This window comes from Nicotiana sylvestris, chromosome 7 (genome assembly GCF_000393655.2).
Source record: "Nicotiana sylvestris chromosome 7, ASM39365v2, whole genome shotgun sequence".
Classification (NCBI taxonomy): domain Eukaryota; kingdom Viridiplantae; phylum Streptophyta; class Magnoliopsida; order Solanales; family Solanaceae; genus Nicotiana; species Nicotiana sylvestris.
Window position 1 is genome coordinate 69,445,318 of NC_091063.1, and position 72,089 is coordinate 69,517,406.

Here is a 72,089-nt window from a genome sequence, read left to right on the forward strand (position 1 = left end):
TTCGAAGTTGTTGTTAAGGTCAGGAGCCCCCCTGAAGAACAGAATGACGATTTATTTTTCGAAGTTGTTGTTGAGGTCAGGAGCCCCCCTGAAGAACAGAATGACGATTTATTTTTCAATGTTGTTGTTGAGGCCAGGAGCCCCCCCTAAAGAACGGAATGACGATTTATTTTTCAAAGTTGTTGTTGAGGTCAGGAGCCCCGCCTGAAGAACAGAATGACGATTTATTTTTCGAAGTTGTTGGTTGAGGTTGGGAGCCCGCCCATATAACAGAGGAATACATTTCAGTCTTTACATTTTAAGTTTTGAAGTTGGGAGTCCGCCCATATAACAGAGGAATACATGGAAGTTTGAAGTCAGTAAAGTGGAGGGTTACAACAAAAAAAACCAGCAGAAATCAGAAGGAAGACCACAAGTCGAGCCAGAAGTAATTGGTGTTGAAGAAGTGATTGGTGTTGAAGCCAGTAAAGCAGAGGAATACAACCGAAATCCCCAGCGGGAAACAATAAAAATCCCCAGCAGAGGAAGGAAGTTCAAGATCCGATGGAAAGATAATGCGAAGCTCACGAGAAGGAAATAAGCAGTTCGAGATTGGAAGTCAAGGGAGAATAAAATACAAATCAGAAGTAAAGAAATACCAGAGGAGTCACCGAGACATCAAAGCAACAAGAGACACAAGAGCATGGCTGAAGATCTAGATAAGATTTTGTAATTCATAGACTTTAGTTTAGTCTAGCTTCTTGTTTTCTTTCAGCATGGTGTAATAAGGAGGTCGGCAAGCAGTAATAACAGCATGCAACATCAGTAACATTGCAGTCTCATGGTAGTCCCAACTACCAAAACTTCCCGAACTACATTAACCTGATTCTCTTCTAGCCAGGGATATGTAGGAAACCTTTGAAGCAAAGGTTCGGTTAAGTCTTTCAAAAATTGCTTCACATGGAGTACTCGGATGGGCAAAAATCGCTCGTATCTGCTTACTTTATCTTTGCACGAAAACTCTTCGTGTTTTCGGACAAAGAGGGGCAGCTGTAAGCACGTGATTTTTGACCTATGTGAGAATTACTCCCAAAAATTCAAAATAAAACAATTTTCCTTTGTGTGCAATTTTGAGAATTTTCGTGGCATTTTTGGATAATTATTTGTATTTGTCCGTGCATGTTTATTTGTTAAATTAATAAAAAATACAAAAATATGTCGCATTTGCATTTAGGATTTAATTCTACAATTAGGAGCAATTAAGTTTGTTTTACAAGAACAAAAAAATCATAAAAATAATGTACGTTGCATTTTTAGCATTTAATGTCCAAATTGTGTGATTTTATCGTAATTGCTATTTAATTGTGTGTTAATTGTTATTAAGAGTTAATTTGCATTTTTATAAATTAATTTAGTTCTATAGGATAATTTAAGATTTTTAGAATTTATTTTTAGTTTAAGAAAAAATAAAAGAAGAAAAAAAAGCATTGGAAATAAGAAGAAAATCGGATTGGGCCACATTTTAATTTAAATCAACCCGGCCCAAACCAAATAACCCCCATCGGGTCGACCCGACCCAGTCCGCCCCATAACCCAAACGAATCCCAACCCCCATTTCATATTTTCATTTTCCCAACCCCAAAAACCCTAAAACCACCCCGCCCCCCTCTCCTCTTCATCATCCCCAAACTACCCCCCTTCCCCCTCACGTCCCATGGCTGCCCTCCTCACCACCATCTACTCCAAACGACCACCAGCCTCACGACGGACCAGCGACGCAGCCACACACAGCCACACCTGCCCGCCCCCCTCTCCTCTCCTTCTCCAAACAAACCACCTTACCCAAGCGACCCCTCCAGCTCAAAACCACCCTTCCATGGCTGCCTTTTTCTTCTGCTTCGTCTTTAACTCCAGCCATGGACGAACCACCATGAAAGACCACGTCAACCTCCAATCCAAAACCAAGCGACCAGTCGTCCCTACTCCTCCCCATTCCTCGACGTGAGTCGCTGCTTCGTGCAGCTTCACCAGTCCGTCGACCTCCAGCCATGAACGACCACGTCGCTTCAAACAACCCTACTGCCATCTCCAGCAACCACGGCTGCTGTGTCTTCTTCTTCGTCAGTCCGACGACCAACACCTGAAGCCATCGATCCTCCAATCGCCGGAAAAACCATCGCCAAACCACCAGCTCCCTTACATCAAGCAGCGCTGCTGCTGTTGCTGTTTCTTCTTCTTCGTCAGCAACTCCATCTCCAGGCAGTACATTGAGGTCATGCTCAGTCATACGTCGAGGTTCCGTTCGAACCCGGACTTCAAACTAGTAGGTTTCCGTTCTCTTTTCTTTTAGTTTTTATTTAGTGAATTCATCTTCCGCTCCTTTTCTTCTTTCTATGATTATGTTCGTGTTCCGATAGGTTAGTTTGAATTAGAACCCAGGTCTTTGTTTGTGTTAGAGATAATTCGTGTTCATTTTTGTTTGAAGTTTGTTAGTTTTTCATCAAGTGATTTAATGTCGAGTGTTTATGTGCTGGTCTTTAGTTTTTGATTTAGTTTGAATCATTTATCTTTGTTATGATGTTGTTTGATTTAGTTTGAGTTCAACTGGTGTTGAGTTTAGTGATTTAAATCTACTTATTTGTCCCGTTAAGTTCGGATATGAATCTGACTCTGTTGTTAATTCATGAACGTTGTCAATTAGGAGTTTGTTTGGACGAGTTTGTTATTCAGAGTTTGTTTGTTAATTGGATCATTGATTAGGTAAATTGGTTATAGTTGATATGGTTTTGGTACAGATTGAAAGGGATGTGGGTAGAATGGTAATTTCAGTAGTTTCAGGGGCATTTTCGGGATTTTAAGTTTTAAAAAATGATTAATTTGAGCGTTCTGTCCACTAAGTACTAATAATATTAAATTAATACATTTTTAATACATAGTGGGGGGCAAGACATATGGTAGTGGGCATTAATACATTGTTTAATATAGTGGGGGACAAAACATGCGGTAGTGGGGAATAAGAGAATTAAATAAAGAAAAGATATGTGGTAGTGGGAACTAATATATCTGTTTAATATAGTGGGGGACAAAACATTAAGTAGTGGGATTCAAAAGGGGGATGAGGAGAAGATAATGTGATTTAATTTAAGTGCTTCAAGTTTGGCTATAAAGAAGAAGAGCTTGACACAAGTTAAGAGGAGGATTTTCTGAACATTAAGAGAGAATTGAGGGGTCAGAAAAAAAAGGAAAAACATTAACTGGTCTTTCAATCTAAAAAAGGTTTTATTAAACACTGTTACTGGGTTGTTCTATTTCCGTTACTGTTGTTGTTGTTGTGTTGTTGCTACTGCTCCTGCTGATCCTTTTCTTCCTTTTTCTTGTGGTCCCTTTCTAGGTACATTTTCGAATCAATACTGATGTGGCTGTGAGATGTGAAAGTGAAATGAAATGCTAGGGTGTTTGATGAATTAGTGTTGTATCTATAGTTTAATAAGATATGTGACAAGTATTTATATAGTTTAGTTTTATAACTCAACTGGAATGCATGACGTAGTCTTGTATTTAACCGGAACTGTTTGGTTTTCAAACTATAGTTTGTAGTTGTCAATTACAGACTCCATGTAGTTAAATATGTAATTTGTAGAATGAACAAATAAGTTAAGGGATTAGTTGTCATATTTCATCTCTAGCTTTCTTTTTGTATTTGAGGCAGATTTTAAATAGGCAGTGTTCGATTCCGTTAGGCATCATATAGGCCAATATTCGAATCCGTGTTGATAACATTTCCTAGCCGTTAATTCCAATAGTTTAAATCAATTTTAGGAATGTTAGTTTAAATCAATTTGGAGAATGGTTAGTTTGTTTTGAATATCTTGACAGTTTTGTATGCATTTTGTAATTTCAGCTTTAGTAGTTCACTTATAGAATAAAGCACGAAACATTTCTCCATTTTTACGAGTTCGAGTGTAAATTACCGTTATCATCTACTTTAATCCAATAACTACTTGTCAAGCATGTAATTAATTAAGATTTTTCTCGTTTCTTTTAGAGACAAACTTAATAGAAATGTAGTCACTTTAGGATTGCCCTTTAAAAATAAATGAGACGAGCCTCGCCAAATAAAACGCAAGCTGCGTGGCTCTAAATAAATGGTTAATAATTAATTAGACTTCGGATGGGCCGTTTTAGCAAGATTTCACGGCCTTCTCCAAAATAATAATGCGCTAGTCGCTTTAGGCATGTCTTTAATAATTTACTTTCTTAAATGCGGGTGTACATTGATGTGACCCAAATCCAAATCTCAACGGAGTCGAAATATGTCGCTAATCACGGGTAAATTGATTGTGACGTGGTTCGAGATGCATGTTCATGACGTTGCAAATTCCTTTAAAAAAATAATGAATGAGACGCGCCTCGATAAACAAGAATACACAAATTGCGGGGCCCTCAACGGACAGTTCTTTCGAATGCTTAGATTTCGAGACAGGCCGCATAGCGAACTTTACGGCTTTTTTCTCAAAATAACAATGCGTTAGTCTTTAGGCGCGTATTTAATAATGTTATTTTCCTAAACTCGGGTGCACATTTATGTGACCCAAATCCAAATCTCAACGAAGTTGGAACGTATCAAAAATTGCGGGTACATTTATGTGGCGCAATTCGAGATGCATTCTCACGACGTTGCAATTCTTTGAATAAATAATAACAAAGCGGTAAATAGTTAAAATTTGCACGTAGGTTCATAATTGTATAAAATTAGATAATCAAGCCGAATATGACAGTTGAGCGACCGTGCTAGAACCACGGAACTCGGGAATGCCTAACACCTTCTCCCGGGTTAACAAAATTCCTTATCTGGATTTCTGGTGCGCAGACTGTTAAATAGAGTCATTCTTTTCCTCGATTCGGGATTCAACCGGTGACTTGGGACACCACAAATCTCCCAAGTGGCGACTCTGAATCTTTAAATAAAATCCCGTTTCGATTGCCCTTTAATTGGAAAAACTCCCTTTCGCGTCCCTTTGCGGCGGCGCGGGCGAAAAAGAAGGTGTGACACTTTGCCATAAATATGAATTACTATTTCACTTTGTGGTTATTTTTAGGTTCCAATGACACCTATGAGAATAATGCAAAAATAAAATTATCACTACGAGAATTGAGAAAATGTTAGTCTTTTTTCATGTAGTGTTTCTTAATTAATATATGACGATTATCTATAATTATTTAGAAGGTTTAAATGTTAAAGTTATTTACATATATTTCAAATAACTCAGATATTTAATATGGTTAGTGTCAAATATCAAAATGGAGTAAAAAAATTCACTAGCTAAAGAATTTTTTATATTTTTAGATAGCTAACTACAATGGTTTGAATTAAGAATAATATTTTCAATTATATTATTATAAAAATAATTATTATTGAAAAATAATATTTTAGAAACAGAAATTTTGAGAAAGAAATATTTTTAATAGATATCAACACACCAAATAAGAGTTCAAGTAGTAGTAAAAGAGTTAAGTCTTATCCAAAAAGTCATTCATTGTCTCAACATTTGATTGTTTTGCCATAAATATGAGTTATTATTTTGATTCCTGACTATTTTTAGGATCCAATAACACCGGCAAAATGGTATCAAAAAGGAAAAATAGAAGAAATAGTTAATTTTTTTCATGTAATTAATATCCAATGATTATCAATATTTACTAAGAAAGTATAAATTTTAAGATTATTTACATACAATCCAAATAATTTAAATATTTGACATAATTAGTGCGCGGGTACTAATACTAGTTTAATAAACAGTAGTAGTAATAGATAATAGGACTGTATACCAATTAATAATTAATGATAAATAAAATGAGGTGGGGTAGATTGAGGTGCAGCTGGATGGATATAATGGGCCATGATCATTGATCACAATCACGTCAACGTGGCATCTGAGAGCTTTGATCTCCAACACATATGGAGGATTAGGTTTGGTCATGGCCCACTTTTAGATTTGTTAGAAATTCGCACTTTGTCTTTAACTCGTCTATCTTTGCATGTTTGTTTTCCTCAATTAACGTATTATCTGTCTAAAGCTATAATCATTAATAATGGCCAAGAAACAGTGTCAAATTTGCTTTTAATTCCCAACATCAGTTTTGCTGACGAATTGATAAGCTTCGGGACACTATCTATTGAAATATATTTATGGCATCCGTAAATAATTTAAATACAAAATATAACAGTAAATACAGAGAACAAATTACAAACTAATATATCCATTGATTCCATTCTATTTAATTTTGTCAACAAAGACAAATCCCTTTTTTGTGGGAAAAAGTTTTTTTTTTTTTTTTTTTTGTTTTTCAACGGAAAAGGACGTTTCTTTACCAGAGAAAAATTTGGCACAATTTCTTTTAAAAATAATAAGTCATTGTGTTAATCTTTGACTTTGTGTCATATAAACAATTAATAATTTTGACATTTTCCAGCCCAGTTTTCAAATGTTACCTGCTTCAAAAGTTTAAATTTTGAAGTCACTTACATGGCTCCAATGAACAACATGATATCGTTAAGGATTGTTACGTTTTCGTCTTCTTCTCCTATCGTTTCTTTTTTTAAAATATGCTAATAGTATTTTTTATGGTACTAGAATATACTAGTACTAGAGACTAAGATTACCGTAATATAGGATGAGTACATTATATTTTGTGCATTAATAGTGTAAAAAATGTTTAACTTTTAGAATAAGTTGATCCATAATGACATGTAATTATCTATGCATGTCATATTATCCATTTCTTGTAACTTAAAAAATAAAGTGATAACATATTATAATTACTAGTTAAATTGTAGCATAAAAAAATTGCATAATCACGGTAGATAATTGATACTTTTATGGGATGTAATGTTGCTATATCACTCAACATATATTCGAAAGCAGTACAAAATTAAACTAAGGCGAAAATACACAAAGGACACCTCACACCTTTGCTCTATTGGTCCATGCCTGACATTCATTCCTTATAGAAAGCATTTCGCATAAATTTATGATGCACAATTATGTTGGATATGAACTATTGAAGATTCATTTGGAGGAGTTTGGTCGTAAGTATAAAGAACCTTATTATAAAAAATTGATTACAAACATGTGACACCATGCTTGCAGCTATTATTCAAATGTTCATGTGGTTAGAAATTCAAAATGAAAAGATACTGACATATTATTCAGATGTTGATGACTAGAAATCAAAATAAAAAAGGTATAATAGCGTATTATTCAAATATTTATGGTTAAATTAAATGTTTGTAATGAGAGTGTTAATGGTGTCTCATGTTGAAATACAAAAAGAGTATTTGAGGTGAATTTGAAAAGAAAAATAAAAGGTTAGAATACATCACCCCTTAAGGAATCAACGTGTATATATATATATTGTATAGAAAGAGTGTCCGGCCTCTAAGTATTTTTTGCTTTAACCTAATTCATCTCACAGATTTGCCGCTCGGGATTACACCATCATCGATCATGTGACTTTGTAATGTGCTATATAAAATTTTTCGTTTTTCTCTCCCATTTCATTGTGAGACTCTTAACCTAAGGTATCATGCACACTCATTCATCAGAAGCATGTTAGTCCTTTTTTGTTCGTCCTCTTTGGACCGTCTAAGTGCGGCTCAACTAATTTAGTGGCCTAAAGCCGAATTTTAATAAGAATCTAAATTTTATACACCTATACAAATATATACAAAAACTTTGATGTTGTCTTTTTTCCTTCTCTACTTATTTATATAATAGTTCGTACAAGATATATGACTTTTAGCTTCATTTAGTAATATTATTATTATTTATATTATCAAGGGTTAATTCAAATTAATAAGATGTTAGCCATGTATTTATAATACATTACCTTGGATCTTGATGTAAAAAACTTTATTTGTTAATACGAAGATTTGAGCAATTTAATTCGAAGTTCTAGAATATTTCTTATGTTAAATAGTAAATATTCTTTGTTTTTTTAAAAACCTTTTTACACAGATTTTATACTTTTATTCTACAAAGTTCAAAATTGTCTAAGTCAAAATATTATTACGTATTTTACCATTAACATTTTTTGGGGCCTCAAAAGTTTTGGGGCCTAAAGCAAAAGGCTTTACTAGCCTCATCCTCGAGCCAGCCATGAGACCGTCCTTTATTACGGACGTCACATAATTTTCACTTAAGAAAAATAAACTCTTTTCAATACACATTTTTCCATTTTCAATATGTCATTTAAAGTTCAGCAATCAGCAAATACTCATTCTCAAACAAAAATTGTAAATACTGAAATAATATTTATGCCAAACGGGATATTATCGGACTCCTATCCTTATCCCGAGATGCTTGAAAGGGATCGCTCATAGGCCATAGCGATAAAGCTAACTAGCTAAGGATATTCCAATATGATTCCAATTTAGCTATGAACACCATTAGGATGACTGTTTTTTTCTTTTTATATTTTATTTCGAATTTCGCTTAATATTTTATAGATAGTACCTTCTATTTGAATATCAAGAAGCTAATCAGGTTTCTGTTTCCTTTTCTGATAGAATCCCATGACATAAATGATCAAATTTACACTTGTATTAATATTTCCCGCGAGTTCTTTGAGAAGGAATATTTGCCTCAAATTATTATTAGAACTTTCATTTACATCATACTTATACAAGATACTAAGTATTTCCTACCTTACCGAAAAGGAAAAAAAAAGAGTCTGAAGTGACACTACACTACATAAGACAACTCAATAAGCTACAAAAACATCAAAACTAAAAGCAACTAACCACAAAAGCGGAAATGCCCTTTTCAGCTTTACAAATTTGAGTAACCCCACTATAAGATAAATTATGGAGCATGCCAATATCTAGAACACGTTTAACCATAGATTTTGCCAAAATTTATTTGGATTTCTTTTTTCTGGCAAATGTATATTTGTTCATAAATTTATTTATATTTTAGCAAATTTTAAAACTCAAATCCCAAAACTAGCTCAAAATCTGGTTTTGGCTCAAAATATTACTATTATTTTTTTTCAAAAAATTGCCCAAACTTTTATATTTTACAAAAGAGCCCACCATTTATTATTTTATAACCATGCTGCTTCGTCTTCTCAGTCATCAAATAGTGTATTGTATAGTTCATTATAAAAGTGATAATTTTGTACCAAATTTATTTATGTTCAGGACTATTAGTTTGCGATAATATAGGGTGTGTTTGTTATGAAGGAAAATGTTTCCAATTTTCCCATGTTTTGTTGACTTAAATATTTTGGAAAACATTTTCCTTATGAATTCATTTTCTTCCAATTGGAGGAAAATGTTTTCCTTATCAAGAGAAGGGAAAACATTTTCTAAAGCTCCTTCTCAACCTTCCCCACCCTCACCAACCCACCCACCCCCTTTCCAAAAAAAGGTTTTTTTTTTCAAAGTTCAGTTTTTCCGTTACCACCCACCCAACTACCCCTCCATCCCCACCCCCCACACAAAAAAATATTTTTACTTTTCTTTTTGTAATTTAAATTTCTTTTTTTTTCGTTTTACTGCCCCCAGCCCCGCCCCACCCTGCCCCTCCCCCGAAAAAAAATTTTAAATATATTTTTCAGTTTTAATTTTATTATTTATCGGTTTAAAGGCTCAAAATTTTACAAGCTCTTAAATAATGTGTTCGGAGGTTTATGTGTTTGGAAGTTTACGGGTTTAAAAATTATAAAGTTTACGGGTTTGAAATTTTGCGGTTTTGAAAATTTAGCGGTTCGAAAGTTTATGAAATTTGTGGGTCCGGTAGGTTGTTGGTTTGAAAGTTTATGGCTTCATGTTTATTATATCTAAATTATTTATGAATACTCTAGAGAAGTCATTTTCCTTAATTTGCGTACCAAACACCGGAAAATAAATAAGATTACTACTTGTTTTTCCAAGAAAATATTTTCCACGGAAAATATTTTCCGTTATACCAAACACACCCATAATGAATGTTATTGATAAAGGTTCTATTGGGTATTTGTGATAGTTTTTAGAACTTGTGGGTATAAGTCATGTTCATATTTTTTTTTAAAAAAAAAAGTAAAATATGTTTTGAAAACTTATGTCCAAACACATTTTCATCTTCAAACCAAACTTCACCCAACTCAGATTTTCCAAAACAAATTTGGGAATCATTGGCCAAACGCTAGTAATTTGACCTGAATATATCCTATATTTACGTACATGGTAGAAACAAAAAAAATAATACATAATAAATAAATTAGTATATAACGGTACATGGATTTAAATTTTTTCTTAACATGTAGAATAATATTGTTTGTAAAACAAAAATTCACAAGAGAAAGAACAAAAAATGCTTTAAGCAGGAAGTAAAACGGAAGAATTAAAAAATTGAAGCCTACTACTGTAATTAGAGAAGAGTTATAGGACCAAATTTAGATTCCACCAAATGCCACATTTTATCCGCTTCCTTTCAGGTGTCTCTGTCTGCCAATGCAAAATTTCAGGTCTACGCTATTTTAGCAAAGTACATTACTAGTAGTAGGATACTATATCACTAAATTCAAATTTATTTAAATTTCCTTCATCAAAACCCAACGGTTCTTTCAATCCTATTACTACATACTCGACCAAAACTGATAAATTTTCAAAATTTCATATCCATTATTTTCTATTTTGGTTCTGTCTGAACGGCAGTTTTTGTTTTTCTAAATATAAAACCAACCAACACACGGCACACAAAAGTGAACATCCTTTTTCTTTTTGATAAACCAGAAAAAAAAAGCTTCTTTCCTCATTAGATAATATCTATTTCTGTCTTTAGGCAATTTTGCTTCTCTTATTATTCTCTGTCTTCCTCAAAAAGTTTGTTTACTCGACATAATGAGCCAACCCCATGTTCTTGATTTAGCCTAAAAAGAAGTTCCCTTTTATTTTCCCCTTATTGGAATGAGAAATTTTTTGTACATATAATTCTTACTTCTGAGGGAAAAAAAAGGATGTTGTCCGTTTCGCCAAATTCTATGGCGCGTAGTTCGTTAGAGGAAATGCTGGAGACTCTCCGGAAAAGGGACGAAAATGAGAAACCCAAAGACTTGCCACCGGCATTACCGGCTCGGCCCAAGCTTAAATCCAAGACTAGGCCTCCCTCACCGAAGCGAATGTTGCCCAATAGCTTGGGAATTAAAGGGGATGTTGAATTGGAGAAGAATAGTAGCAAGAAATTACAAGAGTCTAAAGGGTTGCAAAGGAATGCTAATTTTGGGGCTTATAAGAAGGTTAAAGGAATGGAACCTAACATCAATTATTTTATTAACAAGGTAAAATATAGTTACTGTCAGAAATGCATTGTCTTCATTTCTGTAAATTTACTGTCTTTATTCATATAACTCTTGTTTCAGATTGATCCGTAGTTCTGGTAGTTATTCTTATAGTTGCCTTAATTCAATGATGGATTAGTGCGTAGTTTTGGAGCTCCACCTGTTTTCTTAATTGTGTTTGGTTTGTTTACTGTTGGAAGATTTTGAGGGTTGTTCTAAAGATAGTATTTCTATGTAGCTAAGAGCTATATTTGTGTTTCAGAAGCTCCGCATCTGGTGTTGCCTGAGGAATGGACAATGGGTATCAGGACAGGTTCAATCATCTTCAGGAGATAAAGCTACAGTATTACTATCTGATCGCAGTGTGAGTTCACGTATACCTGCTATTCCTAAATGATGAATATTTAAAGTTACTAGCTGCATGGTACTTACACATTGTCGTACTATAGGTTGTGACAGTGCCTGTAGGAGAGCTTTTACCTGCTAATCCTGACGTTCTTGAGGGTGTGGATGATCTAATGCAACTTAGTTATTTGAATGAGCCATCAGTTCTTCACAACCTTCAACACAGATATGCACGGGACACAATATATGTGCGTAATACTAAACTGCCTATATGCCTCGTTTTGTAATTTCATGTCTCTCCACTTTTAATCTTTCTGTCCCGCTATGCCTGCAGAGTACGGCAGGGCCTGTTTTAATAGCAATCAATCCCTTCAAAGATATCCAATTGTATGGGGACGAATTTGTTACAGCTTACAGACAGAAGTTCTTGAATGATCCTCATGTTTATTCTATTGCTGACACTGCATACGATCGAATGATGGAAGGTTTTCCACGGAACCATATTCATTGTTATTATACCAAAATAGTTCATCGTTAGCTGTTTTAAAACCTTAGATGCAAGCTGATCCTAATTTCTTTGCTTTTACCTTTTGAATCGTGCAGATGAAATAAGTCAATCTATTATCATAAGGTTGGTGAAAATGTCTCTTTGGTATCTTTAGTGCTGCGAGATACTTAGTGTGTATTTCTACCTTACCCCTACCCCGAAGGAGTAGTGAGGCTGTTAAAGTGATTGATGTCTTAGATAGTAATTATCAAATCAAGGTGATTTTAGTGATTGGGAGGAACTAATTTCTCTTCATATCATACAGTGGGGAAAGTGGATCTGGGAAGACGGAAACAGCAAAGATTGCAATGGAATACTTGGCTATGATTGGCGGAGGCCGTAATGCAATAGAGAGGGAGGTGCTGCAAACAAGCTACATACTGGAGGCCTTTGGGAATGCCAAAACTTCCAAGAACAACAACTCTAGTCGATTTGTCAGTCTCTATGCCTTACTCTTTTTTCGTTACTTTCCTTTATTTCCCCATTTGTTGCACTTGTTCTGACAGTTGTCCCTGATGGATGCAGGGAAAGTTGATTGAAATTCATTTTAGTGCAACAGGAAGGATATGCAGTGCTAAAATACAAACCTGTAAGTGTGTCTACAAAATTTGATTCAGATATTGCAATTTATTGTAATTGTCGTTTCCTAACTGTTTTGGCATTGTTACTGACTTTTATAATTCTTTGTGCATGTCCAATGTGCTAATGCTAAAACAATGAGTAGTACTTCTTGAAAAGGTGGGATTTTCTTCTCCTCTCTACCCTGGATCTTCATGTTGCATTTATATCAGTACAATTGCAATCTAATTCTTTTGAAACATAATGTCTTCTTTGGGCAGTCGAGAGTAGTTCAACTGGTCAATGGAGAGAGGTCCTACCATATCTTTTACCAACTATGTGCTGGGGCTCCACCTACTTTGAGAGGTCTGTAATTGATACTGGACCTCATTGTGCTGTTGTTATTGCTTATTTCACTCGTAGGGCTTCACATGGCTTTAAACATTGCCGTTTCCATTGGTTGTGATTGTGCAATTAGTCAGCGATGTAACTTCATTGCCAAAACAATTTCTGTTTTTGATGCTGTGTGGTTACAACTCCTGAGATGTTTTCCGCATATCTTTTCCTGAACTGAAATTTCAGCGATCTTAAAGATGAAGCAGGGGCTGTGATTTTGAAGTTGTAAACAATCAATGTAATAGGATATAAGAGTAAATTAATAGACACAAAACTTAGTAATTCAACAAGATCTTCTTAAACATGGAAGTGGGACTGCATCATAAGGTGGTCTGAAAAGAAAATCATGAGGACCAGCGATTGAATCCCAGCAGAGGCGACAAAACTAGGTGGGTAAACCGGACACCAGTGTTATGGTGGGTAGAGTCGCCCAAAAACGTATGTTCTGGTCGGAGGATGCACGCAACCTGTGAAATATGAGCGCTGTGTCACCAGTTAGACCGGACACCAGTGTTATTAAAAAAAGTGGAAGTGGAACTCTGGAGCAGAAAAATCTAGAAGTTAGGCATACAGCTTATGAATCATCTAAAAAGTGAGAAATTTTATTGGAGTTAAAAACTCTGTTTAATGGAAGTTCTTTCAATATTATGTGTATATAATTTTTTGTTTTACTAGAAAAGACAACATTTAAGAGATTGAACAGACTTTTTCTTGATTAAAAAAAGAGAGATTGAAATGACTCTTTTATTTCTGGTGCTCTATAAATTTTCTGTTTTGGTTTTGTAGGACCTAGAAGTCACAACGGTCTCTGTACAACTTTAGATAATTCTTTGTTTCTATTTCTCTTCTTTAGGAGGGCAGGGGTGTTAGTTAAAGATTCTATTTTTTGTTGATAAATTAGTTATAAAAGCTGCAGAAAGATTTCTTCTTGAGAACTTCTATGTGATTCATTCTCAGATAAACTTAAGTTGAAAGGTGCATCTGAATACAAATATCTCAACCAGAGTGACTGCTTGGTGATCCATGATATTGATGATGCTGAGGAATTTCGTAAGCTTATGGTGAGCCTTAAGGGATAAGACATGGTCAACTTATGTTTGATTTCTGTTCTTTCAGTTCAATGCCGTGCTGGATTTTTTTTGTAATTATTTCCTTTGTTTCTCTTACTTTCACCAGGAAGCCCTAAATACTTTTAGGATTTCTGAAAGGGATCAGGAGCATGTTTTTCAGATGATTGCTTCAGTTTTATGGCTGGGAAATATAACATTCGAAGTAATTGACAATGCAAGCCATGTTGAAGTTGTGCAAAATGAAGGTGGGCTATCTTATCAATGTAGCATTAGCTAATGTTGATCCTCTTCTACTTTTGTTCAAGCTGAAATAAATACAGATATAATTTTCATAATCTTATACATATATAAGTAATTGTACTCTTGGTCAATTGTAAATTAGCTTTCCAACTGTGAATCTCTTGACTTAGCTTTTGCTCAGCATCCATATAATCGGTTTCAGCTTAAACACTTTCTTCCATTTCGAGTAAAGGGCAGTCTATCATATTTCTCATTGTCAGTTGGCTGCTTTTCTCTGGAGTAGTTATGTTAACTCCAGAAGTACTCTTGTTAACTCCATTTCTCTGCAATTTTGAGGGTCTCTCTTAGGCTTGTCCACTTTTTGGGCCATGAGCGGTTTACATTGTTATAGAGCCTCTGTTGTTGTGATTCATGCGAATTTCTTATGCTTCTTATGATAATTCTTTCCTGCACCTCTTGTATGGTCTTACTTTGTTACAATAATTGTGAAGTTTCTTGCTTCACTTTGTTTGCAAGGTCTTCACTTTTTAGTATTCATTTATATTCTGTGCTTCCATGGAGGCCGTTTATCTGTTTGGTTTCTCACCATCTTTTATATTGCAGCTGTTACAAATGCTGCTAGCTTGATTGGATGCAGAGTAAATGACCTCATGCTAGCTTTATCAACACGCCAAATACAAGTCGGCAAGGATAAGGTTGCCAAGAGTTTAACTATGGAGCAGGTTAATCGAAGTGCTTATATTCCATCTCTTGCTGATTTTCTTTTTTCACATTTCATTCTGATATTTACCAGAAGATGTGCTATTTTCATTAATTATTCTTATATATGAATTTAGCAATCCTATTTCTTCTCTTGAGAACGTGACTCATGTTGAATCTGATCAGGCAACTGATAGAAGAGATACATTGGCGAAGTTCATTTATGCAAACTTGTTTGACTGGATAGTTGATCAAATGAACAGAAAGCTTGCAATGGGTAAAGAACAGAAGGGTAGATCCATAAATATTCTGGATATTTATGGTTTTGAATCATTTAAGGTAAATTTATTTGTGTCTTTTTTAAAAAGAACTATTATACTGCATAGGAAGATTTCTTGTATCCAACTTGACAGTCCCATTCCCACTTTTCAGAGAAACAGTTTTGAACAATTTTGCATAAACTATGCAAATGAGAGGCTCCGGCAACATGTCAACCGACATCTTTTGAAACTTGAACAAGAGGTAAGCATATCATGATCCTCCCCAGTTCATTCTTATTGCTTCATCCCTTTCCTCTACTAACTTCTTTAACTGAAAGGAGGTAAAACGGAACAAGTCTCTTTACCGGTTTTGCATAAGCTGACTATAATGAATGAAACTTTTTATGAGAACTGGGGCTGAGAAATTGTAGTTGTCAAAAATAGCACGTGCCTTACGCGTGCTAAACTAGCTAAGCCCCGAACAAACCATCCCTCTCCAAGGCTCAAAGCCTGTGACCGACTCGCACTACTGACTCAATACGACCAGTTCCGGGATCAAATATCCATTCTTAAACCGTCCTGTACGAGCCGGAATAATGATACGAGCACCCTATATTTACTGGCCATGACTTCAATTTGTTAAGCCACGACGCTCCCACGCCAATTCCTCTGCCCGAGTCTCAAGGGATAAGGTTGAGAGTCCAACAAACTCCTCAATCAACCCGACAATCTGGATGAGATTTGCACCATAATGGTCCATGACCTCATTCATGTCTCTTCAATGGAGACTCCGCCTACACTTGGACCCTAAGAGACTCATGTCCTATATAAGTCGGACTAATGAACAAGCGAAGGCATCTAATCCATTCTTTATCACCTGTCATCAAGGCAATCAAACTTCAAGCTTACTACTTCCAGCTCTCAGCTTACTTTCCATACTTAATGCCATTTCCATTTTCACTCATAAGCTTTCTAAGAATTAGCCTTGTACTTTACATATTCAAAGGAAACATTGTACGATCGCGGATTTGGACTGTTGAATAAAACAATACGCTCTCTCTTCCTCTCTATTCACTTTTTTCTCATTTCAATTGTATTGATGATTTTGTTTGTACTGCTAGTACCCTCTTCCTTATCAACTCTAGAGTAATTTACCTTCAACAGAAACTATTAGGGCATTTAAGATCAGTGGCTGCTGCAGAAATTTGTATGTTACGCAGAAAAACACAAGATTGTTAGACTCAGATTTTTCCTGTCTGTAGTTTTCCTGTTGTATTTTCGGGCTTTATTACTCTCCTGAAGATATTCCTTACAGCATCATTTTTAGATGTCGATGCAAGAACTGATGTTTTTCATTTCAGGAATATGAATTGGACGGAATTGATTGGACAAAAGTTGATTTTGAAGACAACCAAGAGTGCCTGGATCTTTTCGAAAAGGTATTTCTGCCTTTTGGTTCTTTTTCCTATTTACTTGGCGTCAGGAGTTTATATAATCTGCTAGCTTTCTTCTGTCCTGGATTATACTTTCATTCTTAATTACGCAATCACACTGTTGCTCTTTTTCCTTTTTGGCCTTTTACATCTTTTTCCGTTTAGTCTTACTCTTTCCATGTTTAATTGTTGAGTTGGATGCAAAGGATAAAAATGCATCTGTTCGTATTGTCACAAGTTCTATTTGATATAGCTGCCACCACAATTTTCTTATCGTTCTAATCCTTCTTATGGGTTAAGTAGTGAAAATGCAATATATCAAGTCAATCATAAAGAAGATCTCTGTATTTTGGCTACGCAATTTACCACATGTATTTGAATGGACATACCAGTTGATCGATGAACTGTCATTTTTCATTTTGCAGAAACCCATTGGGCTTATATCTTTGTTGAACGAAGAATCAAATTCCCTAAAAGCCACTGATTTGACCTTCGCGAGTAAACTTCAGCAGCAGATCAAATCTGACCCTTGCTTTAAAGGTGAAAGAGGTGAATTTCATATTCGCCATTATGCTGGAGAGGTCAGTTTCTCTTATAAATGCATCTTTTCTTGTCATGTGCTATAGTTCTACGGATATTAAGTAGTATTTTCTTGTCATCTAGTACTCAATTACTCAGTTTGTCTAACTCTATGGAATCTCCGAGTTAATTACTCATTGTAGTTGTCTAACTCTGGACAAAGTAATTATTTATATTTGTTTTTTCCAGGTTACTTATGATGCAACTGGCTTCTTAGAAAAGAACAGAGATGCACTGCATTCTGACATTATTCAGCTACTCTCATCAAGTAACGGCCAGCTACCTCAGCTGTTTGCCTCTGTTTCTGCTAATGAAGATACAGAATTCTCGAGTCCATCAACCTATACAGGGGTGCCAGATTTTCAGAAGCAAAGTGTTGCAACTAAGTTTAAGGTGGTTATTTTCTCAACTTCTTTATAGAACTTGATCATGCTAACAAACTGAGCACTTTAGAAAATAAAAGTTTGTATCTTAGGGTACCCCAATAGTTGCTCAAGGTTTCCCTTTATCAAAAACTTCTGGCAGGATCATTTGTTCAAACTGATGCAGCAGTTGGAAAATACAACACCGCACTTCATATGTTGCATAAAACCAAATAATAAGCAGGTTCCTGGCATGTGTGACAAAGATCTTATCGTACAACAGCTCAGATCCTGTGGTGTTCTTGAGGTGGTTAGAATATCAAGATCTGGCTATCCTACTAGGTTAACACATCAAGAATTCACAAGCAGGTGACATACTTGATCCTTAATTTGTCGCCGACTTGCCCTTTTGGTTGTTTTTGACTTATATGAATGCGGTATTTTAGGTACGGCTTCCTTCTGGTGAAGGATAATGCATGTCAAGATCCTCTAAGTATGTCAGTTTCCATTCTTCAGCAATTTGATATTCTTCCGGAACTGTACCAAGTTGGATATACAAAGTTATATTTCCGAGCAGGACAGGTGAGCTCATAGTTCCTCGTTTTCAGACATGAAGATAGGTTTACTTTTCAAACAATAATGTCATTGCCCTAATCATCAAAAAGACACAGCAGAAAGTTTACATCTTTTCTAATTTTTACTACAATATAGTTGAAGCAAATTATGACAAATAAAAGTGTGGTGCGTTGATATGGGCACAAGCTGGCCAGGACACCACCAACAACAACAACAACAACGACCCAGTATAATCCCACAAGTGGGGTCTGGGGAGGGTAATATGTACGCAGACCTTACCCCTACCCCGAAGGGTAGAGAGGCTGTTTCCAGGAGACCCTCGGCTCAAAAAAGCAATAGGAGATGATATATTAGTACCATAAAAATGCGTAATAAAAATAACAACAATATATAAGAGATATGAAATATGAAATACAGAATACGAAATACGAAATACAAAATACGAAATACGAAATAGATGGCTGGTATAGTACAACTAGAAGGTAGAAGGTAAAGCCCAGCATCAATAGACGACCAATGACATTTCTAGTCTAACTCCTAACTGGATAGTCTCACTCTATTGTGCTGTAGAAATATTCACACTCTCCCCTAACCTACAACCTTAATGCTCGACCTCCATAATTCCCTATCAAGGGCCATGTCCTCAGTAATCCTAAGTCGCGTCATGTCCTGTCTGATCACCTCTCCCCAATACTTCTTAGGTCTTCCTCTACCTCTCCGCGTGCCCACTACAGCCAGTCGCTCACACCTCCTCACCGGTGCATCAGTGTTCCTCCTCTGAATGTGCCCGAACCATCTGAGTCTTACTTCCCGCATCTTGTCCTCCATGGGGGCCACACCCACCTTCTCTCGAATATCTTCATTCCTAATCTTATCCATCCTTGTATGCCCGCACATCCACCTCAACATCCTCATCTCTGCTACTTTCATCTTCTGGATGTGTGAGTTCTTTACCGGCCAACATTCAGTTCCATACAACATGGCAGGCCTAACCACTGCTCTATAAAACTTACCTTTTAGTAACGGTGGCACTTTCTTGTCACACAAGACTCCCGACGCTAACCTCCACTTCATCCACCCCACCCCTATACGGTGTGTGACATCCTCGTCAATCTCCCCGATCCCCTGAATAACCGATCCAAGGTACTTGAAACTACCTCTCTTGGGAATGACTTGAGAGTCAAGCCTCACTTCAACTCCCGCTTCCGTCGGCTCAACTCCAAATTTGCACTCGAGGTATTCCGTCTTCGTCCTACTCAACTTGAAACCTTTAGACTCAAGAGCATGTCTCCAAATCTCTAGCCTCTCGTTGACGCCGCCTCTTGTCTCGTCAATTAGAATAATGTCATCAGCAAATAGCATGCACCATGGAACCTCCCCTTGAATATGATGAGTCAGTGCATCCATCACCAGGGCAAATAGGAATGGGCTGAGCGCAGACCCTTGGTGCAACCCCGTAATAACTGGAAAGTGTTCAGAGTCGCCTCCTACTGTCCTAACCCGAGTCTTAGCTCCATCATACATGTCTTTAATCACCCTAATATAGTTACTCGGGACCCCTTTATCCTCTAAGCAGCTCCATAAGACCTTCCTAGGAACCTTATCGTACGCTTTCTCCAGATCAATAAACACCATGTGGAGATCCTTCTTCTTATCTCTGTACTGTTCCACCATCCTCCTAATAAGGTGGATAGCTTCTGTGGTAGATCGTCCCGGCATGAACCCGAACTGGTTGTCTGAAATAGACACCGTCCTTCGCACTCTCATTTCTACCACTCTCTCCCAAACTTTCATGGTATGACTTAGTAATTTGATGCCCCTATAGTTGTTACAGCTCTGGACATCACCTTTGTTCTTATACAACGGGACCATTGTACTCCACCTCCACTCTTCAGGCATTCTATTAGTCTTGAATATAACACTAAACAATGCAGTAAGCCATTCCAAGCCTGCTCTACCCACACACCTCCACAGTTCAACCGGAATTTCGTCTGGCCCGGTAGCTCTGCCCCTTCTCATCTTACGCATTGCCTCCATGACTTCATCGATCTCAATGTCCCTACAATTACTTACTTCATGGTGACTGTCGGCATTCCTCGATTCCCCAAGTATAATATCCTGATCTGCTTTCGTGGTCATCGTGCTCGTTGTTACTTCCATGAGCTGAAAGGAGGAGTAATCACACTTCAATCATGTAAAGCAGATCCCTCTGCAGCTCTTTTTCCCTTTTTCTTTTGAATACAATAGAAGATGATATTCATGAACAATGTTGTGTCTATCAGTTTTTGATGAGTATTTGTCCATTTGAGGACTACATTAGATATCTTCAAAGTGTTGAGCACCAGGTCTGCCATTCTGATGATTTTAGAAAAAGAATAAATATAAAATTTCCTGCTATATGAAGCAATGCTGAAAGTTCCAAAAGTAACTAGTGATATAAACCAGTTCAATTCTGAGCTGATGTATCAATATAGTAAAATTTTAAGATTTTCAATGCTGAATTTTACCTGATATTCTGACTCAAAATTCGTTCTTGTAGTTATTCGTGGTGAAATAGCAAGAAACCGGTATAATACTTCGGTGGGGTCTAAGGCGAAGGTGGCTCACAAAAGTGATGAGCAGCTGGTGGCTGTTGTGCAGATACAATCAGGTAAAGTTATTTGTATTGGCATCTCTGCAATTATGAAATCAAATAGATTTACACGTCTTTTTAATTGCAGCTATTCGTGGATGGTTGGCTCGAAAGGATCTTAATAAACTGCAGAGTGCAAAAACGTTAAATGTAGACATCCCAAAAACAGGCAGAAAAATGGAAGCCAAGGTACTCTATCATAAAGATTCAAAGATATCCTTACTATTACTAGGTCACTTTGCCTCAGTTTTTGTTCTCTTAATAGAACATATAACAGAATAATTGGTTTTCTATAAAAGCTTTTCCATAATTTTTTATTGAACTTTTCTTCTTTCTTCGTTCAGAATTGTAAAATCTGCTTTGGGACTAATATCTTTAAGAATTTGGTGGCCTGTTTGATGAAGCCAACTTTAGGTATTCCTTTTTTTTTTTTCCCTTCATTTTGTTGGGATATTGAATCCAATTTTGGGTATGCAATTGCATTTCTGATTTCAGGGTGTCTCTTTTTTTTTTTTTTTGGGGGGGGGGGGGGTCTTTTTTCATTGTTTTATTCTTACTTTGGAAGATGAAATGTTTTGGCATCTTGAAAATGCCGGGTATTTCATTATTAAGATTGAAAGAAAAAGACAGTGTGGGAACTGGGTAGGGAGGCCTTTTTTGGTTTATGCATTAGTCCTTCCCCACTCCCCTTGTAGAAGCAAAAAAAGAAAAAAAGACAGCTTGCGAAGAGTCACTGACTGATCAATCAGGATAATGGCTTCATTTTCATGCTTTCCTTTTTTCTTAATTCTTATTGCACTATGGCTTCTCAGTCTTGAAGTCTGACATTAGCCTAAATGCAAACCGTGGAGGCAACACTGTAGTCTTTAATATTTTTATTGACTGCTTGAGAACCTAGTTGATGCTGTAGTAAGTTTGAATCTTTTATGCAACCAGGAGTTGCCTCGAGAAATTTTACCTTCTGTTGTAGAAGACCTCGAAAGGCGCCTTTTAAAGGCTGAGGCAACCCTTGGAGAGAAGGAAATGGAAAATGTTGCCCTGAAGGAACAATTAAACCTATTCGAGGCCCGATGCCTAGAATATGAGGTCAAGATGAGGTCAATGGAAGAGATGTGGCAAAAGCAAATGGCATCATTGCAGGTGAGTAAGCTGCAATATGATCCTAGATAGTTGATCTGTTTTTGTACTCCCTCTATCCCAATTTATGTGGTATTTTTCACTTTTCGAGATTCAAACTTTTTTTTCGAAATAAAATTTGCATGTATGGAAACTACGTAAAAAGTAATATAAATCTCAATAATTAAAATATTTAAAAGGCTTATGAAAAATTATATTTAAAGAATAATTCGTCTGACTCTCAAAATTTGAACACGGTCACCTAAATTGGGACGGAGGGAGTACTTGGTATCCATTGTTCTATGGAGCTCTACTGATATTGCTACTGCTTCTTCTCACATCCGTGGGCCAATTGAGAATTAGTTTGAGAAATGCTAATTTATCCTGAGATAGGCAACATCCTTTTTCTTTACCGTGTCTGGAGAGATATTGGGTGTAAAGATTGCATCCTTGCCATTTCTTTTAATAAGAAGATTGAAGCCTGATGATGGTAAATGGAAACAAAGATCTTCTTTCATTGGTTGGGGTTGGTCTACTTTGTCCCTTTCATCATTCACGTCAGCAGATCTTTTGTTATGAAGCAATATTTTAATTGCTTGGCTGATCACCATGTCCCTTTCATTGGCTGAAAACAAAATTGAAGCCTGATGTTTGTAAATGAAAACAGAATCTTCTTTAATTGGCTAATGGTATTTTATATTTCTATTGGAAATTGAGTTTATACTCGTGAATTCTATTTCCGGATTTACTAAGGTAACTGTAACATTTAATGATGAAATTTCTAATTTGGTGATACATCAATTGTTTTGCTAAAGCAGGCTAGTCTGGCTGCAGCCAAGAACAGTCTTGGTGCTGGTGATACTACTGGTCGACCTGGAAAGCCTGAAGGTTCCCCATCTCCTCGCTATTATGATTCTGATGACGCAACATCTATGGACACTCCTGCAGGATGCACCCCAGTTAAATTTACTAACAGCTTAGGTGTTGGAGCTAATAGAGAGGTTAATGGTGGTTTAGCCATAGTCAGCCACCTCACACTGGAATTTGAGCAGCGGAAGCAGAATTTTGACGACGAAGCCTTGGCAATTGTTCACTTGAAACCAGGGCAGTTACATTCTACTAATCCTGCAGATGAGTACCGAAGACTGAAGTGCAGGTTTGAGGAATGGAAAAAAGATTACAAGGTCCGGTTAAAGGAGACAAAGGCAAAAGTACACAAGCTTGGTTGTTCTAAAGCAGGGAAGAATCGTAGAAAATGGTGGGGTAAGAAGAGCAAGTGATTTTAGCTTAAAATCAGTCGTTTTCTTCCCTAGGGTATTTTAAAATATATAGGTGAAACTAATTTCCCCAACTTATGGTTGGTAACATAGCAGAGTTGGTGGAGATTGGGAAATAGTGTGTGCGCTCGGTTATGGATCCTCTGATCCCCCCTAGATAGTTAAGAGCGTGTTTGTGAATAGCCTGTTGTAAACAATGCTAGGTTGTGTAATTACACTAGATAGCTTTGCCAGAATAGGACTAGAGTTTTCTCAGTCCACATGCTTTTGCATTAGCATATGTTGTAATTAGTTGTTACTGAAAGATGGTGATCAGTTGCAGAAATGTGATTACTTGATTGTTTACAACTCCAGAATGAGTGGCCAAACGTGATAGAGAGCGTTTGTTATTCTCATCTCATATCCTGATTCTTGTGAGCTGAAGAAGCTCAAAGTCCATACAGAAAGATAGCATATGCATTCTTCTTCTTGTTTCTCCCTTTAACTCTTTTTGCCATTGTTGACCTAGTTTATTACGTATGGGCTATTCGTGTAACTCGCCCCTTAGTTTAATTCCTGTTAACATGAGTTACTTTAGTTTCAGTATTTTTTAGGAGTTTTTTAAGTCTGCCTGAAATTTATATGCTAGTAGAAAATATAGAGATTGCGTTGTGCTTTTCCTTCTAATTTATATAATATTGGGACATGTGATGAGCTTGAATGCACATGGCTAGTGAAGATTAATACAGCTAGTGTTAACTTGCTTGGATTGTGGCATAGTCCTTACCACAAGATCAGTTAAATGAAATGCTAGTGGTATTTATCACATGGCAAAATAGTGCCAAATATTTGCATTCTGAATGAATCAGTGGTACAAGCCTCTTGTGGAGGAAGTCAAAATGTAAAATTTAAGATCCAGGAACAAACTTAGTTGCATAAACCCATGCATTGTTAGCAACAGGGTTGTCAAGGTGATCCAAAAGGTTCTCAAGAGGACCTTTGCCAGTGACAATAGCTTGAACGAAGAATCCAAACATAGAGAACATGGCCAATCTTCCATTCTTGATCTCCTTTACCTTGAGTTCGGCAAAAGTAGTTGGGTCATCTGCTAGACCAAGTGGGTCAAAGTACTGGCCACCTGGGTAGAGATTGTTGCCATCACCAACTCCAGGAAGCCCATTAATTCTGAAACCTTCTACAAGGCCCATTAGAACTACTTGGAAGCCCAACACTGCTAGAATGCTCTGAGCATGGACAAGGTTTGGGTTGCCCAAATAGTCCAGTCCTCCTTCACTGAAGATTTGGGCTCCAGCTTTGAACCATACTGGTTCCTTAAAGTCCACTTTGACCCATTTCTCAAGAACTTCTGGGGTGATGCAACCCAGTGCCCCAAGCATGGCCCATCGCCCATGGATGACCTGGAATTGTTACAATTTTAATCATCATCAATCTATCAACTACATCTCAATCCTAAATTAGTGTCCACAGTTATACAAATCTTATGTAACATTCAGAAGATCAATTATCCTTTTTTACATAATTGTTCGATAACTTTTCTCTTTTATCCGGACTTGAGTAAAAGAAAAAGAAAGTACCTCAAGAGCTCTGTTCTTGGCAAAGGCCTCAGGATCAGCAGATAAACCGGCTGTGTCCCATCCGTAATCACCAGGGAATTCTCCAGTCAAGTAGGAAGGAGTTTGAGCAGAAAAGGGTCCCAAGTACTTGACACGGTCAGGTCCATACCACAAATCATTACTCTAACAACATTGAACAAAATGAGTTCAACTGAATTAAGTATTTTCTATAAAGAAGGAGACGAAAAATTTACCATGGTGAATTTGGCAGAGCCCATTGGAACTACATCTCTAAGAGGGTTGGCATATTTGATCTGGCCCAAGAATGGAGTTGCTCTAACAACAGTGGCGGAGCTGCCGGTTGCTGCCATTCTCTCTTTCTTTCTTAATTTCTCTCTTGGACTTCACATTTGACTAAGTTTCTTGCACAATGTATATATACAACTGCTAAAAATATGGAGGGTCCATCCCAAAGGATACTAGTTCTTGTGTTTAGAAAGTGACAATATTACGTGGGTGGCTAAGATTGCACGGACAGGAAATTGTGGTGTGAGATTTTTTTTGAAGTTGTGCTTGTGCATCAACCAATGAGAAGTGTTTAGATGATTTTAGTATCTCCAAGTCATATCCTCCTATCCAGATTATTATCTTTCTATAGCAAACTGTTAATAACAGAGTAATTACTATACGACAGTTAGACTACGTACTCATGTACTGTTGCACAATCCATCATTACTCGCGTACAAGCAGAGATAATCTACAAATTTTAAAACGTTTTAGTTTAAAATCTCTTGGAAACCTTAAACTCGAACCTCTCCAATTCAAATGTATACTCCAAAATTACTGGCATAATGGAGGTTTCTTTTAGCAGACAGAACAACGTTTGATGAAGTTCTCCAAAATAGTTATTTGAAACTTATGGGTTCAATATTCTAATTCTTTTAAATTACTGAGTTCTAAATTAATAATTTATGTATAATTCAATAGTTTTTTAAACAAATACGGAGTTTGGACAAAAATTACTGGGTTAAGCTGAATCCGTATCCAAAGGGCTAGCTCCGCGCCCCTATTGCTAATGTATATATGGAGTAGATAACTGAGACAACTGGCAATCTTCATGTTACCATTAAGGCAAATAGCTAGAAATTTTTAAATGGTGAAAAAAGCTTATGACAAATAGTAAGCCAGCCTTAATTTGTTCTAAAGAGTTAAGGGTTTGTAATTGAGTTTGGCATAATTATTACGAACGACGATACTTGACTGCTTACAAAATAATGAAAATTTTTGCAGACAAAAATACTAGTTTTGAAAATTTTGGACAGTTTGGCATATTCCACTTTAATTAGTTTCTGTCAGACCTTAGTTTATTTCAAAACCGATGCACGGCTAGCACTAATTTTCTTAAATAGTTTCAGCTCATCTAGAATCCTCAATAAACTTTAAAAAAGAACACCAAGAGAAACAAAAATAAAACAAATTAAAACGACACATAATATACTGAATTGGAACATATATAACTTTAAGATTATACGTACCTAAACATTAACGATAAATTTGGCTTATATATTTGCTTACCCGTAAAACGGTATAATTGAATTTATACGTGATTTATAAACAAGTTAATTTGATCCAAAAATAACAGACGAATTAGACAAAAATATAAGACTTAGCTTTAAAATTGAGATAAACGGCAGATATCTTGGTTCGGGCCGCACAACTACCGGGAGCAATAAGAACAGTGCAAATAAGCAAGAAAGTAAAATGTTATTTGAGCTTTTGATAAAGTATAGTATATGCTTGTCAGAAAATTCATGTCTTTACAATGATGATAGAGCTTACTATTTATAGTTACACATAAGGAACAAGGTCCTAGGATTAAGCTCCCTTTAATGACAATTATGAGGGCCATTGAAGAATGTGTAACGGTGGGCCATGTTCTCTGTAACGGATTATGCACTTAATACTGTAGAATATTCTTCATTGAATGCTACCAGATGATGGCATTTATAATGTCTTTATGAGTATCATTCTCTCCGATGACAAGCGGGATCATTGCCTCCGGGTTTGATTATCTTCTGCCTTCGATTTCACGTGTCTCTTTCTCATACGGTCATTAGATATGAACATATTTTTTTCCATATAGATAGTCCCCCTTCTTTCTGGTGTCATAACTTTGTGTCACCGGGAAGTTGGTAGTGATACCTTTCTTGGCGGGAAACTCTCTAACACCCTTTGAAAAGTTTTTGATGGTTGATTAGACGCGTGTCTCTTCGCATTTAATGCCCGAACACGCGTCATCCAACGATTAAACATCACTTTTGCCGGTTATCGAGGTAATTATGGCCACGATTTTAGCCGTCTATTGCTTTACTTATACGCATCAAACTTCTTCATTTACATTTCATAATTCTTCGAACTTTCTCCAACTCTCTTTACTCAACTCGCACTTTGTCTTCAAGCTTTCTTTAACCTTCTTCCTGAGTTCCTTATTTTTGCTGATAAAGAATGACTTCTTCTTCTAAAATCCTAGTTCCTCAAAGAATAAAGGAAAGTCAATGAGGCTCCTCCTCCTACGGTGAGCTCCATCATCCCTAGAAGTCTTGTTACAACTAAAAACTTCGAAGAGAAATTTTCTTCTGCTAATCCTCGTACATGGGCCATTAGCTTATACCCTTCTGCCATCCATCCTTCCAGTATTACTACTGTGACGGAAGACTGCCATTGCCAAAATTTAGACATTATTGCTCCCGACCTGGCGGAGCGGATAACCTTACCCAAGAAGGGTTTTACGTATTTCTATACGTATCCCTTTACTTTGGGGGAGTTTTCTTTGACTAGCGAGATTGACTCCGTCATCGTGGAGTTCTACATCCGCTATCAAGTATGCTTGGCTCAAGTAAGTCCTTCTGTATGGAGGACAGTCGCTTGTCTTCGACGTCTATGCTAGGAAGAGGAGCTAACCCTAGCTCGATTGCTGAGCCTTTATTCCCCCAAGATATTCTGCGGGGGAATGATGCATTTCAGCAAGCGTGGCCACCATGCTCTGCTATCTAGCATAGATGATGACAACGACTATGGGTGGATGGAACGGTTTGTTGCAATTGCCACCAGCGGTATTATTCCTGCCACGGCTTTATCCTTTCCGGAACTATGGAACCGTACTCGTAAGTTCCTCGTTTATCTTTTCTTTAATTAAAGATCATCCCTTATCATCATTGACCCTTCTTATTTAGCCCATTTCAACAACTCAGTGGGTACCACCAGGGTTGAAGGTTTGGACCAGTGATTCCAGAAAATCTAGGATGTCACTACGTCCGAGACCCGCACGTGGAAAGAACTGGCCCTTAAATATGGGTTGAAGGCCAAAAATCATGGTAAATTGGATTCATCTCGTCTTTGCTTTTCGTGTAAGGAAGTTGATTAACCTTTCTCTCTTGCTGAATTCAGGTCTACCCTAGGGCTCAATTGTTTTCCCCGAAGAGGACGTTTTGGTTAGTCCTACTGATGCAGCGAGGCTACTGCAGGAAGCTATCACTCGAACATGTATCTCCAGGCCTGCTTATGGTGTAAGTGCTTCTTCTTGAAATCCCCGACCGAAGAACAAGCAACCAAAAAGAAGGAGTTCCTCCGCATCCGGGGGAAAAAATAAAAAGATAAAAAGTTCCGCACCCGAGTCATCTCCGAAAGTTGTGGTGATGAGTCCCCTGCCCGAGCCGACGGTAGACACCATGGTGATCGACGATGAAGGAGAAGCCAATGAGGAGGGGGATTCTCTACATAGAAGACGACGACCTTCCTCAACTCAACGGAATGCTCAATCTGTTGAGTTAGTTACACCAATCAAGGATGATGCCTCGACCCTCTGGGGGGAGTATGATATTGTAAAGTACCAGAACATTTTGCTTAGTAATTTAAAATTTCGTGATGCCAAGGTAGGCTAATTATTTTATCGTGCGTGCAAATGAGGATTAATGATATTATGGATATCATTTGGATATGGTAATAAGTGTATAAGTTTTATTATAATTGATTTGGGGTCTAAGGAGAAGCCTAAGTCTAAGACAAGTTGGAAAATTACCAAATAGACTAATGTTGTAAATGAGTACGCACAAGACCTCACTTTGGACAAGTATATCTTTATTTATATAAGGTTTTGTGCGATTCACAACCTATCAAATGAAAGATCTTTGAGTCTAGTTTCCAACGCTTCAAACCATTCGTCATTCGGACACTCATACCAGAAGTTATGACCAAATTACCAAAAGTAGCACAAAATTTTTCACTACCGCAACGCCCTATGCGGCGCCCCACGCAGCGCGGCTATACAAAATCGGGTTTTTTGTTATAAAATGACCTCATTTCGTCAAGCAGATGGAAGGGACCATTTCTTGAGCAAAAATCAGATACTTTTAGAGAGAGAGAATGCCCTAGAGTGGGAAAGTATTCCTCATCAATTCTTCTAAAACTCTTGCTCAAATCTTGAAGGATTAACAAGGAACCACACTAGGTCTTCATCCTTGAGGTAAGATTCTATACCCTAACCCTTAATTTCGAATTTTAGCTAAAGGCGGGTATTTATCAAGAAAGTTTGTGGGTATTGGAGTTGTTATCTTGGTTGCATGTGTTATCAAAAGGTGTAGGAATATGGTTGAGCTAGAAATGGAAAGGTATGGGTTGTGGGTTGATGAAATCCACTATAAAAGGACCATAAAGATTTAACGCTCATATGGTGTTTGATAAAATGCTCAAATGAGCTAGAATTATGAATATCTTCCTAATTTGTGTTCAATTTTGTTATGTCTCGAAGTAGATGGACATTGCTAGAATTTCCGGATCGTTGTAGTAACTTAAGGAAAAGCTCTTTGAGGTATGTATGGCTAAAACCCCCTTTTATTAGAAATTGAGCTCCGTTGGCATTTACGAAAGTGTGGTAAGATTTGAATTGGTTAATGTATTGATTGTTATTGCGCATTAATTGATATGCAATTAGCTACACATATACGTGAAGGATGTGCCTCAATGTGAGTAATGTACCATTCTTGATAATTAAAGAAGTATGAATAATACAATTATGTGTTGAAATGCTTAGGCTATAAGCCAAGATAGAAACTGAGAATTATTCATGCTAGCTATGTGCCCATTTACCTGTACTGCAACTTGAATTACTTTTGTATATGCCTATGATCACAACCTGCAAGATGAATACTGAAAATGGAAAATGATGTGATAATGGTGGCATGAGTGCCAAGGAATTGATATGATATATATATGAAATAAAGATTCAGATGTGATGACTAATGAGAAAGGAACAACACCTAGATAAGGCGGCCTAGCCGATCGGGTCGTGATCGGACACCATGCCACACACATGGTGGTAATGTGCTGATATTAAATTCCGGATAAGGGAAATGAAATAGTGATTGAGATATATGCCTCCAATGAGGTAACCTAGCCGGTCGGGTCGTGATCGGACTCCACTCAAGATAGCGGTGGTATTGAGAACAATGATGAAGATATGAAAGAAATGCCCCAAACTAAGTTTTGGAAATTATATGAAAGATTGAATGAATTGCATATTTGATTTACTCATGTGATTTACTTGTACTTGCTTCATAGTTCTTTCTAGTAAAATGGTGTTTAGTTATACATACTAGTGCTATTCGATGGCACTAACGTCCCTTTTGTCGGGGGCACTACATTTTTTTTATGAATGTAGGTGGCTCCATTGCGGATAGTGCCGATCGCGCATAGCAGAGTACCTTCTTCTCAAAGTCTTGGTGATCCCCTTTCTCTTTCAAGGGGTTATATTGTACATCTTCTTATTTTGGACTTTCACTTTTGAGGTATAGCCGGGGCCTTGTTGCCGGCATTGTTATCACATCTTTTGTATTCTTAGAGGCTCCGTAGACGTTTGTGTGGGTTATGTATGGGTATTGGATAGGTCAATGGACCATGTTGTAACCTTGTACTCTTGCTTTCTTCTACACTATAACTTGTATGGAACCTTGGAAGTTTAACCACGTTTTAAATGTTGTGATATAAAATGAACTAAGATGTTGAATGTACTATCTTTCCTAGTTTAAATAAAGGTAAGCACAACTTCCTTATTCCTATCGAGTTGGGTTGACAGCGGTTGATAAGGCTTGCTCAGTTGGGTTCACTCGATTGAGCGCCGGTCGCGCCTCCTGAAGTTGGGGTATGGCAAACTTGGTATTAGAGCCTAGGGTTTTAAATTGTCCTAGGATGTCTCGGAGCCGTGTCTAGTAGAGTCCTTCTTATCGGTGTGTTGTCGACCACATCTATAATTTGGAGGCTACATGGACTTTTAGGAATGTTACCCTTCTTCAACACTCCAGATCGTGCGATAAAGCTTGACTATAAGATTGTCTTCTAATTTGTGCGTTGAGATTCGAGATAAGTTTAAACGCTCTTTCGCCTATTTCAAGTAATGTTGTCATATGGAATGACCAATGGGAAAGGCCTGAATATTAATGAGATGGCACGTGTATCATGTTGAACAAATTGTACGGATATATGAGATACGTACATAGTACCAGAAGCATACTTTATATGAGAAAAATGTTTAAATTGATCACCCACCTCCAAAGAGACATTGACTTGATAAATGAGACGCGAGCTTATATGGCACCTATTGATAGTGTGGGAAGCATGTATATGATCCTAAGGTGTAAAAGAAAAATTTGTTATATAAGCATGTGATATATGTAAGGCATGACCAGGAGAGTAATGCAAACATGTAGGTCTCTCACGGGAGATAGGATGTCATGAAATGAGAGTCAATTGAACACACAATGAGAAGACCCTTATGCTATGAATGTTATAAGAATCCCATAAGTGTATGAAGTTGTGTTACACTCCTAAAGGATATTGACATGAGGAATTGGAATCCCAAGTCCGTGTGGCTGAATAAGAGTAGAGAACTTATGAGGTTAATACAATGCTGACTTCAATCTCCCTAATAGTCGAACATATATGTGAGGGATAGAGATATGAAACATATGTCCATGAAGTTGCTAAATTCAAGACTTGTGTCAAAATCCGGGGCATTCACCCTAAGTGGGGGAGGAAGGGCCATAGTAAGGCCACTTCAATACAATGAAACAAGAGTAAGACCATGTAGCTATGATGTTTGAATATTTTGTTGAAGACATGCGTAGTCTAGAAAAGTGATAATGGATAACGTGATTATCTGAACGGATATGCTAATGATAGACCACTAGTACCCCCCCCCAAAAAAAATGGAAGGTTAAGGAAGGTAAATTCTTCATACATGGCAATGTGAATGATAGGGACAACGATCCTAGAAACTAAGAGTATGTTTGTAAGGGGATTTTATACTTGTTAGAGGGTTAGGAACAATGGAACCTAAGGAAGTACTATAGGCCAAATATGGAAGGTTGCGAGATTTTAGAATGGGTTAATCATAGATCTGTGATTTAACCAAAGTACCAAGGCGTTAAGAAAGGCGAAACGAGTGGGAGAAATAAATGTGATGCTATAACAACCCAAGAGGGTATTTGGGCTTGATGGAGAGCCTCTAAAGAATCTTACAAGCAACGATGTGTTAAGTGATATGACGATGAACACACTTTCCCACGAATATCCTAACAAGAGCTAAGAGGTGAGCGGGTTAAAAAAATATTAAGGAAAAAGACCACGTAACATGTGGAAGAGTGTGTGGCAATTCACTAGCTAGGAATAATGAGGCGAGAAGAAATAAGAAGAAAATCTATAAATTGAGATGTCCATGGTTATCGCAAAATAGTTCATATCAGAATGGTGGACTCGCCTGGAGCACAAGTGTTAATAGAAGGTATAAAGGACTAACCGTAATGTTGCCAACTTGGGTAACACTGAATATCAACTAAAATATTTAGAGGGAGTTCATGTCTACATATTACAATGGAAAGTGAGACTACTGGTGGTGAAATAGTGGCGTGATAAACTCAACAAACTAGACACAATGATACCATAAGTCCATGGGGTGCAGACAAGTGCGTGGCACAATAAGGCTATCTACTATGTATTATATCAAAATGGAATGAGAATGAATGTCCCAATCACAAAGAAAAGATAGTACTAATGTATTGGCTAGACCGAAAGGGAGAATAAAAAAGGCAAAACAACACAATCTACCCAAAGAACAAAGGGAAATGTTGAAATGTAGTGAGAGAGGATGAGCACTTGTTACGAATCAAACATGTTTAACATGATAGCTCTTAAGCCACAATACCAAAAAACACTATTGGTAGCTACAATATTTTGAATAAGGTGAATTACTTATTGAGGATGGAGTAATTCTTACACTTAGAAGGAAAACAAGAAGTTTTTGTTGAAAAATTTAGGAAGATTTCAAGTTATTGTTCGGGCCAGTGCTCTTTCTGAGTTGAATGTGTACTAAGGTTGTTGATACGTGTTTTGGGAAGTGTTTAACAGTATGGAGGGATCATGAGAATGTTCACAAAGGAAGTGGAGTGGTTTCTTAAATCCTATAAGGCACACAAGGAGGAAAGAGGTTGACTAGGAAAGGTCTGACCACAATGTTACATTACATTTGATGTAATGTCGTGCATGTTGATGATATTAAGGTGTGTGCTTAGGCTAGAAGATGTATTCCTTTGAAATAGAGGGTTCTATAAGAAAACTCATCCAGTAATGTCTTTGTTGAGAATTTGGAAGAGCAAGTTGCAAGTACTCACATAAGATTGTAACCATATCAAGAAAATTATTGAAGAACTCAAATCCTAGGAGGTCATATGTAGGAGAAATGTGACATAGATGGTCCACTATTGATGCAACATGGCCAGGTGATCGCTTATGCTTCAAGGCAACCCAAGAATCATGAAAGGAACTATTCGACACATGACTTAGAACTTGCGGCGGTAGTTTTGTATAAAGATTCGGTGACATTATGTGTATGGGGTCCACGTTGATGTATTTATGAACTAAAAGAGCCTTCAATATTTTTTTTTAAACAAAAGGAGTTAAATCTAAGACAGAGAGGATGTCAACACAAGGACTATGATATTGAGATTCTCTATCACCTGAGAAAGGCTAATGTCGTGGTAGATGCACTTAGTCGAAAATCTTTGGGGAGTTTGGCTTATTTGGGCGCATATCAGAGGCTGTTAGCCAGAGAGGTTTACCAGTTGGCCAGTTTGGGAGTTCGCCTTGCGGACTCTAGTGAAAGAGGGGTAATTATACAGAATAGGGCCGAATCATCGCTTGTAGCGGAGGTGAAGGAAAAGCAATTCAATGATCCATTGTTAGCACAATTGAAAGAGGGGATTCACAAACACAATACCACAGCTTTTTCCTTTGGCATAAATGATGGTACTCTACGGTACCAAGACCGCCTATGTGTTCCTGATATCAACGGTCTTCGGGAAAGGATCATGGCAGAAGCTCACACATCCAGTTATTCCGTGCACCCCAGTTCTACAAAAATGTATCATGATCTCAAGGAAATTTATTAGTGGAACAACATGAAGAAGGATGTGGCGGATTTTGTAGCAAAATGTCCAAATTGTCAACAAGTGAAGGCCGAACATCAAAGGCCCGGTGGATTGACTCAAAGCATAGAAATTCCTATGTGGAAATGGGAGATGATCAATATGGATTTTGTAGTAGGGCTTCCGTGCACTCCGCGCAGGTTCGACTCAATTTGGGTGATCATTGACTGATTCACAAAATTATCGTACTTATTGCCAATTAAATCTACCGACACAGCGGAATAGTATGCTCAGTTGTATATCAAAGAAATAGTCAGGTTGCATGACACTCCAGTCTCAATCATTTCAGATCAAGGGGCTCAGTTCACGGCCAACTTTTGGAAGAAATTTTAGCAAGGTTTGGGTACGCATGTAAACCTTAGCACAACTTTTCATCCATAAATCGATGGGCAAGCAGAGCGGACTATTTAGACGCTTGAAGACATGTTGCGTGCTTGTACTATTGATTTCAAGGGTAGTTGGGATGACCATTTGCCACTCAAAGAATTTGCTACAACAACAACTTCCATGCTAGTATCCAGATGGCACCATTCGAGGCACTGTATGGTAGGAGATGCAGGTCTCCCATTAGGTGTTTCAAGGTTGGAGAAGCAGAATTGATAGGGCCGGACCTCATGCATCAGGCCATGGAGAAAGTCAAGATTTTTAAGGAGAGGTTGAAAACTGCTCAGAGTCGCTAAAAGTCTTATTCGAACATTCATCGCAGAGATTTGGAGTTCAAAGAAGATTATTGGGTATTTTTGAAGGTTTCCCCATGAAGGGCATCATGCGATTTTGGAAGAAAGGGTAATTAAGTCCGAGGTATGTCGGACCGTATAGAATCATTCAGAGGATTGGTCAGGAGGCATACAAACTCGAGCTGCCACCCGAGATGTCGTTGGTACATTCGGTCTTCCATGTGTCTATGTTGAAGAAGGTAGTGGGAAATTCGTCCGCTATTGTACCAATTGAAGCTGTTGAGGTTAATGAAGAACTATCTTATGAAGAAATTCCAGTTTCCATTCTTGATAGGCAAGTCCGGAAATTGAGAAATAAGGAAATTGCCTCTGTAAAAGTGTTATGGCGGAACCGGCAGGTTGAGGAAGCCACTTGGGAAGCCGAAGAAGAAATGAGAAAGAAGTACCCACATTTGTTTGAATAGTTATGTAATAGCTTTCATGCATTTGGTTCCTATGAACTCTTATCTTTTGATTTGATCTATGTTAAACTATTCCATTTTGGTTATATATGTTGCCTATGCGGCCATGGTTGGTGTTGTACAAGTTATTTTATGTCTATGGAACATGTATATGCTGTTAGGATATGTATCTGGGGCCCTCTGACAGGTAGATAGTCCTAGTTACAAAGCAAACTCTGGCGAAATTTTCGAAAATTTAAAGAGTTAGCCAAATTCGGGGCTGTTGATATATTTCATGATGTGAAAAAGCAGAAGTTACATAAGGATGGCTAATGAATGAACCTTGATCCTCATTCGAGGACGAATGATCTTAAGCGGGGGAGAATGTAAAGCCCCAGAAAATTTTGCTTAGTAATTTAAGATTTCGTGGTGCCAAGGTAGGCTAATTATTTTATCTTGCGTGCAAATGAGGATTAATGATATTATGGATATCATTTGGATATGGTAATAAGTGCATAAGTTTTATTATAACTGATTTGGGGTCTAAGGAGAAGCCTAAGTCTAAGACAAATTGGAAAATTACCAAATAGACTAATGTTGTAAATGAGTACGCACAAGACCTCACTTTGGACAAGTATATCTCTATTTATATAAAGTTTTGTGTGATGCACAACCTATCAAATGAAATATCTTTGAGTCTAGTTTCCAACGCTTTAAACCATTCGTCATTCGGACACTCATACCAGAAGTTATGACCAAATTACAAAAAGCAGCGCAGAATTTTTCAGTACCGCGGCGCCCCATGCGATGCGCCTTTGGGGAGGTACAGAGAGCATCCAAAAACGTTTTCTAAGCACTTTTTTCACAACCGCGGTGCCCCATGTGGCTCCCCACGCGGCGTGGCTATACAAAATCGGGTTTTTTGTTATAAAACGACCTCATTTCGTCAAATAGATGGAAGGGACCATTTCTTGAGCAAAAATCAGATACTTTTAGAGATAGAGAATGCCCTAGAATGGGAAAGTGTTCCTCATCAATTCTTCTACAAATCTTGCTCAAATCTTGAAGGATTAACAAGGAAAACCACACTATGTCTTCATCCTTGAGGTAAGATTCTATACCCTAACCCTTAATTTTGAATTTTAGCTAAAGACGGGTATTTATCAAGAAAGTTTGTGGGTATTGGAGTTGTTATCTTGGTTGCACGTGTTGTCAAAAGGTGTAGGAACATGGTTGAGCTAGAATGGAAAAGTATAGGTTGTGGGTTGATGAAATCCTTTATAAAAGGACCATAAAGTTTTAGCGCTCATATGATGTTTGATAAAATGCTTAAATGAGCTAGAATTATGAATATCTTCCTAATTTGTGTTCAATTTTGTTATGTCTCGAAGTAGATGGACATTTCTAGAATTTCCGGAACGTTGTAGTAACTTAAGGAAAAACTCTTTGAGGTATGTATGGCTAAAACCCCTTTTTATTAGAAATTGAGCTCCGTTGGCGTTTACGAAAGTCAGGTAAGATTTGAATTGGTTAATGTATTGATTGTTATTGCGCATTAATTGATTTGCAATTAGCTACACATATACGTTAAGGATGCGCCTCAATGTGAGTAATGTACCATTCTTGATAATTAGAGAAATATGAAGAATACAATTATGTGTTGAAATGCTTAGGCTATAAGCTAAGATAGAAATTGAGAATTATTCATGCTAGCTATGTGCCCACTTACCTGTACTGCAACTTGAATTACTTTTGTATATGCCTATGATCACAACCTGCAAGATGAATACTGAACATGGAAAACGATGTGATAATGGTGGCCCTGAGTGCCAAGGAATTGATATGATATATATATGAAATAAAGATTCAGATGTGATGACTAATGAGAAAGGAACAACGCCTAGATAAGGCGGCCTAGCCGATCGGGTCGTGATCGGACACCATTCCGCACACATGGTGGTAATGTGCTGATATTGAATTATGGATAAGGGAAATGAAATAGTGATTGATATATATGCCTCCAATAAGGCAACCTAGCCGGTCGGGTCGTGATCGGACTCCGCTCAAGATAGTGGTGGTATTGAGAACAGTGATGAAGATATGAAAGAAATGCCCCAAACTAAGTTTTGGAAATTATATGAAAGATTGAATGAATTGCATATTTGATTTACTCATGTGATTTACTTGTACTTGCTTGATATTTCTTTCTAGTAAAATGGTGTTTAGTTATACATACTAGTGCTATTCGATGGCACTAACGTCCCTTTTGCCGGGGGCGCTACATTTTTTTTATGAATGTAGGTGGCTCCATTGCGGATAGTGCCGATCGCGCATAGCGGAGTACCTTCTTCTCAAAGTCTTGGTGAGCCCCTTTCTCTTTCAAGGGGTTATATTGTACATCTTCTTATTTTGGACTTTCACTTTTGAGGTATAGCCGGGGCCTTGTTGCCGGCATTATTATCACATCTTTTGTATTCTTAGAGGCTCCGTAGACGTTTGTGTGGGTTATGTATGGGTATTGGATAGGTCAATGGACCATGTTGTAACCTTGTACTCTTGCTTTCTTCTACACTATAACTTGTATGGAACCTTGGAAGTTTAACCACGTTTTAAATGTTGTGATATAAAATGAACTAATATGTTGAATGTACTATCTTTCCTATTTTAAATAAAGGTAAGCACGACTTCCTTATGCCTATCGAGTTGGGTTGATAGCGGTTGATAAGGCTTGCTCAGTTGGGTTCACTCGATTGAGCGCCGGTTGCGCCTCCCGAAGCTGGGGCGTGAAAAACTTGGTATTAGAGCCTAGGGTTTTAAATTGTCCTAGGATATCTCGGAGCCGTGTCTAGTAGAGTCCTTCTTATCGGTGTGTTGTTGACCACATCTATAATTTGGAGGCTACATGGACGTTTAGGAATGTTACCCTTCTTCAACACTCCAGATCTTGCGATAAAGCTTGACTATAAGATTGTCTTCTAACTCATGCGTTGAGATTCGAGATAAGTTTAAACGCTCTTTCATCTATTTCAGGTAATGTTGTCATGTGGAATGACCAATGGGAAAGGCCTGAATATTAATGAGATTGCACGTGTATCATGTTGAACAAATTGTACGGATGTATGAGATACGTACATAGTACCAAAAGCATACTTTATATGAGAAAAATGTTTAAATTGATCACCCACCTCCAAAGAGACATTGACTTGATAAATGAGACGCGAGCTTATATGTCACCTGTTGATAGTGTGGGAAGCATGTATATGATCCTAAGGTGTAAAAGAAAAATTTGTTATATAAGTATGTGATATATGTAAGGCATGACCAGGAGAGTAATGCAAACATGTAGGTCTCTCACGGGAGATAGGATGTCATGAAATGAGAGTCAATTGAACACATAATGAGAAGACCCTTATGCTATGAATGTTATAAGAATCCCATAAGTGTATGAAGTTGTGTTACACTCCTAAATGATATTGACATGAGGAATTGGAATCCCAAGTTCGTGTGGCTGAATAAGAGTAGAGAACTTATGAAGTTAATACAATGCTGACTTCAATCTCCCTAATAGTCGAACATATATGTGAGGGATAGAGATATGAAATATATGTCCATGAAGTTGCTAAATTCAAGACTTGTGTCAAAATCCGAGGCATTCTCCCTAAGTGGGGGAGAAAGGGCCATAGTAAGGCCACTTAAATACAATGAAACAAGAGTAAGACCATGTAGCTATGATGTTTGAATATTTTGTTGAAGACATGCATAGTCTAGAAAGGTGATAATGGATAATGTGATTATCTGAACGGATATGCTAATGATAGACCACTAGTACTCCCCAAAAAAATGGAAAGTTAAGGAAGTTAAATTTTTCATACATGGCAATGTGAATGATAGGGTCAACGATCCTAGAAACTAAGAGTATGTTTGTAAAGGGATTTTATACTTGTTAGAGGGTTAGGAACAATGGAGCCTAAGGAAGTACTATAGGCCAAATATGGAAGGTTGCGAGATTTTAGAATGGGTTAATCATAGATCTGTGATTTAACCAAAGTACCAAGGCGTTAAGAAAGGCGAAACGAGTGGGAGAAATAAATGTGATGCTATAACAACCCAAGAGGGTATTTGGGCTTGATGGAGAGCCTCTAAAGAATCTTACAAGCAAATAAGTGTTAAGTGATATGACGGTGAACACACTTTCCCACGAATATCCTAACAAGAGCTAAGAGGTGAGCGGATTAAAAAAAAAATTAAGGAAAAAGACCACGTAACATGTGGAAGAGTGTGTGGCAATTCACTAGCTAGGAATAATGAGGCAAGAAGAAATAAGAAGAAAATCTATAAATTGAGATGTCCATGGTTATCGCAAAATAGTTCATATCAGAATGGTGGACTCGCCTGGAGCACAAGTGTTAATAGAAGGTATAAAGGACTAACCGTAATGTTGCCAACTTGGGTAACACTGAATATCAACTAAAATATTTAGAGGGAGTTCATGTCTACATATTACAATGAAAAATGAGACTACTGGTGGTGAAATAGTGGCGTGATAAACTCAACAAACCAGACACAATGATACCATGAGTCCATGGGGTGCAGACAAGTGCGTGGCACAATAAGGCTATCTACTATGTATTATAGCAAAATGGAATGGTAATGAATGTCCCAATCACAAAGAAAAGATAGTACTAATGTATTGGCTAGACCGAAAGGGAGAATAAAAAAGGCAAAACAACACAATCTACCCAAAGAACAAAGGGAAATGTTGAAATGTAATGAGAGAGGATGAACTCTTGTTACGAATCAAACATGTTTAACATGATAATTCTTAAGCCACAATACCAAAAAACACTATTGGTAGCTACAATATTCGGAATAAGGTGAATTACTTATTGAGGATGGAGTAATTCTTACACTTAGAAAGAAAACAAGAAGTTTTTGTTGAAGAATTTAGGAAGATTTCAAGTTATTGTTCGGGCAAGTACTCTTTCTGAGTTGAATGTGTACTAAGGTTGTTGATACGTGTTTTGGGAAGTGTTTAACAGTATGGAGGGATCATGAGAATGTTCACAAAGGAAGTGGAGTGGTTTCTTAAATCCTATAAGGCATACAAGGAGGAAAGAGGTTGACTTGGAAAGGTCTGACCACAATGTTACATTACATTTGATGTAATGTCATGCATGTTGATGATATTAATGTGTGTGCGTAGGCTAGAAGATGTGTTCCTTTGAAATAGAGGGTCCTATAAGAAAACTCATCCAGTAACGTCTTTGTTGAGAATTTGGAAGAGTAAGTTGCAAGTACTCACATAAGATTGTAACTATATCAAGAAAATTATTGAAGAACTCAAATCCTAGGAGGTCATATGTAAGAGAAATGTGATATAGATGGTCCACTATTGATGCAACATGGCCAGGTGATCACTTATGCTTCAAGGCAACCCAAGAATCATGAAAGGAACTATTCGACACATGACTTAGAACTTACAGCGGTAGTTTTGTATAAAGATTCGGTGATATTATGTGTATGGGGTCCACGTTGATGTATTTATGAACTAAAAGAGCCTTCAATATTTTTTTTAAACAAAAGGAGTTGAATCTAAGACAGAGAGGATGGCAACACAAGGACTATGATATTGAGATTCTCTATCACCCGAGAAAGGCTAATGTCGTGGCAGATGCACTTAGTCGAAAATCTATGGGGAGTTTGGCTCATTTAGGTGCATATCAGAGGCCGTTAGCCAGGGAGGTTTACCAGTTGGCCAGTTTGGGAGTTCTCCTTGCGGACTCTAGTGAAGGAGGGGTAATTATACAGAATAGGGCCGAATCATCGCTTGTAGCGGAGGTGAAGGAAAAGCAATTCAACGATCCATTGTTAGAACAATTGAAAGAGGGTATTCACAAACACAATACCACAGCTTTTTCCTTTGGCATGAATGATGGTACTCTACGGTACCAAGACCGCCTATGTGTTCCTGATATTGACGGTCTTCGGGAAAGGATCATGGCAGAAGCTCACACATCCAATATTCCGTGCACCCCAGTTCTACAAAAATGTATCATGATCTCAAGGAAATTTATTGGTGGAACAACATGAAGAGGGATGTGGCGGATTTTGTAACAAAATGTCCTAATTGTCAACAAGTGAAGGCCGAACATCAAAGGCCCGATGGATTGACTCAAAGCATAGAAATTCCAATGTGGAAATGGGAGATGATCAATATGGATTTTGTAGTAGGGCTTTCGCGCACTCCACGCAGGTTCGACTCAATTTGGGTAATCGTTGACCGACTCACAAAATCAGTGCACTTCTTGCCAGTTAAATCTACCGACACAACGGAACAATATGCTCAGTTGTATATCAAAGAAATAGTCAGGTTGCATGGCACTCCAGTCTCAATTATTTCAGATCAAGGGGCTCAGTTCACAGCCAACCTTTGGAAGAAATTTCAGCAAGGTTTGGGTACGCATGTAAACCTTAGCACAACTTTTCATCCATAAACCGATGGGAAAGCAGAGCGGACTATTCAGACGCTTGAAGACATGTTGCATGCTTGTACTATTGATTTCAAGGGTAGTTGGGATGACCATTTGCCACTCAAAGAATTTGCTTACAACAACAGCTTCCATGCTAGTATCCAGATGGCACCATTCGAGGCACTGTATGGTAGGAGATGCAGGTCTCCCATTGGGTGTTTCAAGGTTGGAGAAGCAGAATTGATAGGGCCTGACCTCATGCATCAGGCCATGGAGAAAGTCAAGATTTTTAAGGAGAGGTTGAAAACTGCTCAGAGTCACCAAAAGTCTTATTCGAACATTCATCGCAGAGATTTGGAGTTCAAAGAAGATGATTGGGTATTTTTGAAGGTTTCCACCATGAAGGGCATCATGCGATTTGGGAAGAAAGGGTAATTAAGTCCGAGGTATGTCGGACCGTATAGAATCATTCAGAGGATTGGTCAGGAGGCATACAAACTCGAGCTGCCACCTGAGATGTCGTTGGTACATTCGGTCTTCCATGTGTCTATGTTGAAGAAGGTAGTGGGAAATTCGTCCTCTATTGTACCAATTGAAGCTGTAGAGGTTAATGAAGAACTATCTTATGAAGAAATTCCAGTTTCCATTCTTGATAGGCAAGTCCGGAAATTGAGAAATAAGGAAATTGCCTTTGTAAAAGTGTTATGGCGGATTTGGCAGGTTGAGGAAGCCACTTGGGAAGCCGAGGAAGAAATGATAAAGAAGTACCCACATTTGTTTGAATAGTTATGTAATAGCTTTCATGCATTTGGTTCCTATGAACTCTTATCTTTTGATTTGATCTATGTTAAACTATTCCATTTTGGTTATATATGTTGCCTATGTGGCCATGGTTGGTGTTGTACAAGTTATGTTATGTCTATGGAACATGTATATACTGTTAGGATATGTATCTGGGGCCCTCTGACAGGTAGATAGTCCTAGTTACAAAGGAAACTCTGGCGAAATTTTCGAAAAATTAAGGAGTTAGCCAAATTCGGGGCTGTTGATATATTTCATGATGTGAAAAATCAGAAGTTACATAAGGATGGCTAATGAATGAACCTTGATCCTCATTCGAGGATGAATGATCTTAAGCGGGGGAGAATATAAAGCCCCAGAAAATTTTGCTTAGTAATTTAAGATTTCGTGGTGCCAAGGTAGGCTAATTATTTTATCTTGCATGCAAATGAGGATTAATGATATTATGGATATCATTTAGATATGGTAATAAGTGCATAAGTCTTATTATAATTGATTTGGGGTCTAAGGAGAAGCCTAAGTCTAAGACAAGTTGGATAATTACCAAATAGACTAATGTTGTAAATGAGTACGCACAAGACCTCACTTTGGATAAGTATATCTCTATTTATATAAGGTTTTGTGCAATGAAAAACCTATCAAATGAAAGGTCTTTGAGTCTAGTTTCCAAAGCTTCAAACCATTTATTATTCGAGCACTCATACCAGAAGTTATGACCAAATTACCAAAAGCAGCGCAGAATTTTTCAGTACCGCGGCTCCCCATGCGGTGCCCCATGCGGCGCACCTGTGGAGAAGTACATAGAGCATCCAAAAACATTTTCTAAGCATTTTTTTCACAACCGCGGTGCCCCATGTGGCGCCCCACGCGGCGTGGCTATACAAAATCGGGTTTTTTGTTATAAAACGACCTGGGGCATAGATGTTTCTCTTCCTCCGGGTCCCAGAGATGCAGTAGCTTAATTTTTGTTTTCTTTTTCTTTTTCGTATTTTTGTAGCTGTGCTTCTTTTGCTGCGAATATAAGCACTTTTTTGCTTAAATATTGTATGAATTTTTCTCTTTGCATAATTTCTATTTGAGTATTTATGCAAGTCCCTGCATACTTTTCGTTTAAGTATTTGTGCAATTTTGCTTTGTGTGTCTTTTTCCGTTTTAGTGTTTGCAAAGTTTTAGTGTTCGCGCCTAATCGTGCAAAGCTTTAGGTATATTTCCCCCCGAAAGCATTTGGATTCCGAGCATAAGTTCTTCCGAAATCAACCATTTAACGTGAGGGTTTTCATAAAAGAGGTCCTTCTTATATTTACGTTGCTCTTAAAGAGGACGTCTCCTGTTCATTACATCACTAACATTTGAAGTACTTGTTTAACTTTAAAATGATAAAATCAATTCATCGTACAAATAAGAAACAAGGTAGAAATAAAAGGACTTTACTTTATCCTTCCATTTTCAAAAGTACATAAGCATCCGTTGTGCTAAAAAGAAATTTCTATTTCTTATGGCTAACTTGTACAACTTGTTTCTACGGGGCTGGCCGCGCAATCCCCGATCCCGATGATACAACTATGTCTCCGAGTTTCGTATTCCAATCAAAGTGGCAGTCATGAGGGAAAAAGAGTGCAACACATACTTTCAGTATAGGTGATGTTTATCCCTAGTAGTATCTCTTGAGGCATGCCATGTTCCATTTTCTTGGAAACGTTTTTCCATCTTGATTCTCCAACTCGTATGACCCTTTCTCGGTGACTGCTGAAACCCGGTGGGGGACTTCCTATGTTGGATCTAGCTTCCCCGCATTGAGTTCCCGAGTGTTCTGAGTTACTTTACTTAAACCAAGTCTCCTACTTTGAAATAACGGAGGTTGGCTCTTATATTATAATATCTCTCTATTCTCTGTTTTTGGGCTGCCATCCTTATATGCGCCAAGTTCCTGCATTCATCGAGCAACTCCAAATTGACTAACATTGCTTCACTGTTTGCTTCTTCATTTGACCGGAAATACCTCATGGTAGGTTCACCTACTTCCACTGGAATCAAGGTTTCTTCCCCGTACACAAGAGTAAAAGGAGTCTCCCCCGTGCTCGATTTGGCTGTTGTTCGGTATGCCCATAGTACACCCGAAAGCTCTGGGCCATTTTCCTTTAGCTGCTTCCAATTTCTTGTTGAGATTTTTTATAATCACCTTGTTTGTTGATTCTTCTTGGCCGTTTGCGCTCGGATGCTAGGGCGATGATGTGATCCTCTTGATTTTCAAGACTTCGAGGAACTTCGTGACCTTTGCACCTATAAATTGTGGTCCGTTGTCACAGGCTATCTCTTTTGGTATCCTAAATATGCAAATAATGTTCTCCCATAAGAAATCTACCACTTCACGTTCGTCGATCTTCTGATAAGGACATGCTTCAACCCACTTAGAAAAATAGACAATTAAAATCAAAAGAAATTTTACCTTACAGGGGGCCGGTGGTCCGACGATATCTATTCCCCACTTCATGAATAGCCATGGTGACAAAACTGAATGTAGTGGCTCTGCCAATTGATGTACCAATGGTGCATAGCATTGACGTTTATCACATTTTTGAACATAATTTTTGGCATTTTGTTCCATCCAGGCCCAGTAGTATCCTGCCCTAATTAACTTCAGCACCAAAGAATCTACGCCCGAGTGGTTTCTGTAGATCCTTTCATGGACTTCTCGCATAACATAGTTATCTTTGGAAGCTCCCAAACATCTGGCTAATGGACCTTGGAAAGATTTTCTGTATAGTTGACCTCCTTTGAAACTATATCTCGCTGCCTTAGTGCCTAGCACCCGAGATGCCTTAGGATCCTCAAGTAGTTTCCTGTGTTCGAGATAGTCAATAATTTTGTTTCTCCAGTCCCAGACCAAATTGGTCGCGTTTACCTCGTAATAGCTATATGCGTCCAATACTGAGTGCATAAGCTGTACGACTGTACTGAAGTCCGATTCTTTCATTTCTGTAGATGAGCCAAGGTTAGATAATGCATCCGCTCCTGTATTTTCTTCCCTCGGGATATGCTTGATTGACCACTCCCAGAACCGAGCGAGTAGAGCTTGAACCTTCATTACATATTGTTGCATGCACTCCTCCTTGGCTTCGTAGATCCCGTAGACCTGATTTACTACAAACTGGGAATCACATTTGATTTCTATGACCTCGGAGTCCAGTCCCTGGGCCAATTCGAGCCCTGCAATCAAAGCTTCATACTATGCTTCATTGTTAGTCAAAGGAACAGTTCTTATGGCCTGCCTAAGGGTTTCTCCCGAAGACGTTCTTACTACTATGCCAAGCCTGGACCCTTTCACATTGGAAGCTTCGTTTGTGAACATGGTAAAAACTCCTGATGTCGATTCCTAAACCATTACTGCTTCTTTGGTATCTAGAGGTAAAAATCCAGGACTGAAATTGGCCACAAAGTGAGCCAAAATCTGTGACTTGATTGCAGTTCTAGGTTTGTATTCTATGTCAAAATCGCTCACTTTGACAGCCCATTTGGCCAGACTACCTAATAATTCAGGCGTATGAAGTATATTTCGCAGGGGAAAAGTGTTCACCACAGCTATTAGGTGACATTGGAAATAAGGCATTAGCTTTCGAGCAGCGACTACAAGGGCTAAGACTACTTTTTCTAGCTATGGGTAGCGAGTTTTTGCTCCAGTTAGAATTTTACTAACGTAATAAGTAGGATATTGCGTACCTTCATCCTCACGGGCTAAAATGACACTTACTGCTACCTCTGAGACTACTAAGTAAACCAATAATGTTTCGCCTTCCTCCAGTTTCGATAGTAAAATGGCACTTACCTCTACCTCCGAGGTGCACCCCTCCTAAGTCTGGGACAATCCCTTATCATATGCCGAGTGTCACCATACTCAAAACAAGCTCTCGGAGGATGTGGATGCTGTGACTGGATCGGGCTAGGTCGGCTGGACTGACCGCTGAAAGCACCCCGTGCATGAGGTGCACTAGACAATTGTGGTACCTAATAGGGAGTTTGAGGCCTAGGAGTGGCCGGAATACCACTGGCGGCTAGAAATGCTGAATGAAAAGGGCGACTCACATAGCCCCTACCCTGACAAGCTGCAGCTGGGGCACGAGTACCGCTATAAGTGCCAGACTCTCGAGACCTCTTGGCCTCTCTCTCTTCTCTTTCCCGAGTCAGCATACCCTCCAATCTCCTAGAAATACCCACTACCTGTTGGTATGCAATGTCCATCTCCAACTCTCGGGCCATACTAAATCTGATGCTGGGTTGAGCCCCTCGATAAATTGATGGACCCGCTCTCTAATAGTAGCAACTGAGACTGGTGCATGTCTAGCCAAATCACTGAACCAGACCGTATACTCTGACATGATCATAGAACCTTGGCGCAACTGCTCAAACTCTGCGTGCTATGCATCTCTGAGAATTGGGGAATATACTCCCTCAAGAACATATCTGAGAACTGATTCTAGGTGAGTGAAGCTGCTTCGGTCGAATTACCCAACTCATATGCTCGCCTCTACTGATAAGCCGCTCCCCTAAGCTAGAACGCAGTGAAATGAACCCCACTAACTGCGCAATACCCATAGTACAGAGGATATGGTGTCACTACTTAAGAAAACCATGGGCATCCTCTGACGCCAAGCCATTGAAAGTAGGAGGGTGTTACTTCTTGTACTTCTTGAGCCTGAGCTTCTCCCCCTCAGAAACTGCTGTCCTAACCTCGGGGTGAACTATGGCTGTCTGCTGTACTGGAATGGCCTCTAGAACTTTGTCGGCCGGAACCCGTTGCTCTGGGGTACGGGCGGTAGGAGTCTGTGTTCCTCCCTTGGACTGAGATGTGGCAGGAGCAAGTGGGATCAACCCAGCCTGAGCTAAGGTGCCGAACATGCTCAGAAACTGGGCGAGAGTCTCTTGGAGAGCTGGGGCAGTAACAGGCATCTCAGGTGCCTGTGCTCCAACTGGAGTTACTGGTGGTTCCTCTGTAGCAGCTCGTACGGGTGCTATGGTCACACCACATGGACGTCCTCGGCCTCTACCCCGACTTCGACCTCTCGCGGCTCTAGCAGGGGCCGTGGGTGTCTGTTCATTTATTCTGTTGTACGTGTCCTCACCATCTATGAGAGAATAGAAAAATAGAAGTTTAGAATCCTGAAGTCAACAATTACGCACGACAGGGAATTCAAAAAAGTGAAATTTTCCTAACAGTTCCATAGCCTCCCGTAGATGAGTATAAACGTCTCTGTACCGATCCGCGAGACTCTACTAAACCTGCTTGTGACTCATAACACCTATGAACCTAGGGCTCTAGTACCAACTTGTCACAACCCAAATTTCCCTCCATAAGATGTCGTGATGACACCAATTCTCTAAGACTAGATAAGCCTAACAATTATGCGGAAATAACTGAAATAATGACTATGATCTCAACATCAACATATATATATGTATACATGAAAACTGTCGCTCGGCATGTACAAATAAAATTTACAACTCAGAGTATAAACAACTCCCAAAACCCTGTAGATATAAGTGTCACACCCCTTTTTTACTACCTCACTAACTCTCTTAAAAATAATAAAAGGATTTGTAAAGCTCAAAAAGGGGTTTTAATTAAAAAGTGACAAAATTGTGTGTTCAAAAGAATTTTTCAGAGTTGCCACCTAACATTCGTTTCGGTGTGCCAGGTCACCATTCTTTTTAAAAATAATTTTTCCTTTTAAAACACTTTGGACTCCAAAACTAAGTCTGCACCAGAGTTCTAGGTAAAATGGTTCATTTGACTCGGGGAAAAGGTGTTAGGCATTCCCCGAGTACTGTGAAAGTCACGGTTGTGTATTCGATCTAGTTGGCTTTTAAAATATTCAAATTGAGGTAAAAACACATAAATAAAAATAAACACGAAAGAGGCTCGAGGTCGTCGCCGCCTAATAAAGGAAAATAGCAAAAAATAAAAATAAAATAAAACAAAAGTACTAAGAGTTCGCTTTCGACCTCCAATTACAGAATCATACGGGGCATTCCCCAGAATAAAATATATACAAATCTATCGGGGCGTACCCCGGATAATAAACTACATGAAACGGCCTCTCACCTCAAATAAAATTGAAACAAAGAAAACCTAAGGTTTGCCTACCCAAGTGTGGTCGGCCTAAACATGTTACTAGCGATTTCAATCAAACAAGATAAAACAATTAATGTGATAAATTTAATTTCTCATTCTATATGTCCAAAACCCCATATTCAATACAAAACTCCAGTCAATCTACTTATATATGTATAATTAATTCTTTTGTCATCTGAATAGTAATTGTAATAATTAAATATGGAATCAAAACTCACTTTCACTATCAAAATTCATCCAAACAGATTAAACTAAACAACAACAACTAAATGACGTTAAAAAACAGAGCAATAATAGATTAACAGAATAATAAGACCATGATGTTAAGCAAACAAGAAGTAGAAGTAAATGTGAAATCGACCTCAATGAACCTGAAGTTTCATTGTACGGCAACTTTGAAACACAAATGCCGGAACCGTAGTCGGAAGCTCGAATCGACACCGGAAGCTCGAAACCAAAATGACTTCCATCAAATTCATTCAGATTCCATGGTTTCAAGATTGAAAATCAGATGAAGAAGCTAAAATCCGAGATCGAAATTAGGGCAGATGAAGCTAAAGTTTCATTGTTCTTTTTCGTACTCTGTTATATGTGTGCGCGTGTGAATTGTTTTTTTGGCAAGAGGCAAATTCTGTAGCTGCTTGAGGTTTTTGCCATCTTCAAAACCATCAGTGTGGTAACTAGCTGCTTGAGGTTTTTGCCGAATTTACGACCACTCATCGGCGAAGCAATGGTAGCGGAAGGGCGGTTTGCAGCTGTTGGTGTTGGCTGGTCGGCATCAAAGGTGAAGGCGGCAGAAGGGTTGTGAAAGAGAGAGAAGGGGGTGGTCGATGGGGGTAGTGAGGAGGTCCAACGGCAGAGAGGTCAAGAATTAGGTTGGTCTAGGTCTCTTCTAGGGTTCGTCATTTTTTGTGGAAGATAGAGTTTATATATGGGGGTATGGGGGAATATGGACCATTAGATTTGGTAGGGATGGAAGGCTAGGATTTAAAATTAAAATGGGCCAGCTGGGTTATGGGCTAAGGTATTGGGCTCAGGTTGGTCCGATTTGGGCTAGGGAATTGGGGTTCGGTCCATGTCTTATTGGGTTTTAACTTTGGGGTAGGAAGACTAAATAACATAATGTATCTATAAAATTTAAAAATCACTCTTAATTAAAATAAGTTACTAAAATAAAACTAAATACTAAAAGTGAAGCTATTTGTATTTTTTAATTTTATGAATGGTAGATAAACTAAAAGTAACTAAATAAAGTAAATATTTTTTATAATTTTTATTTTTGTGATAAAATAAAGTAAACGAGTCAAAACTAGTTAAAATAGCGATATTAGGCCTAAACTAAATATTTAAATGCTAAAGTATGTAAAATCTTGGGGAGGGTCAAAAATTACATGTCTACAGCTGTCACTCTTTGACTGAAAACATGAAGAGTTTTCAGACAAAGAATGGCGAGACAGGTTTTTTGATCCGACCTTTATTTAGAGAGACCAAAAACTAAAAGAGAGGAGAATATAACCGAACCCTGGTATCTGAGCTGCCTACATATTCTTGGCTATAAAGGAATCAGGCCACGTGTAGTTCAGAAGTAGGAATAATGATTGAGTATACCGAGGTGGAGAGCCGATTGAGGTGCCGTTCCATCGAGGTGGAGAGCCGATTGAGGTGCCGTTCCATCGAGGTTCCGGTCCGCGGTCCTGTTATTACATCAAAATCAAAAAATGAATAAGACTAACTAAGTTTGTCAGCTATAAATTACAAGATTCTTATCTATAAGTCTTCTGAAGCTTGATCTTGGGTCTGAATGGTTCTTCATGCAGACTTTAGATTTGAACCTTGATGCTTGCTAGCTGCAAGTCCTAGTGCATTCTTCTTCAATGTTTCGGATCACGGCGGGGCATGCGAAGCTCGTGACTCAGTCATGTCTTGAACAATCCGTATCTTATCTCCGATTCTGCATTTCAGATACTTTTTTTCCCTACTTTTATTCTGGATTGAGACTACTTCTGTTGGTCATCTCGGATTGTCGACTCGCATTCTTGACGTGAGCTTCTGTTACTTCTAACTTGAATTGAATTTTGGAATGATTTCCCTCGTTCTCTAGGTGGGCGCCTGCTACCAACTTGAAACTTGAAATGACTTTGAAATGAACTCTGAAATGTCTTCCCTCATTCTCCAAGTGGGTGCCTGCAATCAAAATAACAAAACAAACAAAATTTTCTGCTCCAATTTGCACTAGGAATATTTGTGAGCTGTAAGCAAAACTATAAATCACTTATGCTATTGATGAAGAATGCAATGATGAGAGTAAAATTAAAGACTCGACTAGGATGTACGTTTCATGTGAGATTAAGCTTAAGGTAAACTATAAACTAAGCTTAATTAAACTAAGAATTGACCCTTCTTTTTTTCCAAATCCAGACTTCCCCTTTTTTTTAATTTTATTATCCTGGGAGAAAATTCATTAGACTAGGTTTTAATCTTAGGAGGAAGATTCATCAGACTAAGATTTTGATCCTAGGAGAAAGTTCATCAGACTAGGTCTTTTTTTTTTGGTATCTTAGGAGAAAGATTCATCAGACTAAGATTTCTATCCTAGGAGAAAGTTCATCAGACTAGGTCTTCTATCTTAGGAGAAAAATTCATCAGACTAAGATTTTGATCCTAGGAGAAAGTTCATCAGACTAGGTTTTCTATCTTAGGAGAAAGATTCATCAGACTAAGATTTTGATCCTAAGAGAAAGTTCATCAGACTAGGTCACTTTTTTTTGGTATCTTAGGAGAAAGATTCATCAGACTAAGATTTATATCCTAGGAGAAAGTTCACCGGAATAGGTATTCTATCTTAGGAGAAAAATTCATCAGACTAAGATTTCGATCCTAGGAGAAAATTCATCAGACTAGGTTTTCTATCTTAGGAGAAAGATTCATCAGACTAAGATTTTGATCCTATGAGAAAGTTCATCAGACTAGGGCTTTTTATCTTAGGAGAAAGATTCATCAGACTAAGGTTTTTATCCTAGGAGAAAATTCATCAGACTAGATTTTCTTATCTTAAGAGAAAAATTCATCAGACTAAGACGTTTATCCTAGGAGAAGGATTCATCAAACTAGGGCTTTTTATCTTAGGAGAAAGATTCATCAGACTAAGATTTTGATCCAAGGAAAAAATTCATCAGACTAGGTCGGTTTTTTTTGTTATCTTAGGAGAAAGATTCATCAGACTAAGATTTTGATCTAGGAAAAAATTCATCAGACTAGGTTTCTTATCTTAGGAGAAAGATTCATCAGACTAAGATTTTTATCCTAGGAGAAAATTCATCAGACTAGGTATTTATTCTTTTTTTGTTATCTTAGGATAAAGATTCATCAGACTAAGATATCGATCCTAGGAGAAAATTCATCAGACTAGGTTTTCTATCTTAGGAGAAAAATTCATCAGACTAAGATTTGATCCTAGGAGAAAGTTCATCAGGCTAGGGCTTTTATCTTAGGAGGAAAAATGTAAAGAGCAATGGCAACATTTTAAGCACACTAGCAAGACAGATAAGGCAAAGGTTTGAGAAACTTCTCTTTGTCGGCTCTTCTCTTCTTTTTTTCCTTTTTTTTTGAACCAACTTGCTTGCACTGCTTTGTTCCTGTTTCAAACAAAGAAAACTTATAAGTTTAAAAATGTGGTGGCTAGTTTGTGGCCTCTCTCATTTTGCTCTTTTTCTCAACTCAACATCGCCTTACGGTTCCCATGAGGGTTTTCACCGATAAGACTATCTTATTTTATCATTTCTCTCTTTGTGCTAAGAACAAGGTATTACCCATGATACAAGAAGATCATACTTTTACCGCACACTTTATTTGGAATCCTTAAAGATTGCTCGGAAGGTCTTTTTTTGGACCGTAATGTAGGCTTTTGGACAGGGTTGGAAAGAAAGAGTGGCATGAAGGATCAAAATAATGTAAAATGAAAGGGTTCAAAATTACAACTTTTGAAATCAGATCATTTGGCCAAACTAAAACTTCTGCCCCAGTTTCTTGGAGTCGGGGGAATTTTATTTTTTATTTTTTTTTGTATTTTTATTTTGATGGGATGGAACCTCAGAGTAAGGATGCCTACGTATCCTTAAAAGGAATCAGGTCGAATGTAGTTCCAACACAAAGTTGGATTATTTTGTTGTTTTTCTTTTCTTTTTCTTTCTTTTCCCTTTTTGTTTCTTTCCTTTTTTACTTTTTTTCTTTTCTCTTTTTTTCTTTTCCTTTCTTTTTCTTCTTTTTCTCTTTTTCTTTTTCTTTTCTAGTTCCTAACTCTACTTCTGATCCCAAAAGAGGGGTATGAAACAAAATAAATTAAGGCTCAAAACGGGTAGCAAAAGATAAAAGTGTTTGGGTAGCAAAATAAAATGCATTCATCATACCAAACTTTAAGAGTGCCAAGTACAAACATGCAATCGAAGATAAGCATAAAAATCATACATAGTATCTATTGATAGCATCAACACAAATAAAAAGTGCCAATGAGCAAGATGTAACGACCCGGCCAGTCGTTTTGAGAAATTAAGCTCTATTCGGTGGCGTAAGGTTTTGAACAGCTTTATAATATGAGTATCGACTTGCGTGCATGGTTGAATTTAGTTAACGGATGATTCAGAGTCAAATTGGAAGAAGGAATCTAGTTTTGGAAGTTTAAACGGTGAGAATTTGACCGGAATTGGATTTTTGATTAAACGGCCCTGGAATGGGATTTTGGTGATCTCAACAGCTTCGTATAGTGATTTTGGACTTAGGCATGCGTCCGGATTCGGATTTGGAGGTCCGTAAGATAATTTGAGGCGTTTCGGCGAAAGTTGGAAAAGTTGAAGTTTAGAAAGTGGAGAAGTTTGAACCATAGTTGAATTTTGTGATATTGGGGTTGAAATGCGATTCCGAGAGTTGGAGAAGCTCTGTTATGTCATTTTGGACTTGTCTGCAAAATTTGACATCATTCCGGATTGATTTCATAGGTTTCAGCACAAGTTTTCGAAGTTGGAAAATTTGAAAGTTCATAGTTCGATTCATGGTGTGATTCGCCATTTAGGCGTTGTTTGATATGATTTGAGACCTTGAGCGAGTCCGTGTTAGGTTATATGACTTGTTTGTGTGTTTAGACGGGGTCCCTGGGGACACGGGTGTGTTTCAGATCATTTTGGGCTACTTTGGATACTGATTATATGATATCTGGTGTTGTTCTTCGCGTTCACGAAGAGCCTCTCGCATTCGCGAAGAAGAATTTGGCTTCTGGAAGTTTGTTCTTCGCGTTCGCGAAGAGACTCACGCGTTCGCGAAGAAGGAAGTCTCGGTTGCATAGGTCTGATTTCAGAGGCTCATATCTCACAACCTATAAGGAATTTGAGATGATTTAAAAATGAAAGTTGTAGACCATTGTGTCTAGTTTTCGGAAATGTAAACTAATTGGCATTTGTATTTGTGTACAAGAAGTTAAGATAGTTATACTATAGGCTGTCCGGGGAGAGTTCGAAAATCTCTTCTGCACAGGGTTGACTTTGGAAGCTTATATCTTGCAATATATAATGACTCAGGAAATGAGCAACCTCTATAGCTCTTGGTGTTTAGGTTTTAGAACATCAAACCATTTGTCATTTGGAGTTGTGGAAAAAAGGTTATGGCCATTATACTAAAGGATATCGGGAATGAGTTTGGAAATCGCTGACGAGGAATTTACTCATCACGAACGCGAGAGAAAGGTCGCGAACGTGAAGAACAACCCATGGGTAGGCAGAATATCTTCCCAAATCGAGGTTTAGACCATTTTATTCATATCTTGACTTGTGGAACTCGGTTTTGAGCGTTTCTTTGAGGGTTTTTTCACACAAATCGATTGGGTAAGTGTTCTTCATCTAGAATCTAACATATTCCATGATTTTATCTTCATTTTCATCATTTAATTTGTGTTTTGGGTTGGAAAAAATGTTGTTTTTTGAAGAAAATTTCTAAAATGAAAAATCATGATTTGAGGGACCAAATGGTATCGGAATTTGATAAATTTTGTATGGTTGAACTTGTATCGAAATGGGTATTTGATTTTGTAAATTTATCGGGTTCCGATTTGCGGGCCCGGGGGGTCGACTTTTGGACCGATTTTTATATTTTGTTAAAGATTGAGACTTTATGATACAGAATAGTTTCTTATATGTTTTATTTGTGCTTTGAAATTAATTTGGTTAGATTTGAGCCGTCCAGAGGTCTTTTCACCCAAGAAGCGCATTTTAGAGTATCAGTTGTCGTCTTTGAGGTAAGTATCTTGCCTAACCTTGTGTGGGGGACTTCCCCTTAGGATTTGATTCTTCTATGTTGATTGTAGTTCGTGTATGCGAGGTGACGAGTGCGTGCTCAAACGTATTTGTGGAAAATTAGTCTTTTAAGGTTCTTAGGTCCTTATATTCACTGAGTATGAAGTTGTTCTGGATATGATTGAATTCCCTATTTACTAGTTTCACCTCTACATGCTTTAGTTGGAATTAATTGCTTTATGATTCATTCTTATTGCCTATTTGACTCTTATTTTGCTTAACTGAAGATTATTACCTCTTCTATTGTCATGCTATTATTCATAACTGTTTGTCTTTATTGGAAATCATTAGTATCTCTCCTGTAATTGTTTAGTCTTAATTGAGGTTATGATTATCTTTCCGCTGCTCATCCTTAATTGAAATTGTTGTATATTCTTCGTAATTTGCCCAAACTTAAAAGAAGTTTAGATATCTTATACTTAGTTGACATTTCTTTATTTGGAATTATTTGATTCGTGTTAGCTTCCTTGTTGTTAAACTACATATTGTGGGATCGTTGCTTTATATTATTTTCTCCCTTGTTGAGATGTTCTTATTACGCTTAGTATTCTTTATTGTGGTTATTCCTTGTAGGCTAGTTTTACCGTCTCCTTGTGATCGAAAGTTCTTGAGTTGATTTGCTTGTTGTGTTCTTGTATATATTGTCATTGTTACTATTGTACTTGTTTTTGTGGTGCACGAGGTTTCTGCCATGCGGTTGTTGATATTGTGATGCACGAGGTTTCTGCCGTGCTATTGCTACTATTGATATATTGCACATGCTGCGTGACAAGGTGGGATATGTATATATGCTTATATGTGGGTTGCACATGTGGCGAGACAAGGTGGGAACATTATGATGCACGTGTGGCGAAACAAGGTGTGCATTCACTGTCACACCTCCTTTTGGCCCGCGCCCGCAGGGGCACATAAGGAGTTTTTCCAATTAAAGGACAATCAAAACGAGATTTATTATTTAATTCAGAGTCACCACTTGGGAGATTTATGGTTTCCCAAGTCATCGGTTGAATCCCGAATCGAGGAGAATATTGACTCTGTATTACAGTCCGCGAACCAGAAATTCGGATAAGAAATTCTGTTAACCCGGGAGAAGGTGTTAGGCATTCCCGAGTTCCGTGTTTCTGGCACGGTCGCTCAACTGTCATATTCGGCTTATTTATCTGATTTTATACATGCTGAACCTATATGCAGATTTTTACTCTTTTACCGCTTTTATTACTATTATTTTAAACGAGAATTGCAACGTCGTGAAAACACATCTCGAACCACGTCACATCAATGCACCGTGATTTATTGATACATTTCGACTCCGTTGAGATTTGGATTTGGGTCACATAAATGTGCACCCGAGTTTAAGAAATTAAATTATTAAAAGCGCATCTAAAATGACTAGCGCGTTGTTATCTTTGGGGAGGGCCATGAAACTCACTAAGCGACCCCTCCCAAATTCTAAATGTCTCATTTTTAACCATTTATTAAGGGCCCCGTAATTTATGTATTTTTTGTTCGGCGAGGCTCGTCTCATTTATTATTTAAAAGGAAAACCTAAAAGCGACTATGATTTGCTATTTCTATTTGTCTCTAATAATAAAAGAAAAAGTCCTAATTAATTTGTTACTGGACCAAATAATAATTATGCACCACAGTCTAGCCATCGGGCTCCAGGATAAGCCCAACAAAGAGAGATTACATCCAGGTTTGTACCCCCGAATTGGCCAGTCGCAGACCTTGGCCCAGGTCCAAACGTGAAGGGAATTAAAACTGGTCCTGGGCCCGCGTCAGAGGAGCTGAAGCTCAAACTGCCGGAAACAGGCCGCTGGGCCTTGATCTTTGTACCAAGCAAGCTTAATTCAATTAAAACGAATACTACTAAAGTTGCTTCAAGCTATTCCATGTGCCCTCTATAATTTGTAATAAGTAAGAACAAGGTACACCTACTCAAATTAGCAAACACTGATCATTTTGATTCCAATTTTAAGCTTGGGTTATGCCTAACTAATGTATTACCACAATATTCCGAAGGCAATGGAGTGATTAACGACTGAGTTGAGCTATCAAACACACTTCACCAATTTAAGTGCCTATTCCCTGATCTTAAGCTCAAATCACTGGTGTCAAAACTAAAGTGCTGCACTTACTAAATCAATTACTAGGCCCGTTTTTAACATTATCATGATCTACATTCTGATTTCAAAGCCAATTTTAGGCTGTAATAAATAATTATCACATGAATTCAAGATACACTACACTAAAACTACTATTCAGAATGAACAAATTCTAATTCAAATTTAACAGTCCAATATCGTTCAAAGTCCAGATTATTACACATCAAATCTGAAACAATATACACACTAACTAACATTTATCTAACCATCAGTGTACGACACATAGAGAACATGAACATGCTGATCTCATTTCTATTTCAACAGCTACATCAAGGCAGTATTGAGAGGTGTACCTAGGATTTACAACTGAAGAAGGAGCAGTCAGTAGTAGCAAACAGTAGGCATAACAACAGATTTGGAATTCAAACAGCCACGAACGCACCCAGTTCAGCCCAGAACACACAGCAGAAATAACACCCAGCACAAACAGTCCAAAAACCCAGGAGTGAAACCAGAAAATACCAAGCAATTGACAGACAGGAACATAATGTATTCAGAAATGGGACAGGAGAGTAGATTTTCTGATTTCTGTTCTTCAGATTCTCATATAAAAATACTCAGAATCTCAATTAAACAGTAACAAACTGATTCTGATTTTCAGTAGTATAGAAGACCTCCCTTTTTCAGTATTTAGCTCTCAACCTATTGAACTCTTTAGGGTAAAAACTCAACTTGTATTTCACTCTTAAACTCTGAATTTCTGATGTCAAAATCCAGCCTAGACTCTCTAAAAAAAACTGAAAGAAAACTGATTTTTTCTTCTCCAAAAAACTAGTCCCCCACTAATTTTGTCCAGACCCCGATTTATACCCAAACCTCAGCCCCTTTCCAGCTCTAAGGAGCACTTAGCTAATTAGGAAAGTATTTCTCCCCACTACTACATGTTTTGTTCTCCTTTTAATTCACTTGTTCCCCACTAGAGTATGTTTTTCCCATTATCCCTTGTTCTTCCCTTTATTTAAATTCAAATAGTTATGGGCACCTATTTCTTAATCCATTTCCTTTCAACCTTCCCCCACCATTATGTTTTGTTCCCCATTAGCATTTAAATAATTCATTAGTTTAATGGTACTTTAGTACCCTACTGTCAGAACATTCAACTTAAACAAATTTCAAACCTTTCAATCCCAAAATACCCTCCTGAAGTCCCTGACATTACTGCCCTGCCCTAAACCTCTTAATCTGATGGTAGAACTCTATAAGTTATAACCTTAACAACTGATTTCTAACTGATCACTAAAGTACTACAGCTATAACAAATTCACAACCAAATTCAAACAATGATTCAATCAGAATTGAAGCAATATGAATCAAATTATTATCAGGTTATTCTAACATTCAAGCATGTAAAACTAATCGACGACACTTATCCAATCGACTACACGAATTACAACACATACAATCAGTAGCAAATCAAAATCGAACATGCACACAGGTGGTTCGAGTCGTATTGATAGAAATAGGGATTTATAATTAAACTTAACTAATCGACGAAACTCATTCAAATCGATTATATAGTTTATCATATACTTGACCATGACCAGAAAACGTTCGACCAAATAAAAGGTCATTAAAGAAGGACAAAATCAATCGACAAAAAGAATTGAAAAAATCAATAAAACTAAACTAAAAAAATAAACAGATATAAACAAATACAAAATGGAACAAACAGGAAAGGAAAAATACCTCAAGAACTCGGAAACTGGACGACTCTGACTTGGACTCTGACTCGGACTCTTTGAGGTCGAACAGACCTTAATCGAGTGTTCTCAACTGAGAACACTTCGACTAAGGTCGATTAGACCCCAAATCATCCTTTAATTTGGACAGATTTCAAACTTTGGTTTTCTAGGGTTCTTGGGGGTTCGATTTCTGGTCTGATTCGAACCAAACCAACAGTGGTTTGGTGACGAGGGAAGTTAGGGAGATGTCCGGTATGAGTTTGGGACTGGTTGGGGTAGGTTTAGGTTCTGCTCGAATCTTCAATTGAAGATTCGAGAAGCTGGAGGTTGATTAGAGGCAAACGATTAGCGGATCTGTAATGAGGGTGGTCAGATGGCTTAGGGGTGTTAATTTGGTGACCGGCGGCGTTGTTGCCGCCGGGTTTCAGGCGGAGGTGTAACAATGGCGGCTAGGGTTTGGGTCTGGTCCGTCTCTGAGCTTGAGAGATACGATGGGGTGAGGAGGGGTTTGGTTTGGGGCGTGGGGTAAGGGATTAGGGTTATATACAGGAGGGGGCGTTTGATCTTGTCCGTTGGATCAATCACGATCAACGGCCTGGATCATTTTACTAATAGGCACGGTGTCGTTTGGAGTAGTACTGGGGCGGTCCGGGTTGGGTCAAAAACGGGTTATGGGAGGACTGGTCTGGACTGTTCGATCAAAACAAATCACCGGTCCAGATTGAGCGTGACAGAAACGACGTCGTTTGAGCGGTCGTTTTGCCACATCGACTGGACCAGGTATAGGGGTAAAATTTTGGCCTGGTTTTGGTCAAAATAAAATGGCCCAGTTCCGATTTCTTTGGATTTTTCACTTCTTCCTTTTCTTCTAACTTCTTTTTAATTCCTAATTATCAAAAATTAAATTCCAAAAAATCTTAAATTAAATTATAGAACTTAACTTAACTTGTTAAAAACACAAATTAACTTCTATTACAACTATTAACACAATTAAACATCAATTACAAACAAAATCACACAATTGGACTACAATACATATTTTGTGATTTTCGCTCTTTTAAAAAACCAAATATGGTTCAATTAATTCCTAATTGCAAAATTAAATCCTAAATGTGCATGCAACATATATTTTGTATTTTTCCTTTAATAAAATGAAAACAAACATGCACAGACAAATACAGATAATTAATAACATGCCACAAAAAAAACTCTCAAAATTTCGTATAAAGGAAAAATTATTTTATCTTGATTTCTTTTGGAGTAGTTCTTTGTGAAGCAAAAATCACGTGCTCACATTCACTATATTATTGTTGAACACATGGCGAGACAAGGTGGGCTATATCAGGGATTGATTGTGATGATTTGTGATGGCCTGGGGGGAATTCTTACTGTTTGATATTGTGTTGTGGTACGCTTACCTGTATGAGTTTTTATCTCGTGGAAGTTGTGAGAAAACATCTTATGTTCTGTCTATTCTTTTCCTTATGCTTATTAGCTGGTAGAAACTATGTTAGAGCACTTGCACAAGCATACACGTAGTTGAACACTCCCATTGGATATGAAGTTCTTCTGATATTGCTGAGTATAGATGTACACCCTCGTTTACTTGTCATATATGTAAGAGTAGCTCTACTAAGCAAGTGAGTTGTCAGCATAACCATAAGGTATGATGAGGGCACAGGTTGCCAAGTATTAAGGTTCAAGTATTGAGACTCGTGAGTTGCAATTTGTCCGAGATTCGGTATTTCGTGGAGTTTGTTGGCTAAGACCTGATGTGAACACTGTCGTAGGTTCTAGGTTATGGCTTAACTTTACTGTATTTGTGATTTAGGATTTGGGTTTGTGATTTCGCTCGCTCTTCTATGTCATTATTATGGTATTTCCGCTGTTACTTGTTGTTTTCTTCCCTTATTGTGATTGTTGTATTGTTAGCCATATTGTGTAGTCTTTATATATATACATCATGTTTTGTTGTTCCTGTGCTTATATTTGTACAGTTTATTAGACCAGTAGGTATCTTGGCTGTTCCTCATCACTACTCCACTGAGGTTAGTCTTGATACTTACTAGGCACCGCCGTGGTGTGCTCATGCTACTCTTTTGCACATTTTTTTGTTGTGAAGATCCCAGGTATCGATCGTTAGTAGCTGTTTGGATCATTGCTGAGGAGACTCGAAGTAAACCTGCTACTACATTCATAGGCTTCGGAGTCACCTTCTTACTTGTATCTAGTTGTTTTCACTCTTTCCAAACAGTTTATATAGAAGTGGTAGTTAACTCTGTAGAGCTTATGACTTGTACTACCGGGTTTTGGGAATTATAAAATTTTATAGAGATTTCTGCTTCAAGACTATTAAATTTAATTTATTATTGTGGTATTTCAGTATGAGTTAGGCTTACCTAGTCCCTAAGACTAGGTGCCATCACGATACCCAAACGGAGAAAAAGTTGGGTCGTGACACAATACCTTTGTCTCAATGAATGATCTTTCCAGTTTGAAGCAGACTTGACTTAACCTTATCTTGATGTGGAAGAATGCATTTTAGCACTGACTGATCTACCTCAAACTGCTTAAAAGACATTTCCTTGTTGTATGCTCTTATCAACCTCTTGATTTCCTAGACTAACTGCCTTAATTTCACTCAGTTCAAGCTTCAGGTTATCTCAAAATGCGTGAATCTTTACTTGTTTCCTCAAATGCATCCTTTTATCATATTTAAAGTTGTATCATTGCTTCATGATTAAACTAACTTTTAAGACCAGACTAAGATTTAGGTGTGCATATCGTGTCACTAGAGTCAGCATGAAAAGAACTATAAAAGGAAAAGTGACCTAAACAAAGCTGACTAGAACTAACAGAAAACAGGAGATTGCATTAGACAGATGGTGAAAAGGGTTACAACAAAACAAGTAACATAGAAATGGGTTACAACCCTGGAACAACCGTAGATAACATTAGAGTTACTAAAATAAAATGAACTAGGGAAAATAAGAAGAAGAAGGATTTGAGCCACAAGACCATATCAAGATTACAACCCTAAAATAACCCGGACGACAGAAATGACAACAAAATAAACCATCAAAACTCCTTCTTGGCTTGCCAAGAAAGGAGTGTCTTTCCAATCACCAAGCTCGACATCTTAGCCATTGAGTTCCACATCAATATTACTGGGACCTTCACCAACTTCAATCACATTGTCTTCACCAAGTGGCTCATTGACTCCTTTGACCAACCCTTTGTCATTGCAAACCATCCCAACAATTTGTGCATTATCATGTACCTGTAGAGGATTATGTGTGACACTTGGGGTATTACTGCCTTGGACCACAATTATCCCTTCTTGAATAATTCTTTCTATTTACCTTTTCAAAGTGCAACAATCTTCAACATTGTGCCCCTGGGCATTGGAATGGTATTCACACATTTTAGAAGGGTCAACGCTTCTTGCACGTGGGTCCACATGATTTGGAGGAATAGGTGCAATCATGTCACAATGCTTTAATTTCTCAAACAAGCTTGCATAGGACTCTTCTATTGGTGTAAAATTATCTTTCAACCTTTGTTCCCCTCTATACCTTGGCTTGGATGTGGGTTATAGGGCACTTGAAAATTTTGTGGAGGTTGGTGGAGATTTTGCGATGCTGGTGCTCGCCTTTAGGGTGTCTTAGTGGTTAGACAGATGATCGGACGTTGTTCGAAGGATAATACTGAGATGGATTATGTGGAGCTCGGGGATAGGTTTGGGGTTGGGTCGGGGTCGAGGCTAAGTATATTGGTGAGGTGGACCCGTTGGGCCATGTCGTGATCCCGAGACAACTATGGCAATATCATCATGTTCCTTTTGACCCAACAAGCTTCCTGTGTCATTCTGAATTACCTGTGTTGTGGCTTTTAAAGCAAAATAGCTCATGATCTTGCTTGACTTTAGCCCATTTTCTAACATTTTCCCCATATTTACCACATCATTAAAAGGCTTACCCACAGCCGAGATCAAATGGCCAAAGTAGGCTCTTGAGCTTGAAGAAAGTACTCAACCATTTCAGCTTCTTCCATCGGAGGATTGACTCAGGCAACTTGTTCTCTCCATATGAGCCCGTATACCCTAAAGCTTTCATTAGGCCTCTTTTCCATCTTAGTGAGGGACATGCGATCTGGGACTTTGAAAGTGGGTTTCGGGGCATAATATTGGGTATCTAGAGCTTGGAATGCGGGCTCACTAGAGGATCGGTGGAGGGTAGCTTATGGAGGGGCTGCAAAAATATGAGTGGTCAAATGAGCGGGATATGAGGTGCTTTTGGGGAGTAAAGTGTGAAAAGGTTGTGGGGAGATATCAGCACCAATTGGAATTTGGATTTGTGACAATGGCATAATGGTGACGAGGTTTTCAGTGTAGTTAGTGGGAAATAGTAGTGGATGACGCCCACTAATCCAGGCTTGGTACATTTCGTCCATCTGTCCTTTCAACCTTAAGACCTCTGCTTTCAACTCAGATTATAATTCAACAATCTCCTTAGGCGGATCAACAACACATGTGTCCAAGTCTTTACTAGCCATGACTTTCTTGCTTTTTGACCTTGTGTTGTATGAACGAAGCGCCAAAGTGCCACAAATTAACCACCCTCTGTTATGATAACAATGAAAGTAACAAAGAGGAGAAAAACAAAGCCAACATGTTAGCGTTAGGACATCTATCAGATAGAAATATCACATGCGTGCACTGCCCCTAGCAATAATTAACGGTTCTAGAATGACTTTGAGTGTCACAAGGTCATTTGACATCATCCCAATTTTGTTCATTTCAATTTTCTCTTTTCTAGTACTTCTTGGCTCGCTCATTTTCCTTCCTCTCTTTTCTTTTTAATTATCACTCTTTTCTTTCTTCTCATTTCTCACATCCCACAACTTTTTTCTTTATTTTTTTTCCTCTTTTTTTTTATAATAATGATTCGATTGAACCCTATGTAGGTTGTCTACGTATCATGTCTCTCATTAATCAAATCAAGCGTAGTTCTGGAAAAGTAATGGAAATAAACCAAAAAATAAAAATCTTGTTGGATTTTCATTTTTTTTTCAGATACAAAATGGGAAGTAATATAACAAAAGACTCGATATTACTGTACAAGACGAGAAAGTAAAAGACAACATGAATGACAGACTCAAAATATAAAAGTATCTTTAAGCAGCTCCTCAATGCAGTGGTCCTGAGGTATTTGTCATGCTCGAGCTCTGGTACACTAATCCATACCTGAATGAGAAAAATAAGACCAAACAGAGTTAGCGACTCAAGACACTATGCGACGCCACAACACCTCCTATGGGACACATGCAAGACACGATTGGGCTATTTGTGAAAATTAACCTATGTGGCCAAGAGTGGTTAGAAGTGTAAACTCAACAAGATTGAACTCATAGACATGGAAAATGCCTTACTAAGGCTTATATGGATTCAAACTCCCAATATCATGGCCCAAAATTAATTTGCGGAAATGCCCCATTTTGCAAAAATGACCGATATGGCCAGAAGTGGCTAAAGATGCAAATCCAAAAGGACGAACCTTAAGGTAGTGGGACGCTTAGTTGCGAACTCAGGATTCTGAGACATAGGTCAATGAACCACTTTTGCAAAAATGACCCCATTTTGCAAGAATGGTCGATGTGGTCAAAAGAGGCTACACATGCAAATTCAACAGGAATGGACCTTAAAACTGAAAGGACGCCTTGTTGTAGACAAAAGACTCTAAGATATGGGATAACAAACTATTTTGAGAGAATAGCCCTATTCTGCAAAAAAGGCCGATGTGGCCAAATATGGCTAAACATGCAAGATTTGGCTAAGACCCCGCGAAGCCAAGAACCTAAGACTCACTAGGAAGACCGAACCCTATGTGGGCTGCCTACATATCCCGCCCCGAAAGATGAGAATCAGGTATGCGTAGTTCGAGAAGATTGGACATGAGAGAAAGCTTTAAAAAATGCAACTAATTTGGAAAAACTATATTTTGTCTTTTTGAAAAATGATGGAAAATGTAAAAATCTTTTCGATTTTCTTTTTTCTCTTTTTTTAATTTATTTTTGGAAAATGATGAGAAAGGGCACAATCTTTTAGGATTTTTTTCATTTTCATTTTTTGTCTTTTCTTGAAAAAGTTGTGAAAGAAAAATATAACTGGGCCCTACTTGCTTCATCTTTATACTTTACCCTCTTTTTTTTTCATTTACCCTCTACCATCATTAGTCCGCCAAATGACCTTTTTACCCTTAAAGAATGCAACATGTAACACATAGGGATGATTAAATGTCTTTTTGGGCCATGGGCCTATTTTGACATAATTTGGATAGGCCTCCTATAAAGAGATACGGTGCCTAGGACCGAGCCCTGATAAGTGTGAATGACATGATGCAAATAGGCATGACCTAAAGGCTGACCTAAGTTTGTGGATTCACTAGACAAGGCAATTCGAGGCGGCACGTGGTCGATGGCGGCTGCTCTAGCTGTCCGCCCACTCCACGCTCTCACGCCACCCCCTAAAGACACGGTTGACTCACAAAAAGTCCGTGTACGCTCAAACGTACTCCGGAAGACTTATTGCAGAAAGAAGAGTCGTGGTTATGCAAATGATGACAGTTATAAAGCAGTAACATATAAGGAAAAGCGATAAACAAATAACCAACAAAACAAGAAATAACACAAACAAACTAAACAAACAAAGCAAATAAAGAAAACAAACACCTCAATAGAATATCCTGAAAGCGAACAAGATTAAGTATCAGCTCGAACCTGCACCTCTCCAGCAGAGTCGCCAAAGCCGTCACACCCCTTTTTTACTACCTCACTAACCATCTTAAAAATAATAAAATGATTTGTAAAGTTCAAAAAGGAGTTTTAATTAAAAAGTGACAAAATTGTGTGTTCAAAAAGATTTTTCAGAGTCGCCACCTGACATTGGTTTCGGTGTGCCAGGTCACCGTTTTTTTAAAAAATAATTTTTTCTTTTAAAACACTTTGGACTCCAAAACTATGTTTGCCCCAGAGTTCTAGGTAAGGGGGTTCATTTGACTCAGGGAGAAGGTGTTAGGCATTCCTCGAGTCCCGTAAAAGTCACGGGTGCGTACTCGATCTAGTTGGCTTTTAAAATATTCAAATTGAGGTAAAAAAACATAAAGGAAAATAAACACGAAAGAGGCTCGAGGTCGTCCCTACCTAATAAAGGAAAATAGCAAAAATAAAAATAAAATTTAAAAAAAAGTACTACGAGTTCGCTTTCGGCCTCCAATTACAGAATACTACGGGGCATTCCCCGGAATAAAATATATACAAATCCTTCGGCATACCCCGGATAATAAACTACATGAAACGACCTCTTGCCTCAAATAAAATTGAAATAAAGAAAACCTAAGGTTTGACTACCCAAATGTGGTTGGCCTAGACATGTTACTAGCGATTTCAAGCAAACAAGATAAAATAATTAATGTGATAAATTTAATTTCTCATTCTATATGTCCAAAACCACATATTTAATGCAGAACTCCAGTCAACTTATATATGTATAATTAATTCTTTTGTCATCTGAATAGTAACTGTAATAATTAAATATAGAATCAAAACTCACTTTAACTATCAAAATTCATCCAAACAGATTAAACTAAACAACAACAACAAAATGACGTTAAAAAAAAGAGCAATAATAGATTAACAGAATAATAAGACCATGATATTAAGCAAACAAGAAGTAGAAGGAAATGAGAAATCGACCTCAATGAACCTGAAGTTTTATTGTACGACAACTTTGAAACACAAATGCCGGAACCGCAGATGGAAACTCGAATCGGCGCCGGAAGCTCGAAACCAAAATGACTTCCATCAAATTTAGTCAGATTCCATGGTTTCAAGATCGAAAATCAGATGAAGAAGCTAAAATCCGAGATCAGAATTAGGGCAGATGAAGCTGAAGTTTCATTGTTTTTTTCGTACTCTGTTCTATGTGTGGGCATGTGCGAATTGTTTTTTTTGGCAAGAGCCAAATTCTGTAGCGTTAATCAGTTGCTTCCTCTAGATTCTGAAGAGAGGTACATGCACTAAAATAATGACTAGTTAACTGACGTAGCTAATACTTCCGCTTTCTTCAGGATATGCTGCAATGATTGTAATTCTTACAATAAGTTTATTTTTTGTTATTCACTAATCTTACATATGTGACCAAGTTTTTACTTGCATGCTTATAGCCTTTATAATCATTCTGCATCTCCCTTCTTCAAAATCATCAGTGTGGTAACTAGCTGCTTGAGGTTTTTGCCGGATTTCTAACAACTCGCCGGCGAAGCAGTGGTAGCGGAAGGGTGGTTTGCGGATGTTGGTGTTGGCTGGTCGGCGTCAAAGGTGAAGGTGGTAGAAGGGTTGTGAGAGAGAGAGAAAGGAGGGGGGGTGGGCGATAGCGGTAGTGAGGAGGTCCAACGATAGAGAGTTCAAGAATTAGGTTGGTCTAGGTCTCTTCTAGGGTTCGTCATTTTTTGTGGAAGATAGAGTTTACATATGGAGGTATGGGGGAATATGGGCCATTAGATTTGGTGGGAATGGAAGACTAGGATTTAAAATTAAAATGGGTCAGCTGGGTTATGGCTAAGGGATTGGGCTCAGGTTGGTCCGATTTGGACCAGGAAATTGGGGTTGGGTCCATGTCTTATTGAGTTTTAACTTTGGGGTAGGAAGACTAAATAACATAATGTATCTATAAAATATAAAAACCACTCTTAATTAAAATAATTATTTTTTTGAACCATAAGGATATTATATTAGAAACTAAACATCCAACATATTACACGATATTAGTAGTGCCTTGCAAGGCATCATTGTTTCCTAAAGTAGCCAACTTAGTACATACATTAGTAGAAACATATTTAACAGAAGAAACTTCCTCCAGATCCTTTTGATATTGTTCTATCGCATGTTCCGGTGGGGTTGCCAAAAGAGAGATTTTATTTTTGTTGGTCTGTAGTAGTGCCATTCTTGCCAAGGCATGCGCCACCTCGTTTCCTTGTCTGAAACTATGCCTGAGTACCACCTGAGCCTTCTTCCTTGCATGCTGCATCAACCACCTGCAATCATAGATTAGTTTTGTGTAAGTAGGGTGATCTCTATCTAGCATATTAATAACCTTCGATGCGTCAGTTTCTATTTCCACTGGTATCAAGTTGTGCTCCATTATAACTTGAAGGCATTCTCTCAAGGCTTGAAGCTCCACTTGTGTTGCTGAGAGGGTTGCAACTTTTTTGTGGAATATTATGATCCAGCTTCCTGTGTTGTTTCTTGCTACTCCACCTATACCACATTGACAATCGTTTTCATTGAAAGCTCTGTCTATATTGATTTTTAGCCATCCTCTTGGTGGTTTATGCTATTTTATTTTGATAAGTTTATGGTTTCTACTATTCATACCTTTTTCTGTTTGTAGATTATATTCTACTGCATGCTTTGTAATCGAATTCCAATTTAGGCATCAATTAGTATTATTGTGATTATTATGGTTTCTGTTTTTCCAGATTAACCAAATTACAAAGGGGAAGGTGTCTATTCATCGAAGGTATGTGTGATGATGGAAAATGTGGCTCGCCCCCTTTATTTGGTCTATCCAGTGATTAGGAGAAGTGGGATTAAAGTTAATCCCAAGGTCTTTCCAAATGTGTTTTATAGTATCACATGCCCAGAAATATGATAGATTGTTTTGTCGTGATGCTTACAAATGGGGCATTTAGGGTTAATGTTTATGCCTAGATTGGATAAGTATACTCTAGTTGGGATCCTATTATGGTAGCATTTCCAGATAAAATTTTTTATTTTATTTGGACATCGAAGTTTCCAAATCCAGTTGTAATCTTTGAGCAAAACTCTTTTTATCAATAATTTTGTAGCAGGAAGAGGTTGAAAAGATCCCATTTGAGGTAAGACTCCATATGTTATGGTTATTAGCAGTTGGAGGAGCGTTGTAGGTTATCACAACATTTATGTTGTTTAAAATGCTATTTGGCAACTCAAAAGATAGTTTGGTAAGATCCCATTTATTCCCAGACCTTAGTTTACATATAGTGATTTTGTCCTCATTAAGGTTTAGGGGGCCTTCAATAATTTTTCTAAAATTTATTATATTTGGAATCCAGTTTGATTCCCAAATGCTAAGAGAGGTGTTATTGATGTCCCATCTAGTCTCATATTACAATAGTACCAGCTCTTCAAAATACTTTTCCATATGAAGAAGGGATGTTTTTTTATTTCTGGTATTAGCATATTTGTTAGCTATGACTCATGTCCATAAGGAATTAGTATTAATCAATCTCCATGCTAGACTAGTAAGTAAAGCCGGGTTTTTACTTCTAGCCTTTCTGATTCCCAGTCCCCCCTTTACTTTGTCCCTTGTAATAGAATCCCAGCTAAGAAGGTGAATTTTTCTTTTTTCTGGAGTGGAGTTCCATATAAAATCTCGTTGAACCTTATCAATATCATTAAGGGTTTTGTAGGAAGAAGGGAATATTGCATAATATGGTTTGGTATATTATTAAGGGTGGATGTGATTAGAGTACATCTTCAGCCATGTTTAGCCATCTAGCTTTTCAACTTCCTAATTTTGTTCTCATTTTATCAACCACAAATTTGTAGTCCTTATGGTTAGGTTTTGAATTAATAATAGGAAAACCTAAGTAAGTACCTAAGTTGTCGCTAAGCTTGATGTTGAAGATGGATGATAAATCCTTTCTAGTTGTGTTTGAGCAGTTTGGAGAGACAATTAATTTTGATTTTGTTTTACTAATAGCCTGACCTAAAAGTAGGCAGAAGTCAATTGAGACTTTGTAAGATTGTGAGAGCTATTTTGGTGTTTGCTTTGCCTATGAGTGTTATGTCATCGACAAAGAATAGATGCGATAGTGTAGGGCTTCTAGGGGTAATTTTCAATGCATCCCATTTCCTGGTGTCAATTTTGTGATAGGTCATTTTGGAGAGCATTTTCATACATAATATAAAAATGTATGGGGACATTGGGTCACCTTGTCTGATACCCCTTGTGGCTGTGAGCGATTTTGATTTTACCCATTAACCAGGATGGAATAGCTAGGAGTAGCTATGCACGACATGATCAGATTTATTGTTTTTTGAGAAAATTTGAAGTAATTTAAGGTTCTATGAATAAAAGACCATTCTAGTTTATCAAAAGCCTTTTCAAGGTCTATTTTGAGGATCATATGTCCTTCTCTTGATTTTGAATTTCTAATATATTTTATTACCTCTTGAATTATAACAACGTTGTCACAAGCTCTTCTACCTTTAATGAAGCTTGCTTGGTGAGGTCCAATTAATTTGTTAAGGAAAGGCCTGATTCTGTTGGCGATGATTTTTGTAATTATTTTATACATTGTATTACAGAGGCTAATTGGTCTGAAATTTCTTAGATTATTAGCATTTTCGAATTTAGGAATTAGGCACAAGTAAGTTTTATTAGTGATTATAGGAATGTAGCTATCCTCAAAGACTTTTTGGCAAAAGGCATTTACATTATCCTTGATGGTATGCCAGTATTTTTGATAGAAAAAGAGGTGTAAACCATCTGTCCTGGGGATTTATCGGGGTTAAAGGAGAAAACTGCCTTTTTAAATTCTTGGTCATTTAGGGGAAAGTCTAGGCACGATAGTACATTGTACTTATCCATAGGGGTTACATTAGTTCTTGTATGCCAAATAGAATGTGTTTGGAAAGTGGTAAAAAGATTTTTAAAGTAATTTCTAGTGTGAATCATTATACAATTGTGATCATCTATCCAATTTTCCATGTCATCTTTGAAGAAGACTATTTTATTGATTCTTCTTCTATTAGTATCCCTAATGTGGAAAATTTTTGTGTTTGCGTCACTGTCATTTAACCACAAGACTCTAGACCTAATTTTTCAATAGTCTTCCAACTTAAGGATATCATTATATTGTTGGGTAAGATTAACTTCTAGTTGTTGGAGAAAAGGGCTAGCATAGTATTTAGAACTGCTTTGGATCCCTCCTAGTCCGGCTTGATGTTTTAGACTTTAATACCATACAAGAGGGGGGGATGATTTGTGTGGTGACCAATTTTTCGCTTAAACTGATTGTGGAAGGACCTGGTTCTTCTATGCGTTCGTTCTGCTACTGTTGCAGAATAATAAATGTAGAAAGTAAAGAACACAAGTATTTTTACGTGGAAAACATTTAGCTCATAAAGGTGAAAAAATCACGACCTACTACTCAGTAGGATTTTCCCCAACACTTCACTAAATCACTGAACCAAAACAACATTTACAAAACTTTTTGTAAACCTAAGGATTATCTCTAATCCCGTCGTAACAACCAGCCTCTAACTATTGCGACAACTTCAAGTTAACTCTAACTTGAATACTCAAAATACTTATTACAATTGCTTCTAGATAAAGCTGAAAGGTACAAAATGAAAACACCTACTACAATTGAACTAAAAATAAAGAAAGAAACATAAAACTCTTTATGGAGCTGGTTCTTCAATCTGGCTCATGTAGCTTTAGGTTTGCGCACTTGAATCACACACGAACTACTTGCAAAAAGTTTTCACTTATCATCAAGGAACATGTACATTAGGTTATAAATATCACTGTTCAAAGTGTAAAGCACAACCTTTTCCTCCCTTTTGGTATCATCGAAAAGTTGCATAAAATATGAGGTAACCAGAATTTAAAACTTACTCATGACCACTAGGGCTACTTCAAATGCAATCATAGATTAATCATCATAGATCAAGCTAAGAATTTTAACCATCAAAGAAATATAAACAAATAGTTAGAGCAAAAGACAGTGAATTTCATAGATGATTGATAAGATTCTACCACAAGGCATAAGAAGAAATAATAATACTGAAAACATGAGCAAAAGA

At 37.7% G+C, this 72,089-nt stretch overlaps 2 protein-coding genes across 2 annotated transcripts; one reads left to right on the forward strand and one right to left on the reverse strand.

Annotated features, from left to right (window-relative positions):
• Window positions 1–10,586: 10,586 nt before the first annotated feature.
• LOC104223515 (myosin-2-like) lies at window positions 10,587–23,791 on the forward strand. Its single transcript, XM_070150705.1, is given in 25 exon segments — window positions 10,587–11,301; window positions 11,564–11,665; window positions 11,751–11,894; window positions 11,981–12,131; window positions 12,250–12,277; window positions 12,459–12,627; window positions 12,719–12,782; window positions 12,918–12,931; window positions 13,033–13,117; window positions 14,105–14,208; window positions 14,324–14,462; window positions 15,061–15,179; window positions 15,343–15,495; window positions 15,589–15,678; window positions 16,778–16,855; window positions 17,275–17,430; window positions 17,618–17,821; window positions 17,954–18,159; window positions 18,237–18,410; window positions 19,105–19,132; window positions 20,476–20,560; window positions 20,906–21,016; window positions 21,087–21,187; window positions 21,935–22,138; window positions 22,933–23,791. Coding segments are annotated over 25 exon segments (3,492 nt in total). The 5' UTR covers window positions 10,587–10,980; the 3' UTR covers window positions 23,395–23,791.
• A 377-nt stretch (window positions 23,792–24,168) lies between these two features.
• LOC104223513 (chlorophyll a-b binding protein 13, chloroplastic-like) lies at window positions 24,169–25,369 on the reverse strand. Its single transcript, XM_009774967.2, has 3 exons — window positions 25,199–25,369; window positions 24,966–25,127; window positions 24,169–24,788 (listed from the first exon to the last, which is right to left on the reverse strand). The coding sequence occupies exons 1-3, from the start codon at window positions 25,313–25,315 to the stop codon at window positions 24,279–24,281; spliced, it is 789 nt and encodes a 262-aa protein (XP_009773269.1). The 5' UTR covers window positions 25,316–25,369; the 3' UTR covers window positions 24,169–24,278.
• Between the last annotated feature and the right edge of the window lie 46,720 nt (window positions 25,370–72,089).

Excerpts from the sequence above, each read along its gene's own strand:
- LOC104223513 (XM_009774967.2), bottom strand. The coding sequence starts at position 25,315 with ATGGCAGCAACCGGCAGCTCCGCCACTGTTGTTAGAGCAACTCCATTC. Across the intron at positions 25,128-25,198 it reads GCTCTGCCAAATTCACCATG|AGTAATGATTTGTGGTATGG; the intron begins GTAAATTTTTCG and ends CAATGTTGTTAG. Across the intron at positions 24,789-24,965 it reads CCAAGAACAGAGCTCTTGAG|GTCATCCATGGGCGATGGGC; the intron begins GTACTTTCTTTT and ends TAACAATTCCAG.